Source organism: Kogia breviceps, chromosome X, assembly GCF_026419965.1.
Source record: "Kogia breviceps isolate mKogBre1 chromosome X, mKogBre1 haplotype 1, whole genome shotgun sequence".
NCBI classification, from domain to species: domain Eukaryota; kingdom Metazoa; phylum Chordata; class Mammalia; order Artiodactyla; family Physeteridae; genus Kogia; species Kogia breviceps.
The window spans coordinates 5,690,686-5,762,774 of NC_081330.1; the positions used below are offsets into that span (position 1 = coordinate 5,690,686).

A 72,089-nucleotide genomic window follows, 5' to 3' on the forward strand; every position below is an offset into this window, starting at 1 on the left:
CATGCTCCATTTCTCTCTGTGTTCCCAGGACAGGAGCAGAATAGCTTAAATACAGCCAACATTGGTTATATATACATGCCCCACACGGGTCGAAATGCTTTACATACACTCACTTATTTCACTCTCACAGCATTTCTATAAGGTAGGTACTATTATTAACATCATCCGTTTTTTATGGATGAGGAAATTTAATGTGTAGAGTTTAAAAAACTTGCCCGGGCTTCCCTGGTGGCGCAGTGGTTGGGAGTCCGCCTGCCGATGCAGGGGACATGGGTTCGTGCCCCGGTCCGGGAGGATCCCACGTGCCGCGGAGCGGCTGGGCCCGTGAGCTGTGGCCGCTGGGCCTGTGCGTCCGGAGCCTGTGCTCTGCAACGGGAGAGGCCACAGCGGTGAGAGGCCCGCGTACCGCAAAAACAAACAAACAAACAAACAAACAAAACTTGCCCAAAGGCTCATAAGTAGTAAAGAGCTGTGCTGAGATTAGGACTCAGGGAGTGTAAGCCCAGAGCCTCAGCCTGCTTAGCAACTATGGTACTGCTCAAAACTTCTTCCAGCTCATATCTCAGCCCTTTGCTCCTGAACACTTCATGTGGTTTTTCTTTGTTGTTTTTTTAAAAGAACATTCTTTTGGGCTTCCCTGGTGGCGCAGTGGTTAAGAATCCACCTGCCAACGCAGGTGACATGGGTTTGAGCCCTGGTCCGGAAAGATCCCACATGCCGCGGAGCAACTAAACCCGTGCGCCACAACTACTGAGCCTGCGCTCTAGAGCCCGTGCGCCACAACTACTGAGCCCACGTGTCACAGCTACTGAAGCCCACATGCCTGGAGCCCGTGCTCCGCAACAGGAGAAGCCACCGCAATGAGAAGCCGGCGCACCACAACAAAGAGTAGCCCCCACTCGCTGTAAGTAGAGAAAGCCCGCGCGCAGCAACGAAGACCCAACGCAGCCAAAAATAAATAAATAAAATAAATTTATTTTTTAAAGTTCTAAAAAAAAGAGAACATTTTCTTACGTAATCATAGTACAATTCTCAAAACTGGGAAATTAGCATTGTCCTACTATGTAATCTACTTTATTCATAGCCAAATTTCCCAATAATGTCCCTTATAACAAAAGACAACAAGATCTTCTGGTTCAAGAGCCAATCCCTGATCACATATTGCATTTAACTGTCATATCTTCTTAGTATCATTTGATTGCAAACAGTTCCTCAGTATTTGTCTTTCATGACCTTGATAGTTGTGACAGGCACAAGCCATTTATTCTGTAAAATATCCATTTTGTAAGCTTGTCTGATGTTTCCACATGATTAGTTTCAGCTTATTAATTATTTTAGCTGGAACACGACTGAAGTGTGTTGTGCCCTTGTGCATCATATGAGGAAGCACATATCTATTTGTCCCTGTAATTATCTTTCATGCTAATTTTTGTCTGCCAATGTCTTTTTCTTGTGTATCTCCAGCATCAAATGCCAAAGTCTGCCTGACTCATGGTATATGTTCAATAAACATTAGTTGAATGAATAAATCTCCCTTCCTCTAAAAGAAAGCTATAGGGGTTTCCCTGGTGGCACAGTGGTTAAGAATCCGCCTGCCAATGCAGGGGACACCGGTTCGAGCCCTGGTCTGGGAAGATCCCACATTCCGCAGAGCAACTAAGCCCATGTGCCACAACTACTGAGCCTGCGCTCTAGAGCCCAGGAGCCACAACTACTGAGCCCACATGCCACAACTACTGAAGCCTAGAGCCTGTGCTCTGCAACAAGACAAGCCACTGCAATGAGAAGCCCGCACACCACAACGAAGGGTAGGCCCTGCTCACCGCAACTAGAGAGAGCCTGTACGCAGCAACAAAGACCCAATGCAGCCAAAATTAAATAAATAAAATAAATTTTTAAAAAAGAAAGCTATAACTCAAGTCAAAAACCTGTGAATCATAATGCTAGTTTCTTCACTGTCCTTTTCCCTCACAAGTAATAATCACTAAGTCCCACTGATTCTATGTCCTAAATATCATAGCAATCCCACCTTTCTCCATTCTCACTGCCATTGCACTGGCTCATTATTCCAACATCCTAGCCTCCCTGCCTCCAGTCCTGCCCCCTTTAATCTACCTTTGGAAGGTGAGTTAGAAAACACCACCATATCATGGAGAATGGGTACAAGAATAGGTTTAATTGGGATAACTTACAAGCCCAAGTGTTAGTAAGATGAGGTAGGTGGTTTCGAGTTCTGTCAGTATCCCACAGTGAGACCTTTGGGGACGGAAATTGATTGGCTTTTTCAGTGGGGTTTCTGAAGTTGGTGAGGATGGCAAAGAAGACGTTGTGAAACAAGGAGGGTCCTAAATAAGAGTACAAAGTTCATCATGAAAACTAGAGTTTTCTGAAACCTCTAGTCATGGACTCCAGACCAAGCCATGAGAAGACGATCCCATGGCTTAGATGGGGAGTGGTTTAGAGCCCTGTGGCCAGCTCCTACAGCTTGCAGTGAGGTATTCAGCCAGAAGTTGGCCACAGTACACACTGCCTAGTCAGTAAATAACCCAAAGCTACGCAGATATCCAACACAATCAGAGGTAAGGAGGCAAGAGTATCTTTGGTAGTGAAACTCCCAGCTATCTCTTTGGTAATCTCCCAGGTGAGCCTTAGAAACACCTCTTGATGGGGGAAAATGCATGTAAAATGGTGATGAACTGTGTCCATAATGCCCCCAAGGACAGCCTACTGATTGCACCAGAGGCTGGGCATATATAGACTGTGCCCACTGGATCTTTGATTACCGAAGAGTTGTGTCACTACCCGCACGAAGAGGGTCACCCTGTGTCCAAGCGGGAGGCAGTGGAGGCAAGGGAGGCTGTCTTAGCGCACAGAAAATCTAGTCCTGGAAGTGGGTGGGAAGCACATAATGTTGCTTTGAGTTGGGTCCAAGGTGATCCTCTGCATCCATTTAGCATGGACATCACAGGATATGGACACATGAGTGTAGAAGGCAAAGGCAAACAGTGGCTGAGGCCACTGCCTGATAGAAGTGATACCTGAGCCATTGTTTGATAGCGGGATGCTGATAAGATCCCTCACAGACAATTGAAGTTGGGGGTGACGTATCTAGCTTTGCCATAGTTGGCTCTATGGTCACTGCCCCAGACAGGTATAGTCTGTCCATATCTGGATTAGGAAAACGGAGAAGTTATTCACTCCTCAGGGCTCTCCTTGCTTCACAGGTTTGGATCTGCCCGTGCCTCACCAGTTGGGGCCTGTGAGCTACCCTCAGGAATGAACCAGATCTGATTTTCTATCCTGGGATGAAAAGCTGCACAGAGACCTGGGCTAACAATTCCTTTACCCGAGGCAGTCTTTCAGATTAAGGAAGATGGCTTCAGGACAAAGGCGACTTTATTCATCAGCATAAAAATCACAGAAGTATCCCCCAACGTGCAGAGGAGCTGTGTGGCAAACCCGACATCAGAGTTGTCCGCCCAGTGGGAAAGGACACCAGATGCCATTCCAAATTTGTGTTTATCCACATTTCTGTGATCCATGCAGTACAATCTTCTTAGATACTCAGCATGGTCAGTGCAGGTCCAAAAAAGGAGGGAAATTATATTATGCTGTAGTATGGCAGCCAGGCAAGTGTGCCCCTCCAGTCCGTTGTGGAGAGCACGATCGCCTGACAGCCCCATGGTGATGCCCTGCGGGACCCACCACTGTGTTTGTGCCAAGGCCATATTTCCTCTAGACTACTTGCAGTCAGTAATTGAGCACGGTGGAGGTACTAACGCAGATTCGGTTCAAGAACTCCCCATCTGCCTGCAAAACTTGGAACTACATTATAGTCTAAGATCATTCTTACCCAATTCTCCTTGCTTCCTTTTCCTTCATAGATGCCAGATCCGCATCATGGTCTGAAGTCTCTATTGACCTTCTCTGGCACGTGGCAAAGGTAGTCCGTCAGAGGCTTCACTCTATGTGTGCTATGTGATTGGAGGAGGTGGGCGGCAACCCTATACCTAGAGAGTGTGTCCAGACTACGGAGGGGCAGGGGGCCTGTGAAGCGTACCTGCCAGTGTGAGCCAGTCCTGTCTTTTGCGGTATGACCAAGCTAACCCTGAATTACATGCTTGTGTAGCTGCCACCAAATGCAGGCTCTGGGGGTGCCAGTAGCCTCTTCGTATGTCAAATGACAACCCTTCGTGGTGGTTTTGTTACTGTGGTGGGTCTGGATATGGATCCCGTAGGTCAATATGGCTATGATGGCTCACAGGCCCGGATGAGTTCCTCATTGCAGATGCTTTGCTTTTCTCAGGATGTGCTCTTTTCTAGGAGACAAGTGCATATGTGACTTATTAACTGAGCTTGTGGGTGAGTTGTACTTGTTTCTATAGGGTATGGCTTTAATAGTCCTGCATGGCTTAGTGACCTGACTGAAGAGTGAGGCCATTCGCAGCAGCCCCTGAGTCTATGTAAAGGGATATTTCATTCATTGAGGGGTGGAATGCTTTATTACCAAAAAAGCACTGCACTTCCACCCAATGTGCAGAGCAGCCAGTGCCAGGGGTTGTCAGCATTCATCATCACATAACACACGGCTTAGCAGTATTCCACTGAACTTGCTCACCCATCAGTGAAACAGGCTTCCTTGTCTGGTACCAAGTCTCAAAGTTGAGGCCCACTTGAGCCAGTAGCTCAGGCAAAGCAGGCAATAGGGCCATCTCAGTACCTACTGGCTGGGCAGCCACGTGTTCTTGCAGTTGGCTTGACCCCCAGTTGGATGTACCATTTCCATTTCGCATTTTTTTCGGCTTGTTGCACCCTGTCAATTATTAAGCTACTGTATCTCAGTTCCAAACCATCCTTCTACACTCTGCTCTGTGAGGCTGGGGCTGGGATTCTGCACACCACATTTCTCCTTGGCCAGTGCTGCCTGTTAGGGTCTGCCAATAAGAGGCTCTAGGAGACTGGAAGACCGTGGTTCTTCACTCTGGCAGGAAGAGTTTGCTCCAGTAGCAGCTGCTGAATCCAATTTCCAGAGTCCGACTGCCCCCCACCCCCTCTCAGAACCAGCATTATCACGTCTCCTCAGTGCTCTAAGCCCAGCCGCATGGGGGTCTGCCTGCATGTTATCGAGGTACCTGTACCGGCCGATAGTGACCCTTTGCTTGAGATCTGGGTTTTAACTCTGTGGCCCTCATTTTTGAGCCTTTGGGTTCTCACCATCCCAGCCTCCTCCCTTTCTTCCCCCAGGCCTCAGGATGGTAAATGCTTCCTGCAGAACCCACCTCTGTGGAAACTTAATGCTCCTGTTTTGCATTTTCAGTCCTTTAAGATCTGTTTAACCAATCCCTGTATTAAATTCTATGTTAAAATCACTGGTGTGATTTCTGTTTTCCCAACTGGACCATCACTGAGACATCCATCTGATGGAAATGATTTCAGTAACAACCCCACTAGCAGGTTGGGAATGTTGGATCTGAGAGTCACACTTTTCCCTTCAGTGAGATAATCTGTCCCCAGCAGGGCCAATATTGGCAGTCTTCTTGTCAAGAGACATCAGATGCGAGACTGGTCACAGATAATTAAAACTCCAAGGGATCAGAATGAGTTGGGGGCGGGGCGGAGCTGGTATTGTTTCATTGCTTCTGTGGCTGCTTACTGCTGGGGTCCCCAATCGAATTTGGCTACCAGTCTGGTGACTTAAAGATTCTTGAGTAACATTCCTATGTGCAGGATGTGCTGCCTCTAATACCCAAAGAGGCCAAACAGGCGATAAGGGCTCCTTCTGTGTAGTTAGTGTTTGAAAGGTCAGCAGTTTTTCCTTATTGGGTTGTGGAATATCTCTTGGGGCTGCTGCTCAGATAGCCCCCAACTTATGCACTCCAGTGGCCTGGCTCTGATTTCTATCTTCGTTCAAGGCCCTGCCACTTGCGCCTAGAGAGCATGCATTATGGTGAAAAGTTTCCTCTGGGGGCCACTATGGAACCTGTCATCCATGGAACGGAATGGGCTTTCCCAACGTATTATTGATATATTGCAGTATTGCTGGGGAAGTTCAACATGCCTGAGGTAGGACAGTAAAGGTGAGCTTCCTGCTCTGCCAAGTGAAAACAAAATAATTTTTCTTTTCTTCCTGGAGAGATCTAGAGCAAGGAACGTGAAGCAATGTCTAGGGCAATTCTGTCCAGGAGTAGTATAATGTGAGCCACACGTGTAATTTTAAATTTCCTAGTAGTGACTATATTTAAAAAAAGGTAAAAAGAGACAGGTATAACTAATTTTACTAACACGGCTCAGTTAACCAAGTAGATCCAAATTATTAGCATTTCAGCACTTAAATATAAAAAATGGGTATTCTTCACTCTTTTTCTCAAACTAAGTCTTCAAACTCCGTTGTGCATTCTAAATACACTGAGAATTGCACATCTCAATTCAGACTAGCCTTTGATCGCTCAGTAGCTACATGTGGCTAGTGGCTGAAGGCCCGGACAATGCAGCTGCCAGCCACATACTGAGTGCCAGTAACGGATCAGTCACCTGTTGGTATATCAAGTGCTTTGAGTGACATGGTGGCCACTATTAAAGCCACAGTGATCTGCAATCAGGGGCCACAGACACTGGATTTACTCACTGGCTACACAGGCTGCGAGTTGGAAGGTAGTATGCACTACCACTCCCTCCTGGCAACGGAATAAGCCTTGCGGGTTGTCTTTCTCACCTACTGGTACTTGATACTGTTTCAGCTGCACAATCCTGGCAGGCTTTGAAAATACAAGAGGCTCTGTAGTCACCGGGAGGGATGGCGAGGCCCACACCCGCCCAGCAGATCAGGGTACTATGCTGGGTTGAGGGAACCCAGCATGTCTGTACCAGTGCTGCAGTCTGACAAACGGGGACCATGAGCACCGTCCCATCAAAGGGGCCAATGGCATCTGCAGCAGTTGTGCCAAGTCTCCGGGTGTAAGTAAAACCAGTCCCAAATCCTGCCAGAGAAACTTACTGTGGACCCATCGGGTCCAAGAACGACCGCTCCTTGGGCTCCAGTGGCTGGTAGGTCTGCAGAATCCACCCCGCACCTATGTTCTGGAAGACATGGACTAGGGCACAAACTCAGCAATCCCTCTGAAGAGGGCGGAGGACTGGCCCCCAGGCCGAGTTTGCTTTTGAAGAGACTCAAATCTGGATTGAAGGGCCCTCTGGCAGTCGGGCTAGAAAATCAGTCTCCCGGGTAGCACAGAGGCCTGTGGGGCTGGGGAGTCTCATTCTAGCAGCATTAATCTGTGCTTAACTGCTTTGCTTCCTCACCTGCACCCTTCTCCAAGGACACAGGAGGCGGCTTTGGAGACTTGCTGTCCAGGTAGTGGGGAAAGCTAACGGCCTTCATCATCCGGGATCTCCTTGCGTCAGCTCTCCATAGGGGTTTTCCTTGATGCCTGCTCAAAAATCAGTCATTTTTCTTCCCGGCACCCCTATCTTCTCTCTGCAACCCATTTAGAGTGAGTCGGGTTGTTTATCAGCTGGCCACCCTCTTGGATTTTCCCATCTCTCTCCTTCCTTAGCAATCCCTTTGTTCAAGGCCCAGAGCCCTAACAGCGCTGCCTGAGGGAGCCTCAGGAGGGAGCCTCCGAAAGAAGCCTGGAGTGTCCGCCTCCGGCCTTTTCATCTTTGCTGGGTCCTGGGGCAACTTACAGGGCCCTTAATCTCCTCTTCCTCTTTTGGGTGGCGCCTAAATCAGCACCAAAGGATTATCCCATCCCTCACTCCCTGGTAGAAGGAGCAAATTTAGGCACGTCCTGCTCGTGTAAGATCCCATTGGCTTCTCCAGCGTTCTCTGAATTAAGGTCATTTGCTCGCAAGTTATCCCTGACGCCCAGGACTTTCATACCGTCGGTCTACAGCGCCAACGTGCCTCAAAGCAGCTGCGACCTCAGTAGGGAAGTCTCCTCTCTGTGGCTACGTGAATCTGATTTCCCCGAGCATCCGATGCAAGCCCAGGGCAGGCACACGTGCTCTCTCCCCATTGGCTGGGCTAGCCAATTCATTCGGCAAAAGGAAATCTGGTGGTAAACCTCAAATGCTGGCCATTCAGTGCCACTTACCTCACGGGTGTAGCTTCTTCATCACGTAAGCCGTTCAAGCCTCGTGGGGCTGCTGTGACTATTGTTGTCTGGACCTCAATCCCTCACCCTCTGCCTAATAAGCCCCTGGGCGGTACACTGCAGTGCCAGGTTTCATGTCTGAGGTTAGGTTGCATCTACTGTTCCAACGGCACTTGAGACCAAGGGCTCTTTTCTGTCCAACTTCTTTTCCCTTAGGGCTCACAGGGCCGACTGACTTGTAGGGAATGCCAAGGGACGGGACAGTCTCCATCTGCGTCACACGGAGGACTTTCCAGAGCCTCTGCGCCACATGGTATGGCCCTAGACCAAGGCCGAAACAACATGTTCACCGGTGATTTCAGCTCAGCTAGGCCTCCACCGCTAGCCCTAGGAGGGGTGTTGTGCAGCCCTCGTATGGCTTAGTTGATCCCTTTTGCAGTTTCCCAAAGGCCAGAGCTGGAATAAGTGGAGTTTGCCTCATGTGGGGCACGATCTGTGTGACTCGGTGGGTGAAGGGAAACGGCACACCAGCATGCAAGAGGGAAAGGTTTTTTAATGAGGGAAAATTACCAGTAAGGGTCAGGAAGAAGAGGCACGTTGGATGCCCATTCTTTCCCGCAGAGACACATGCAAAGGCCGGGGCCCTGCGGGCTGCATCCCTGGGGCTGGGCTCCAGGGGAAGGTGCATCTTCCCTGGGAGTCTACCTTTCCACAGGGCAACGCTGATGGTGGTGGCCTTGCAGGCCGAGGATCAAACCAGGGCTTAAATGCCAGCTGTCAGGGGAGCTGTCTGGGAACACAGCCTGCTAGCACCTGTGACCTTTGGGAAGCTGGATTTGGACTGTGGGGCAGAGGAACATCCGGGAAGTTGGATGTGGGCCCAGTCCCTCCTGCCAGGCGGTTACCAGGCGACTTGACAGAGGCTCCTGGAGTGGTGGGCAATCGTGCCTGTCCCTCCACACTCTTCAAGTGTAAATCTGATCTCGTGTAAAACCCTTCAAAGTCAAACCTCTCACATGGCACCGTAGGCCTTTCTTGGCCGTATCTCTCGTCTCACCTCTCTCTACCTCAAATTCTGTGGCCTAGCCACACCGAAGCTTCGGGAAGCTTCCCAAACTGACTTTTTCATGCTTAGATCAATGGCCCCAGCCCTTTTTCTCCTGGCTAACCTCTCCAACCTGTCCTCCGTCTTAGGTAAGATTTCACTTTACCCGAGAAGCCCTTTACTGACTCCACGCCACCCCGATTTGGGTTGTTTCTATGTGCTCCCGCCTCACCCTGTGCATCTTGGTACTTACTGTACCATGTGCTGGAACTGCCCACTGACTCACTGAGCTCTCCCACTCGACACTGAGCTTCCTGAAGGCCTGAAATATTATCTCTGTATCCCAAGAAGCCTGTGAAGTGCCTGCTATATAGTGAACGTTCACTAAATATTTAATGAGAACCAGATGAAATCAGGTGGGTGCTTCAATAACAATTACTCTGTAGTTTTCTCCACATAAAACATGAATACCTTAATGCATATACGCCTTTGGAGTTAGGATACCTTAGCAACCACTTATTTAACCCATGAAGAAATCGGAACCTGGAGAGGTGACAGGACTCTTCCAGCAACCACCGAGCTAGTCTACGGCCCGGTCAAGTGTGGGATCTACCTCCTGATTCCTCCCTCTTCACAGCATAATTCCTTAGGTTCCTTTTTATCATGTAGTATCCATGCTGCACTTGCAACTTTTAATGATATATATTCCTTGAGCACTAGTACTCTGTGCTTTGATGTAATACCTTACAGGTTTTGATCTCCAAGGAAATCTGACAAAGATGCCTTAGTATTTACCAAAAATAACACTGGAATTTTTTTCTCCTCTTACCATAAGCCATCTATGTTCTGTATGATACTGAATAATGATGATATACCCCAGTTCTCAGGATTGCATGTAACCATCTTCTGCTGACACTTACATCTTCCTTCCAGTTTGGGATCTACTCCTGTAATCAAGCATATGGTATATAGAAATTGGTGGGAAGACCTTTAGGCACTTAGTTGTTTTTTTTTTTTTTTTTTTTTTTTTTTTTTGCGGTACGCGGGCCTCACCGTTGTGGCCTCTCCCGTTGCGGAGCAGAGGCTCCGGACGCGCAGGCTCAGCGGCCACGGCTCACGGACCCAGCCGCTCCGCGGCACGTGGGATCTTCCCGGACCGGGGCACGAACCCGCGTCCCCTGCATCGGCAGGCGGACTCCCAACCACTGCGCCACCAGGGAAGCCCTAGGCACTTAGTTTTGAAGCCTATCTTTAATCATTTAGCAAGTGCAACTTGCAAAGACTTTTAATGACTCTTCCATTAACATAAAACTCATCAGCATAAAATACAGATTTCCCCGTTTCTTCATGGAAAGTTCTGAGAGAAATGGAAAGAAAATCTCTAAATAGCCCCAAATAAAATTTTTAAACAGCCCTAGATAAACACACAGAGGGAAAGATGATCAAAATTTAAATACTAGTACACAATGAGCCTTCTGAGCAATCAAGACTAGCATGTGGTAATGGCTATTTCAGAATAACTGCTTATCAGAGGCATCAGAGGGTCATGAGGGAAAGATGCTATTTATGGCCATGAACCAAACTGGCTCAAAAGTGATCAAATCAGTATATTGACTCTAAAAGGCACTATACTCCCAACCACCAGGAACGGGAAGATCATGGTCAGATGGGAGAAACGCCTCTGAGTGAGCCAAGTTGAGTCTCAAGCCTGCTGCCGCCAATAGGTTGTTCACGTGTAGCGAGCACTGAAATGCGAAGCCAGGAAAAGCCAACAAAGTTACTGGAGGATGGCTGCTACTTACCACCTCTAATGGACTGTGCAAGAGTCCAGAACTAGGCGGAATAGGTAACAGAAATCCAGAAAAGTACCAGAATGAAAAACTAGAAAAGCAGAAAACCAAGACGGATTTTCCTCCAAAAAACCCACTTATGTAGAGAGACTGTCCTGCATCACTGGATCACCTCTCCATTTCTATCCACTTTTCTAGGCTGTGCCAGAGTTCCGTGAAGTTGAACACAATAGCCAATTCAGACACATTCTACCTACAAACCTGTCATGTATTTTATTACTGAGATACTGACATCAAAAAACATTTTTCAAAATAGACATATTTAATATTTTCCAAACGGCAAGGTAAGTCTACGTGCGCTCAGACAGGAGGATGTGTTTAATATGGTTTAGTAGCGTCCTATGTAATTAATGTGTTCAAATTCTCTAACTGGGAATAGGTAGAAGTATTTTCAAATATCTACATTTCTGCTTTTTAAGGGCACATAGAAGATTATTTGCAAGGCATAATGTATGCTTTGCATGATTAATACCTCCCCCCATCGTTAATTTTTGTTATATTTAGAAATTTAAGACCAGGAGCAAACATCTGTCAGACTAATTTTTTGCTTTTTCATAAGTGCAACTTTTTAATAAAAATTTACATCTAGATAAACAATCTTCAGATTTTTGAAACTTTAATAAGATTTTAAAAACATCATGACTTTGAACTGAAAAACATACACGTTTAGCACACAAATATTGTAATATGAATAAACTCCAACTCTGTCTGAAAACATGTGACTCAAATTACAGTTTTAGAAGTTAGTAATTCACATTTAAGCAAGTTAGCGCCTTGCTGAATTCAGCCTTTGTAAAAAAGAGACTTAGTGCATATTGTAATGGCACAATGTGCTTTTGTACCATTTTGTCAACTTTTTTCACCTTATTAAACAAGATCAAGTTCTTGAAAGTTGGTGGATAACGGCTAACTTCCTATGACATGTGAAATTTCCAATGGTAATACAGTTACATTTTGTAACAGAACGCTTTATAGATTTCTTTTCCTATCTTAAAATTTTAAAAGCAATCATTTGTAAGGATTGCATCAACGTCAATTTAGCAGAGGAAGATCAAACTTTATTGAAACTGCTTGCATACAAAATATATTGCACTATAACCAAACAAATGTCAACATAAAATCCAATCTGTTGTTGCTAATATGTACAGAGAATATTGCCCAAGAGCAGTTACATTACAAGGTCATTCTACCTTGGTTAATTATCTACAGTATTTTAAACCAAACAGCTTACAGATGATGTGTGCAAGGTACCAATTTCTGTTTTCAAATACTATACATTCCCAGAATAAATAACTAGAAATCAACATTAATGTTTGGCAATACTTTTAAAAGACTTTTTAATATTCTTGAAATCATGTGCAGTTTGTTGCCATTTTTATATGCTTATTTGTATGCAAGGAAAAGTAACCGTAAAATGAAAATTCAAAGAAACAAACTCACAAAATACATCAGAGGCAGAACTTCGGTTTGTACGGCTCTGTACAGATTCAGTGGTACCCCTACTTGGAGTTATTTTTTAAGAAAAATATAACATCTTAGAGTGAAGGTCCTTCACATATTTTTTCCTCTGTAAATTTCATTCATCAAAAAAAAAAAAAAAAAAAAAAAGGAGACTCAAACCCAAAATCCAACACGTCAAAAAACTAAAGAAAAAAAGTATCATTTGTTAACCAATCCTAGTCTGCTTTCCAATTCTGCTTATACATTTGGACCTAATATTTCAAAGTTTACAAAACATTTAACCTGCTTCCATTGTTTCTTAGACAAAGTACCTGTACTTCACAGGATTATTATGCACACATGGAAATGACCTTCCTATCTCCCCCAAATAAGCTTGAAATTAAAATATGAAAAACTTCACAAAACTTGGGGAGGACAAAATAAAAACAGCTCTAATTTAAAACTGGTCATCAGGCCAAAGAGCAGGCATATCCTACTAACTTTTGACCAGGAAGATTTGTTCCTAGCTGAAAATGTTTTAGCCTCTCTCAAATGAAAAGACAGTTATTTCTTCTCCTGTCTATATAGAAAAATTACACATCCCTCTCAATAACACTATTTGTCAAACTTCAGTGCAACAAAACAAAAACAAAAACAAGTCCTATTCTTTATACTGCCTAACCTGATGTTTATGTAAGAAAAAAAAATATGGAAAGCATGCATTCTTCTATAAAGTACTAATGTTTGACAGGGTTTGCTACATCTTTTAACATTTAGTGTTTCCAACTTATCTTCCCTGAACTCTGCATCCAAATATAATATTCCTACCTGCCAAGATATAAAAAAGGCACAGATCATACAACTTTTTTTTTTGCTAATGAAAATGACAAACGTCACATCACACACATCTCAGGGTCCACTAAAATACTGGAAAAGTGGACCAAAACATAAACTGACACAGGACATGAAATGTCATTGGCCTTCCGTATGAGACTGAAAACAGAAGTGTAATATGATTACCATAAATGCTATTTATTCAGAAAAACTGAAATGTACCAGTGAGTTATCACCCAACGCAGGGTAACGGTCCAAATTAAGAAAGAATACCACTGCTTGGTATTTAAAAAATAAACCAAACGAAAATCCTGTCCTGAAGTGCTAAGTATACTTAATTACTTAAAAGTCATGTTTCAAAATTTTAAGATCTCTTTCTTTCTTTGTGCAGATCTGAAAACTGTTGCTTATGGCCAATATGACAAAAAAATAAAATTCTTAACAGAATTGGTGTTCATTTCATGCCCTGTGCCACCTTGCCTACTATTTGTCTTTGGCCTAACAAAGTTTCTAATATGGAATAAGAATTACGGAAATGGTATAGGGAATATCACTCCAGAATTATGCCATTTACGGCACTCCGTTCACAAGTGGTTGCTGACCATCCACGCTGTCTGGCTTTTCCTTCTTCTGGTTACGATCTTTACCCGTGCGCAGGCGGTTACCTTCACTGGAGGCATTCTGTAATGTTTTAGTGTGGACACTCCTTTCATTATTGCAGTCAACTCTGATCTAAAACAAGTTACAGTTGTTATATACACAGACCATATCCTACTGTAATCTGTCATTGGCCTGACGAGAAATTTAAGCCCGAAGGGTAAATTCCACATCTTAAAAGGGGAATATGGGGGCGAGAATAGAAGAAGTGCAAGAAATTATGGTCAGGTAGGATCTTTATTTGGTTTCTGATTTAAAAACACTCTTCTTCTTTAACTGGAACACACTGGTCATCTCACTGTGTCCAAAGTTAGATAAAAACTCACAATCCTACCGTGTCTTCTTCTAAGTAGAACAAAACAGCGAGAAACAAATAGTTAAAATGAATTACTATTACTGATTGCAAAATATACAAGTCTATAACACTAGAGTTCAAAAAAATGGGTTATTCTTCAGAGACTGTGAGACCCAGGAGGAGAGACACAAATTACTGTCTTCCTATTCTGATGTTAGCAGAGTAACAACTTAACTAACTCACTTCTTAACTAGCCTTTAGTTGACATCTTTACGTCTACCATGAGTATAATTAAGTTTCCTTACACCGAGGGCTCCCACTGTCTTACAATAAAAAAAAAATACAAGCGCTGGCTTCTAGTAGCTTCAGTAAGGCAAGTCAGATGATCATACAACTTGAACTCTGAAGAGTAAGAATGGTACAGGGGAATTTGAAGACACTAATGTGTGGGAGAACTGGAAGCCCAGGAAGAGTGTAGAGATGAATACAATTTGAAAAATAATACTCTGAGATTTATGTAATATTTCAAGTGCCAACACTGAACACTTAAACACTGCTAGTAGACTTCTAGATGCTGTACAGAAGGAAGATAATATTGACAGATGGGCCTAAAACAATTACAAATATTGATCTGCTTCGAGTACAAATGTGACATATAATCCCAAAATGGTTTGCTGTAATTTCAAAGTGCGTTTAAGTGTTGGTCCTGGGTGACTGTTTTAACTGTTGGGTTGTGAAGAGCGGAATTATAAAACTGGTACATAAACGCCTTACATCTCTGTAAGGCACATGTGTGCATTATTTCATTGATCTCTATCTACGTCTAAGGTCTTTTCTATGCTGGTCCTTAAGAACCAGCCAACAGCTAACATCTACTTACAACCGCTATGAATTCTAAGAAATACTCCATCATGGAGTTTCTGCTCTTAAAAATCATCTCTCACTAATCTTGGGTATTGGTCCCAAAACCAATCCATAGTCGTGAAGGAACCCTAACTACTTGGATTAAGTCTTCAGAATTAAAGAAGCAGCAGAAGAGAACACGGATTCTGGGAATCAGATACCAGTATTCAAATATCACACTACCTTACGCCAACTATGTGACTCAATCTTTCTAAACATCAGTTTACTCACCTATAAAACAGAATAATAAAACTTTTTACACCTCAGGGGGCTGCTGAAAGATTAAGTCAGATAAAACACACACAAAGCACTCAGCAAAGGTGTCTGTCTGGACACGCTCAGGGGTAATGTTAAAATTACTTAACAATGGGTTCGGCACAGGTGATTTTACCACTTGGGATGGGTCTCTCAGAATAGAGGCTGGACGTAAATAAGCAGCTGAGTGTCATCAGCCCTGTGTATCGTGCTTATTACCCTTGAGCCAGACACCTTTTTTCCCTTACTTTCCACTCAAAGAGGACACTCTATCCCTGCAACTCAGGGGAGGAGGGACCCACAGGGCCGACGCAAGTCTCTCTTGGCACATTCCTGGATGTTTCTTTTCTTGGGCATTTGTTGGGGGTCGGGGCGGGGGTTGGACCACCAATGTGGTATTGAAGTCACACTGCGGCTGCAAAGTCTTCAGAAATACTGAGACTGCACATTCTCTAGAGAAATCTTCTTTGTATACTTGTCACAAAGGACTAAGACCGCCCACATATGTAATGTTGAAAGGAAAATATTTCAATATACCAAATTCACAACCTTTGAACACGCTTAAAAATCAAGTAAAATAAACTCATAAATCTCACACGACTGTGACTCAAACAACTGAGATGAAAAGAGGCACACAGGTTTACCTGGAGGGGTCCATCTGCCGTTCTGCCTTTAGCCTCTCTTGGATTACGTGGACGATTATCTGTTCGGGAGTGCTCATCGTTTCCTATAGGGACGTTTTTAAAAGGTTCGATGGTCACTGATTCTGACACGCTTATTGGAAGTTCTTTGTTCCCACATCCTCAATTTATTTAGATCCACCACAGAATCTAACATAGAATCAACAACCTAGTGATTCCAGTTACACACTGGCTAATAATCTAGCATGCTACCAAGGAACAGAACATATTTCTAAGGCACCACAGTTCTGCATCAACTGTTTCAGGTCAACCTGAGCTAATGATCAGATGTGATGTTTAGAATACCCAAAGAAGTGAAGCTAGTTATCAGTGTTTATTCATATATTTATTCTATGTGAACCAGAGGGAAGACTGTCTAATATTGCCAATTACATGAGCCTTTCCCATGGTGACCAGTACAAAACCCGAGAAATGGGGGTCTTGGTAATACATCACTGAATCAGCAAGGTTCTTCATAGAACTTCAGACGGCTGTTACAATTCACCTTCATTTCTTAACAAATGAAAACCTCTGTACCTTTGAAGCCACCTCCACGTCCTCTTCCTCCCTGTCCTCTTCCTCCACCTCCACGCCGTCGCCCGTCTCCTCTGCGCAGGAAGTTCTCCCTCTCTTCCTCTGTTGGAGCTAATGACCAATCACTGAGTTCATCTCTGTGGTCAGATTCTGTTTCAGAAGCATTTGATGCTTCAGAATTAGTTCCTATCGAGAGTTAAAAGTTATATACCGTTGTCCGAGTTAAAAAAAAAAGTTAGGTTAACAGAAGCTTCCAGAGATGTTTCAGGGGTAATCCATTACTCTTCCTAATTTATAAGCCCACCAAAGAGTATTATCACCTTCCATTTTGTAAAACAAATTATCTTAAATTCAAAATGAAGGTTTCCACAATATTTGAGGTAATTTTTGTTTTAAACATTTTTGGTTCTCGTTTAAAAAAAAAAAGATATTTTATTAGCCATCTAAGTTCAAACCTGAGTATGCCACATCATTAAACAGCTGTGCTCCTTTAAACATCTGTGCTCTCTGGAGGAAAAGTTGTCTACAACAGTTAAATGCAATACCTTGATCAACAAAACCTCTGTAAAGAGGGTTCCTTTTAACAAGGTTTGGCCCAGGGACAGAGGGGAATGCATACATTTTGGTCACCTCAGAGAGGGTGGCAAAGGTGGCCACCATGGCTACTATCTCAGGGAAGGGTCTCTTGTGTGATCAGGGATTGGCCCTAGCTGAATGGGGATATGCTTGCCTGATGCTTGGTCCACAACCTTCCCTCCCACTCCCACTGGAATAATTGATCATTATAAAGGATTTATTGTAATAAGCTTGTTATGCCTGAGGGGCTGGGTAAATGACATAAGGGATGGGAGTGGGGAGAAGAGCTCCACGGTGACGGGGGACTTCAACAGCATAAAGAACAGACTGCTGGGAGAGGGATTAGGGGTTAGGTTCAAGGTTGGCCTTAGGAGTAGGTGTCTCTCTCCCCCACTCCAGAATATTAGCTCTACTACCTCTCTCTCTTCCTCTGTTGGAGCTAATGACCAATTATAGCTTCACCATTATAGCTTCATTCCTGTGGATCTTGAAGGCTTTTCCATCTTAAAGAGTTCCTTTTTGAAATGCAAATATTTGTGAGATGGATTATACCTTATACCATCATTCGCAAGTTACATAGTAGATACACAGTTGAGCAAGGAAGACAGTAGGCCCTGGCAGTGGGACAGCGTTCAGTGAAAGGTACTGGGGGAGCAGGAAGAAGCACTGAAAGAAGAGCTGAGAAGGCAAAGAGAAACTTCGCCTACTTCTTGACTGTGCCTAGGGCTGACTTTGGCCATGCCACACAAAATCACCTTACGAGCCACAGGATGCAGACCCCTGATTTACACAGTCCATCCAGCAAGTATGACCAGCACATGCCTGACAAAAAATGAGCCACAGTACACAAATGAAAAAAGTTTTGGCTATACAGTAATAAAATCAGGAAAGGCCTTAGGAAAGTCATCAACATACAAGGGCTTAAGCAGATTTATCCCCAGTCAGAACGTGGACAGAACTCACACCTGCCCTGTGAACTCTATGTGTTATTATCAGGTTTTTACTCTACGTCTCTTGCAACACAATTTGACCCACTGTGAATTGGAAACCATGTAGTGAGAAACTGTTATAATGGGGTTCTAATGAGTATTAGAGATTAGCAGCTATTAAGTCTAGGAACAGATAAAGTTACTGAGGAAAATGCTTAGTTTGTACCTGAAGTATATCCAGGACCGCGTCTGCCGTGCCCCCTATTTCTGTAAGGTCTACTACCTCGACCCATTCCTTGACCATCATCAGTCACATAGCCTTTTTCCTTATCTGTACGATTTGGTGGTGGTCTAGAACTAGCTCCAATCTGTCGCAATTGCTCATCAATTTGTAATCTCTCCAAACGCAACTGGTCTACTTCCTATTTAAAATATACAAGATAACAGTAAAAATAGTTTGACATTTTACTTAATAATACCTTTCTCCTTTTCATCAGATAAAAAGTATACTGGAAATATTTCAATTTCAGTTCTAAATTTATAGTAAACACTGTTACATAGAATTATCAGGAAATTGAATGGTCTCCTTAAAAATAAAATTACTATAGATAACATATAACTGATGTCCAGAATTAGAGATATAACAAAAATACTGAGCATTAAAATTATACTGATAGAATTTAAAGTTATTTAATTTGGCACTATTATCCGATAGATCTGCTGAGGCACAAATATGCTAGCTTTGGGACTTCTTGATAATAGGATATTGAATAAAACAACTCTAAAACGTATGAATACAGATAAATGACATTTAAGGTTTAACCAGCTAACCTTAAAAATCACACATTGTAAATAATCTTAATTGAAATAGATTTGCCAGTTAATATCTTAATGAACAAAACATTGAGTCTGGGCCATCTTCTGCTTTCAAAGAACATATACTACGGCAGGTCTTTGGAAGTGACCATACAATTAAGAAACAATTATCTTCGATGAACTGAAAATGTTTATATTCCTTATATAGGGGAACTATTTAATAGTTGACAAAACCAAGTTGGATATCTTATATCATGCCTTGGAAACCTCTTAAAGACTACAACTCTGCTAGAACAAGTATGACGAACAGCAGAGTCAGTTGATCAAAATATACACATGGGGTCCACTAACAGACCCTAACACACAATGCTTCCAATCTGTTGGGTTCTGTCAAATCCAGATGAAGTCTCAATTCTAACCCTTCTTCTTCCAATCTACCCATAAGCATCTATTTACTAGCTATGGGGAACTGGATCCACAACGAGAGTAGCACTGGGTGTCTCAGTCAAGCAGAGGCCATCATAGGGACTGTCCACATGAACAGTCACTGGGGAAGCCTCGGTTAAAGCTAGGTTCCTAAAATGTTGCTCATGGCAGCCCCAGGCAAAGGGCAGGTAAGAATCTAGATGAGCTTCATCTGTGCTCTGAACCAGGATTTGTTTTACAGAGGACTTGAACAAAGAAGAGACTGCAGCTGAGTGAGTGGCTTACTCCAAAAGTACAGTTAGAGCTCATGGAATGGGTGTGTCTTGCAAAACAGAATGGCAGTCCAGGTTATCCCACTGGGGCAGAGCAGTCACCTTTTGGTGAGAGATGCCAAGCCCACTTGAGGGAAGATCTGGTGATGGAAAGAATGGCAACAACAGGACAGCTGCTGATAACCAAAAAAAAATACTCAATTGTGAAGAATAAATCAAAAGATCTAGGAAGAACATTAGTCAAAAGAACAAGGGACTGATACAATGCAACCCTAACTCTCCAGGTCTTCAAAATTATTTAAGCGAAGAATATGAAGAAAAACACATACAACAGATTACACATAAAACACACTTTAAAACAAAAGTGAATAAGCAAATCAATGGGGTATCCTATCCATGCAAACCTTGCTGGATGAAACCTCCCCACTTGCAATTAGTAACTGACCACCATAAGAATGATAAGAAGTGCTTAGCTGTTGTATTTTTCTTCCTTGTTTATATATAACTATAAATTATTTAATTTTCTTTAAGAAATCAGCAAAAATATTCTTATTAAGATAGCATCATAAATAAAATAGAAACTTGGATTACTTTAAAAATACTATTTAGTACCAGTTACAATATATTTTCGATACATATGGATAGAAAAAAGAAATTATAAAAGTGACATGGGTGAACTTCTATTTTATCGAATTACAGAACATTTGGCCAAAAGAAATTTTAAAAAGCACCTAGTCTAGGGAGGTGATTTGCCTATAGACACAGAGCTAGTTCATGGCAGAAGAGAGACTACAAGCAAATCACTGGATTGCCAATCCAGTGCTCTCTCTGCTACGCCTTGCAGCCTCCTGGTTCCTGCTTTCCAGTTTGTAAGCTAGAGGAGGCATAACTCTACAAATACTAACTACAATGTGCATTTCTAAGAAGACACAAATTGTTTCTATTTTGTAATAACAGAGTATAGAGAAAATTACGAAGGGTAAACATTTAAACAGAGGACTTCATGAAACTCTGGGATTTCCTTGATAAATGACATAAGAGGGACAACAAAGGCAAGTGTTACAGACACGAAATTTGTCCTGGAAAAAACTCACAAGGGCTAGAAAGGATCAATGGGATGAAATGTATCTTTGACAAGATTGTCTAAAGTGAGTATAAGGGTTTAACAGAAGAATAATGGGAAATAGGGGAGTTTCTTGAGAACTGGGATACTGGTCCTTAAATTTATAATGATGGAAAACTGACTTGTGTTTTCAGAAGGAATATAATAAGCTAAACGAAATGAAAGTTTTTTTCTATTATCTTTTATAGGTCTTTCATTATCATGTACAGGCTAGAATGAAACTTAATTGCTTTAAGATTTACTATGGAGTTTTTATATTTTAGTGCAAAAGGTTTCGACGTTAAAGTTCTTCCTGTTCTCACCTTTAAATAGTTCAGGTGATAATCCAGAAGAACAGTGGCATTAGCGATGCTGTCTTTTGTTCCCACAAAAACAAATGGTACCATACCCTGAAAAAGAAATGGCAACAATAATCCTATAAAATTAATGATGAATTAATCTGAAAAATGCAAATAATGACTAAATCCCTAGCACAGGGTCTGACAAACAGTAGGTACATGGAAGTTTGTTGAAAATATAAACCCATACCTAAAAACAAAAGTAGTTGGTATATTTTACACATCTACTGTGTATAAGGACAGATCAGTATAGCAACCCTTCAATGCATCAGGTTACTATGATATAAACACTACTATTAAATGTTGGTAAACTCATAAATTATGTAACTCAAAATTAGATAAGCTTTAACATGAGAAGCATAAACAAAAAATGAATACTTTAAAATACTCTAATTCATTTACTACAGATTTTATCTAGATCAAATTCTTTAAAAAATAATTCAAAATTAGATACCAGGGTACAAAAGTAGAAACTAAGTCAACTTTGCTAAGTACAAACAAAACACAAATGAGAAGAATAAGAAATTAAAATGCAGTTAGTAATTATTCTGTGAGGGAAAAAAAAAACCAGGCACATCCATGAGCATAAAATTTAGCATTTCAATATACTTCCATAATGCGCTCTGAACATAGTAAAGGACTGAATCATCAGGAAAGTTTCATCTCCCTATGGTACTACTTTAATATAAGGATAGATTTTTTAAAGAGGAGTAGACTAAAAATGTATACTTCTAGCCCATCAGTACAAATGAGAAAAAAACGATTTCTTGTCACAGTTATAGGGAAGCCTAGGCCAGTTGTGCAAACTAATAGCTAGCAATTATGACATTCAAAGTTGAGAATAATTCAATATTCTGCTACTGATGAAATTCACATGGTTACTGATATTCACAAGTGACTAAAGAAAAGCACACAGTAGCTTTGATGTAGATACATTCGAATTCTCTAGGTGAAATTTCTAGGTGTGAGAAGCCAAGAAGCCTACAAGTATCACTCTTTGAAAAAGAGCATTCATTTGAGAGGTGTGGGTATCGCTGGGCTGCTTTTGTTTGCTTGCGCTCAGTACAATCTTACATGCATGTGGGGTTGGAATAGGTTTTTTCTTCCCTTCCACATGAACATGGCTGTTGATAGGGTACAAAACTATACAATTAGGAAATACTGCTTGCAGACCGACATCCATCTGGTAAGCAAGGCACTGCTTCCTAGTAACAACAACCACCTAAAGAATCAGGTGCCATCGAAAACCCATGGGCTTCATATGGATTTTTTTTTGATTGAATAATATATGAACTATGGAAACAATCAGGCCTATGACTCAGATCTCTTTTTCTCAAAAACATTTCTGACGGTTGAGTTTTTTCCCCAACTTTGTTACAAAGCAGTTAACCATATTATTTTCCAAAATGCCCTATGATGAAATGCTACGCCCTTCCCCCTGGATCACATATGACCAAAATAAGTTTGAAAACCCTATGTCACAGATTTAGTTGATCAACTGTGGAGCAAATAATGAAAAAAAATTCTCTTTCAACATTTCCAAACTGCTGATGTACCCAAGTGCCGCTCTAATTTAAGCACATTACTAGTGGACCAGAATGGTTAAGTTACGACAAAGAAAGGCAAGAGTAGACACCAGGAAAAAGCGATTTCCTGTCCTGGGATGAGGACTGGCCTGCCCAGCAGAGAGGAATATCCAATCCACTTGCGGTTATATTTCTCTTTATAAAATGGCATTTTTGCTTTTAATCTCTTGTGAGTCATATTTTCCCCATAAACAGTTCTCACAGGCCAGGTTGAGGGCGGGTGTCTGCCCTCAAGGAACTAACAATGTGACTAGATAACTATAAATATCTATGTAGTAAGTGCTACGATAGGGGCGAACACATTGGAGCATGAAAGGGGGAAAGGCTCTTGAGCCCATCATGGGGAGGGGACCTATGGAAAAAAGTATACAAGGAAAGCTGCACAAGGAGTAAGGTCAAAGCAAGGTGGCAGGCTGGAGGAAAAAGAGTGCTCCAGGCAGAGGAAACATGTGCATATGTCTAGAAGCAATAGAGAGCAGAGCAGTGTTTCAAGAACTCTAGGTACTTCAGGTATGGCTCAAGCCTCTCTCAAGTACAAGGGAGAGGAGTGGTAAGAGATGATATTGGTCAGGGGACTGTGAAAGAAAGGTCTTATAAGCAACAGGAAGGAATATGAGCTTTTTCCCAGGGCAATGGATCCACGAACCCACAGACACTCCTCCACATCCCCCAACTCTGACGATCATTTGTAGTCTTTCTTAACCAGGGGGATAAACATTAAAATATAAAATTAAAATGTATTTTTCAAGGAATGTTTTCCTACCTGCCAAGCCTTGAGTTCAGGTTTCTGGGATTCCCCTGCTACAATTGATGAAACCACTAACACCTAAAGCAGTATAAGGAATGCAAGTGATGTCATTAACTATAACAAACGATACACAGAAGCCTGAACGCAGGACTTTCACTGTAGGACTTCTCAATCCATTTCTAAACAATTAGGTTAGTTCAAATACTGAAAGTCAGTTTCAAAAATATGGTTTTAAGTAGTAACTTATGCATCTAACAGAGGGTACATATTGAGCTTCTACAACCTGTAAAATTTCAAGAGCTACAGCATGAAAAACTAAAAGTCCACCCTCAAAAGAAAACTGTGACCACTGAATGCAGCCCTGTATTTTATATTTACAGCATAAGATTTGTCACTGTGAATAAACTGAAAAGTAGTTATCTCTTTGGTTTGTAATATCTCATAAGCTGGCAATCAGATTTGAAACAAATACAGCATGAGTAGCCTTATGAGCCTAACCACAGAAAATACCCAAAACACCAACTGTAACATTTGGGTCGAAGAAATTACTTTTAGTATAATTCAAAGTGACAATTATTTCTTACCCTCTGGACTTTTGTGCTGTTAGGCTGAGAAAAATGAGTGCTGTTTTCCTTTACATCTATATGCTTTTTTTCTTCTGAAGAAGTAGGTCCAACCCTTGAGTTACTGGAAGGTAGGGAATTTGGTGGCATAATTTCCTTGATGAAAAACAAAAAACACAAAAGAGAAAAAAAAAGGACCAATTTTTAAGACTTTATTTAGCTCCATTATTGTATCAATGATCATATTTTTAAGAACAGAAACTATTATAAACAGTCTTGGTAAACAAACTTACAGAATGCAAACATTATGGAGTAAAAACGCACAAAGATTTAACTTCAGCTAAAAGAACCTTGACAAAAGGCTATGAAATATATGAAAATTATGGCAATTTGAAAGGATTTTACTCTAAACAGTACCATTGTACAGAAGAGCACGCCCTTACCCCCCCAACCCCAAATACTTTAAAAAATGTAAAGCACACAAAATAAGCAGACACGCAAAGTAAAAAAGCCAAAGGATGAAAGCCAGAAAACCTAACTAGTGTCCCAATTTTGTCTGTCAGGAACAATAAGTAATAGGTGAAGAGTGCTTCAGACTTTTTTTTTTTTTTTTTTTTTTTTTTTTTTTTTTTTACATTTGTGATTACTCACGTTGAAGATCAAGAAATAAGGCTTAAAGGGGTTAAAGTGACTAATCCACAGTCACAGCATTAGAGAATAAACAGAGGCCTTATCTACAACTGCAATTAACTGGCATGCCCGAGAGAATTTTTACATTCACATTATGTGCATATTGGAGACCTCTAAGTTACGATGTCAAATAAGACAATAAAAGAAGAAACCAGAAACATACGCACTAGAAACATACCTCTTCTTGTGGAACATTTTTCTCATTTTCAGCTTCAATTCTCACCCTCACAACTCCTGACTTGTCCACAATCTCCTGAATCAGTTTTCCATTTTTCCCTATTACTTTGCCTAAGGTAAGAAATGAATAATTCACATTTGGTTTTAAAAACACATACCTCAAACCAGTAAGCACACCCCACCATAAACTATCATATTTTATATATACGCATAAAATTTCATATAATTTCAATTCTTTCTTTCTTTCTTCCTCTGTATCTGTCTGTCTATCTATCTCAAAACCAAAACAGAGACTCTTTTCAAAAAGACAGAGTCAAACTAGCTTTCCGTTTTATGAGGTCATCCTTGTTCAAACTCCTTTGGTCAGGTATTAGAGTTGATTAATACTTGTGAACTGATAATACTTGTGAACTGATACGGGTAATTTTGAATTTTTAAGGCAGTTCAAAGATAGGCTCTTATTTGGCATAAAAGGACATATTTTAAATGTTCAGGTATAGTGGCATGTATCATTCTTTCTGCAAAGTTCTATAAAAGGAATTAAGGAAAAGGACAGATAATAGAAAATACATTTGCGTCTTTCTTTGACAATTTCGATTCTATCTGTACCTGATTTAAATCTGCTTCTTTGCCATGGCAAATATTTTTAGAATTTTATATGGCATATTTATAAAAGGTACTCTAAGTTTAAAAGTGGCTTAAGCAGCTATATGTACATCTAAAAGTACACATTCTTCAGGCCAATGTGTTGGTGGACTACTACTCTTGTGCATTACTCACAAATTATATTAGTATGTTAGAAGGTAAAGGGATTAGTCAGAGTAAAAGATTAAGAAATCACACTTTTAACTTAAAACCACAATGAAAAAGCTTAAAACCAGTTCAAGATTAAGTTTTATCAGTATCATCTGTTAAAACTCCAAAGACTTCAAATACCAGTAATGAATGGGCACTCGATTCTCTATCTCATTTTATAAAATTTAATCATATACTTAACTGAGAAATGACTGCTTTCACAGCCATCATCATGCATTAGTGTAAAGCAAGACATTACAAATACTAAGAACTGATTCTAGAAATCTACATGTGAATTACATCTGATTCCAAGAGCTCTCCCAAGGTTCTTAAAGCACCCAGCACTGGCCACATCCATCATGTGCTTGCCCTACCATTTCACCTGAGGTAGGGATGGGGAAAAAAACTGGAATCGAAAATTTGCTGAGCCAATCCTAAATAAGAATGCAGGGAAAGCCCTGTCAAAGCACGACCTTGTGGTTCTTCTAATCAGCATAGCCTTGGTACTCCTGCTGTGTGTGCCAGCCTCACTCACCCCCATGACCTCTTTTGACTGGTCAGTGGTCAGGGAAAAGAACTGACACCACTAAATCAGGACTCCTGATTTGTCTTTCTGTCAATTATTTCAGCTCTTTTTCCATTCAAATGAAAAGGGGCGGAGGGAGGAGAGAGTCTTCCCACGGTTTTTTTCTTTATGTCTATAACATTTATTAGACCAATTCACTGTCAGAGTGGGTGAAGAACAAGCAAATTTTTAGAAAAGAAAGATAAATCAGTGTACGTACCAAAGAGAGTTTGTGGGAAATAAAAGATATCCTAAGTCATATTGTGGGACTCGAAAACTCATACAATACTGATTAGACATCTCCCTATAGATCTGCCTTACCAAATTTTATACAAAAACGCTTTCTGAAAACTCCCAACATTCCCAGTGCTGGAGGAGACAGCCTCTAAAACAGAACTGTCTTACTTTACTAGATAGGAACAAAATGAAAATCAGGCTTTCTGGTGAAAGGTCACTGCTGGGATCCTCTTCTGTTCAGGTAAGACCACAGGTAGAATCTACTTTTAATAGCAAATAATCCAATTCTACATTACATAGTTATTTCCAATTCCCAACTGACAGCTTACTATAATCCTGCTCTACCGAACTGGAATTGTTTTGAATAGGGGAAGGAAAGGGAACTAACATTTACAGAGTCCCCTACTATATCCAGAGCTTATGTAATTATATCCTTAATCTATAACTATCTATCTATATCTTCCTATTTAATTATCACAATCCTATACGGTAGACACTATGATCACATTTGTTTTAGAGGTGAGGAAAGTAGACTCAAGGAGGCTAAGTCAGTTGCCCAAGGCCAAATAGCAACCAAAAAGTGAAGTAGAGCTGCAATCTGGATCCAACACCTACACCCAAGACCTTTCCCTATCATCAAGCCATCTCCAAAATGAACTTTTGTGAATCTGACACATAAGTTTTTATTCAGTAATTTTTGAAAAAACTGTCTAATGGTTATATTTTCTAAGAATTTCTAAATTTAAAATAATTTTTCTAACTATTAAACGTATGCAATTGCATGACAAACTGTAAATAAGAGGAAAATAAATATCATTCACAACCCCACTTATCCTGAGGTAACCAGGATGGTGCTAATCACACATTTCCCATACACACAACTGGTGTGCAAGTCACCTCAATAACATTACATAGTCATGCTCTTCAGTTGTCTGCAGTATATAGTTGAGAAAATAATTCTGCATTATTTCACTAGTATTATATACTTCATCTTCAAACTAATTGTCTTTGGGAGAAAAATACTATTCCAAGTGTTTTTTAATGGCATAGGAAGATGTTTCTAATTCTATGCTGACAAAAAGAGCAGGCTAAGTAGAACTTAAAGTATGTGAAAAAAATGCATAGGAAGTCCTTATCTTCTCCTTTAAACATTCCAAAGGGCATGCATTACTTTTTATAATCAGTCATGATATCAAGTTAAAAAAATTTTTTTAAATGTATAGGCAGTGTGTTCCAATTTAATTTATAAATTTAAAACATACGTAGTATTCTTTTTTTTTTTTAACATCTTTATTTGAGTATAACTGTTTTACAATAGTGTGTTAGTTTCTCTTTTACAACAAAGTGAATCAGTTATACATATACATATGTTCCCATATCTCTTCCCTCTTTTGTCACCCTCCCTCCCACCCTCCCTATCCCACCCCTCTAGGTGGTCACTAAGTACAGAGGTGAACTCCCTGTGCTATGCTATAGCTTCCCACTAGTTATCTAATTTACATTTGGTAGTGTGTATATGTCCCTGCCACTCTCTCACATCATACGTAGTATTCTTGATAAAACTGCACTTTGTTGACATGTTCTACTAAAGATAACTGCACCTTTTAAGAGCACTGGTGAAGAGTTCCTATGGATTTGCTGGTACTCATGATGGGTGATGATCATGAAACAACTCAAGTCAAAATGAAGAATTACAGTTGATGTTGCAGAAAGCCCTAGAGACATTTGGAATTACTTCTAGCTTTGGAACTTATTAGATTTAAGTAACCTATATTCAGATCTTCAACTCTGAGATAATGAAGAGTGCTATCATTTTATAGCCCCATTAGAGAGATCAAATACCAGTCTACTCCAAAGTATAAAAAGTCCCCAAATGTCATTAATTTTGAAAAAAACGTATTTAAGATATAAATACATATAGTGAAGAGGCTGTGCAAAATTTATCCTTCCAGGAACCAGTAGGTTTGAACTAGCAAAGCAGTATATTTTGCACACCTTCTGAAAATGTAATCTCTGAGTGTATTTATCAAATATTTTTTGTACACTGTAGTAATAGACTATTTCAAAGACTAAGCTTCAGCTAAATGACTCCCCAAGTGAGTGAAAATGGAATTCTATCGGTATAAATAAACTGTTTACCTAACTTTTGTTTTTGTAGTGTGTGTCAAAAGCAATTACTGACTCACCTACTAAGTTCCTTGGAACTTGTATGACATCTTCAGCAAATTCCAGAAAGCTTCGAGCCTTTTTCACTGCATCCTGATCCTAATAAAAATGGGGAAAAGATTTAAATCAACAAAAGATGAGCCAGCTGAAATACTATTTTTTATTTTAGAAAATCATTATTTAGTAAAATATTTACCTCCCCATAAATGTGAAATGTGCAGGTATCTTCATCTAGATCGATAGCAGTGACCCCAGGTACCTTTCTAGCTTGCTGAATATTAGCACCATGAGTACCAATAGCTAGACCCATCAGATCTTCTCGTACGATAAACTGTTCGTGAAACCTTGAGGCAAGTTGCCTTGAACTCTGAAGAGAAACACACGTCTGATTAGTATGCTTTATCGACTATTAAGACAACTGTATTTAGGTCAGCTATGTAAATTATCTTGACCCTGTATATCAGGGACCTATAAATCAGTTTCACTTGGAAACTAACAGGTTTAAGAAAATATTTCGCACAGCGTAAGTACTTTTTAGGTCACTAAAGGTCTATGCCATTTGATATATTTTTGTTAACAGGAAAGGGCTTGTTGACAATTTTCCAAGGTAACTTTTGAAAACCTATTTGCAAGGCTGCCTTAGTTAACCAATGACATCAATGTAATACTTAAGAAGCAGATCAAATGTTCCCAAATAAAAACCAGCTCACTGGGTCTGACAGACTCAATATTAATTAAGTAAAAAAAAAAAAAATTTAAATACCATCTTTACAGAAAACTGTATTCATTTCATTTTTTAAATTCATTTTTATTGGAGTATGGTTGCTTTACAATGTTGTGTTTCATTTCATTTTATTAAAGGATATTGGTGTGTGTGTGTGTGCATACATTTTTTTTTCTAGAAACAGTGCTATTAACATAACTTATCACTAGATACTGTGGGTCTAGATAGTCCTCTGATGAAGTGATGACATTAAAAGGACACCCTCCCACCCCCACCCCGAGTAAAGGAATCATAAAAATTTTGGTATAGTAATTAAATTGAATGATCACAGAGTATCAAAGATTTACAGCTTAACTTACATATGTGCCTGCAACCTAAAATGAGATCAGAGTCTGTAAGACCTTGTGATCTGGATCCACAAGTCTCTTTCAAATATTCAGTGATGACTGAACTAGGTTATACTGACACCTCAAACTTGTGGATAATCACTCTCTTTAGATAGTATTATCAAAATTTAATGTTTAGTTCTAGCATGCCATTAATGAAAACCAAACATATTAGTGGCTCATGTTGAAAAATGGAAATTTCGTATCTGAATATGTGGATCTCTTTAATATTAGTAGTGAGAAAAGATAGGCATGCACGCTAGTTTCTCATTATTCAACATACCTGATAATTTGAAAGAATGAGTGTAACTACTATAAACAATTTTAAAAGTATAAAATCCTTTTTTGTAGATTAGAGCAACAAAATGTATCAAATATTCCTAGGACTTTTCAAGAGGTCATGTTTTTTGAGTCCTGGTTCATTCTTTTCAATTGATAATTCACTGATAAGTGATAAGCCAAAGGTATGATAACAGATCATTTAAGAAGAATTAGATGTTTAAGAAGAGGTAAATGAGTATATTTCCACAATACTCACAATGAAAGTAAGGAGGCTGTTCTGGCCTAAAAGCTATGAGAGAATCACTAAAGAAACCACAAACTTGTGAACACAGGGACATCAAGAAAGAATGAGAGTAAAAACCAATTAAATAGACCTCCATATGGCCGTAAGGAAAACAAAGTAGCAAAAGGAGATATGAATGTCTCCTCTCCTGCTAAGAGTTCAGCGATTACATATTAAGTTGGAAGGTGGCACATTTCACAGGGTTTTACAAGAATACAGCCTTTAGTAGTAGTCACCTTTTCTCTTAAAATGCAGTTTGGAACTCCTTTTTTTCTTTACTATTTCAACTGCATGGTGTTTTCCCTCTAACGAAATGAATAATGATGAGGAACTCTGGAATCTGACAATAATATACTTCAGTTGGCACATTAAACTAAAATCCATTTAGTTTCTATGGTAATGGATGGAAGTACTAAATAGTTATCAATGAAAATAAATGTATGGTGATGGAAATTATTGGAGGATTAATAAAAGTAGATAAAATGCACCTTAAGAGACGAAATAGTAAGTTAGGGAAATAGCCTCTGGCAGGAATCTGAAGACAGGAGTTTTAAAGAGTGACAACCAATTAGAATGAAGAAGTTCTATACCCTTTTAAACAGAGATAAACATACATAATGAAAGGAATATGATTAGATATTTAAATACTCTCTAGTACTTTAATGATAACATGTTATATGGAAGAAGCATTGCTTCATTTTATTAGCAGCTTTGATGAACTTCCAGTAAAAAATGAGTTGGCCAGAAGTTCCTTAGCATACATAAACTGCTGCTTAATTCTGAAACCTCAGGCATAAAAATTTTAGTATGATTATGCATTGTACAATTTAATTTTTCAAAATATAGAATATAAGGAATTGCTAAGAAACAATAAATAAAGGACAAGCTGCCCATATTCAAGTTTTGTAAACACAGTTATTTCTAGATAATCTTACAACCATCCCTAGGGAAAGCCACATACCTCTAGCTGCTTACTGGCTTCTTCATTTCTCAGTATCAGAGACAGCTTAGTGCGCAGACTCCGAAAGTGCATGTCAATCAGCATGTGTGCGCGCTTTGAGGTGACTTCATTGATAGACTAAAGGATATAAATCGACACCATTATTATCAAAGCAAATGTCCTAAATGAAATACACCAAAATAGACAACTCAAACACACTCACCAAAATGACAAGCTGATAGTTTTCTGCATCATAAGTTACAGAAAAGGCACCAACTGCCTTTTTAAAGTCCTTATGTGCCGATTCTTTGGCACACCTAGAAATAAAAACAATATCCACTGTGAAGTTCAGATGACTGATTACCAACTACTGGTACAAATATATGCAGAGACATTCGCACTTAGTAGAATTGTAGATTCATATTAAACTTGATTTATGCAAAATATGCTATATCCATTTAACAGTTTAGTTCCTTTGCTGAACATTTCTGATATACTCAGGCCAATCAAGCATATGAGATTACAGAGAAAGGAAAAAACTAGTTATGTTCTTAGGGGATTACTGGTGGTCTTAGATGACCAGAGGTGACATCTTTAGGGGAACCACTCTCCCCTGCAGGCTTCCTCATTTCAGTTACATATGGTAGGTCACTAATTTTCTTGAGTCAACTGTTGAACACTTTGGGGATAGCTACAGGATACCCAATTTTGTTTTGCTGTTTCTTTTCTAAAGAAAAAGTGCTGACCAATTTAAGGGAGAGAAGGAAATGTATAAGAATCAGAAGGCACAAACATACATATGCAATCTCTATAATCAAGAAGCAGGGTTTCTATATATTGTGAAATACAAGTTACTGTTTATCTAAAGTGTGACATGTCCAAATCAAACTTAATATACGCCCTTGATGAAATCTTTAAAAAGGAATTTATTCTCTAAAAGGTCTTTAAGCATTACTTCAGACCAAGGATTATAAGAGAGATGACCTTTTGAAGCTTCTTTAAGCTCTACTTGTTACATATTTATCTGAAAATACTAGCTAAAAGGGAAAAAACCTGGACAAATCTCCATTGCCTAGAAATTGATTTATGACTTAGGACAGACTATCTGTATTAACCAGTTTCAAAATCTTAAAATTCTATGAACAATGTGTATTTTAGAAAACAAATGTACATTAGCCATGTATGTAACCAAGTAAGTTTAAACAAGTGGAATGTTGGCTTGATTATATAACTGGAAAAAGCTAAATATGTTTTTTTCACTACTTTTGCAAACCATTTTTGCCAAATTTCACTGAATTTAAAAACTGATTTCTAGGGCTTCCCTGGTGGCGCAGTGGTTGAGAGTCCGCCTGCCGATGCAGGGGACACGGGTTCGTGCCCCGGTCCGGGAAGATCCCACATGCCGCGGAGCGGCTGGACCCGTGAGCTGTGGCCGCCAAGCCTGTGCGTCCGGAGCCTGTGCTCCGCAACGGGAGAGGCCACAACAGTGAGAGGCCCGTGTACCACAAAAACAAACAAACAAACAAACAAACAAAACTGATTTCTATTATTTGAAAACTTATATTCTTTTAAATTAATTGCGTAGAACCTCTAAGTTCTCAGCCTTTCTTGCATACCAACTTACATTTGTCGTAAGTCTTCTGGCACGTCCAGTTTGATTTTATGGAAAGTATCTTTTGTGGCAGGCTTGTTGGGATTAACTGATCGTAAACGTTCAATTGTGACAATTTCATTGTATGTAGCATCACATGCTGCATATTCTATCACATAAAACTGTGAGAAATAAATGAAAGTCATTCCTGGTCACAGTGTTTAAAGTAAGAACAAGAAGCTATACCTATTCAGTTGTTTTTCAATTCTCTAGAGGAAAAAAACCTATTTGATCAACTAACAAACACATGAAATATACTGAACATGAAAACATTTAAATAAAATGCTCAAGTTAGATATTACTTTCAAATAGAAATCCAGACTGAAATGTAGTATACCTGGCTTTAGAAAAGGGAAATAGCATAAGAAAAAAAATTTAAATAGGCATTTTCCTACCTCACCCTTTATCATCCTCACTTTAGCTAACCACCAACAGCAAGGCTCTTTTTCATTTGCTCTGGAATAAACCTACACAAAAATTACAACATAGAATATTTCATGATTAACATCATTCAGAAATCTATAAATTATCAGACATCAAGGAAAATTTCTTAAAATGACCTTAGGTGTCTTTCACGCCCATAAGCTGTAGACTTTAAGCCAGATTGCACCCCTACTTGTAGACATAGACACACACTCAGAAACTACCTGATTACCTGGGAGAGTCCTGTAAAAAGTGCTTTCCTATTTCTCTATGCTGCCTCAATAATAATCAGTAATCTGAATATGAATGCTCAAGAAAAGCTGACCATTCATACTTTCCTTGGGTACTTTGTAAGCTATGAAAATGTATCTAAAAAATGTAAAGACAGATTTGTTTTTCTTTTACTCTAACAAGCAAATAACAAATTGGAAGTTACTGACCCTGGCCTACTTCCTGGCTGCATGGTCACTGAATGGGTAAGGCCACTGACTACTCAGCCCACTAAGGATACCACCTGGCATTCACGTATCCTGGGAACTAAACGGACAGATCCTTGGTCACTCTCTGGTCTCCTGTCCCCTCTCCACTAAAATGGACAACTCCACGCTGGCAATCCTCTGGATACCACGTTCCTGCTCTCACACACTGTGGATCAGTTCTTCTAAACTGATCTCTCTGGCGACCACTTCACAGTTCACTTATGATGTGCAGCATGGAACCTTTTGTGAAGACACTAGCAAATCAAGGTTAATAGGAAAAGAGACACATGGAGAGAGAGACAGAAATACTCAGAAGTAGAAAGACAACACAGGGAGGACAAGGAAGATGGGGAGGAGAGGATAGGAGAGAAGACCAGCAACTCAAGGCTCCAACTCTCGTCTCCCTTTTACTACTGAAGTTAATAGTTACACAACACAGTGATGAAATACAACTTAACTCAACCTCCTTTCCCTCTTGCCCCCAACACTTACTCTCACCTCTGCTCTAGCCAGAGAAATAACCTCAGTTATTTGTTAATTGTTATGTAACACAATGAGGTCACCCTGGCAACTGTGGTTCATTGGTTCCCATCTGTTGTGTGACTAAGTTGGGAAAAAAGTCCCCTCTATTCATCACTATTATGAGCATTCGTAGTACAGACAGACCAAAAGACCTAAGTCAATGGTTATACAATACAGTGACTCAGTACAACTTGATTTAACCTACATTTCTCTCTTGCGACCATCAATTCCTTTCAGCTCTGCTCTAGCTTGAGTGACAACCTCAGTTAGTGAGGCCACTGTAGCAACAGCATCTCACTGGTTACCACCTGTCATGTGACTCAGTTGAGAGGGGGAAAAAAAGAAAAAAACAGCCCCCTTTATCCATCCAAACACTATTATGAGGCCTTCTGATATAGACAGACCAGAAGTCCTGGTCCTTGACTTCAGGAGGCTCGTAGTCTCCTGGGGAAGTGAACAGCTAAAGGTCCTCAAGTACAGACACTGTGCTCCCTACTGCGATCCGTCGCAAAACCAAGCCCAGTTCCTTTCACCTAGTAAGTACTGAGTACATTTTTGGTAAATAAATAGCACTTTATTCTATTTCCACTATAAAGCTGTAGAGAAAAGAACACAGGCCTGGACAACCAGAGACCTTCTCTCAGCACTCTCTAAAATAGCACTCCTGCCCCTACATCACCTTTCATCCTCTTTTTTTTCTTCCTAGGACTTACAACTGCCATAATATTAGCTATCCTCACTAGAATGTGACCTTGTCAGGGCTGGGGCCTCTTCTGTTTCACTGACCATCTGTACCTAGCACAGGAAATAAGAATTCAAGGACCTAGTACACCTTACCTGACCTGTACAAATGGGATTCTTAGCTGCTTCCATCATACCACAAATGCTCATGAAATTGCAACTGTTAACAAGGCATCGTGGAGAAGAGAAGCTTAAAATGGAGTACATGAAGGGGGAGGAAGAAAAGGATACTATATAGACCAACTACAACATAAAGCAGACTCCAAGTGCCTTAAGTGTCACAACAATTTTCAGTGGCTAGAGAAATCACAAATACAATGTTTTTGTCAATGTGCTACATCTCCATAGCACTTTTTGGTCAGACATCAATGGCATATAAGCAGTTGGTTCATAGCATCTCCTGTGAAAAGATGTTTTACCTGTATGTGTATATACTAAAACTCGCAGATGAGTTTTTACAAATATCCCAGGAGGATTTCCTGCTACTTAAAGAAAGCCTAGGATGCTGCTCTATTGTTAAGGAATGATTTTTTCCTAACCCATTCTACTTAAAATGGGGACACAGTTGTAAACTAACAATATATTATTCAAACAAAAGATTCAGAGAATGACGGAAGGCGGAAAAGAAATACTAGTGGGCAAAGGAAATCAGTGGTGACTTTCAAAGCTTCACCCTGAGTGCTGCTCAGGCAGCCACACTTAAGCATCAATAATGTATTATTTCCAATCATTATTGAGATAGCACAGTCAAAAGCACATATGCATCAGAGCTATAATTCTCAATGCAGATTGAAAAGTGTTAAAGACAAGGGATACAAAAGGCACAGGCAAATTAAATGCTCCGCCTTATTCAGTGCTTAATAACTTGATGGCAGGGGAAACTTACCTCAACTTCATCGCTTTCATTTATATCTTTATTATAACCTACAGGTGGTGGGAATCTCACATCATGGAATGGAATCTGCCTCTCTGGCTGCCAGCTGCAAATAAGCAAATGCAATTATTTAACATGCTTTTTGGCTTAATGGAAACAATGACCATGCTGCCATCAACTTTTGGTTAAGTGTGACCCTTTGGTTTTCTAGTTTAAAGAAGCAAATGCTTTAAAACTGTCAGTGTTTTGCTGAGTCGGGCATAATGGCAATATAGACACATTTCAACAAACTCTGCATGCAGCACAGCAGCCTTGTAGTTCTATTTGGAATATTTCTCTAAACACAACAGATCAACATTACAATTTTCCAAACAAGTCTTTCTTCCAATAATTTCAGCCTCTAAGAGTTCTGAACTTAGGGCCACAACAGCAATTTCCTCTGATGCTTAAATACATTAGTATCAGTAAGTGTTAGTAATGTCATCACCATACTTCCATTTGCAAAGGAATTGTAACCACATTCCGATGACCACAGAAACTGGTCCTAAATGCCCTCTACTTCCCAAGCAAAATGGGGCAGTCAGCACATTAGCAATTCACAACTCACTTTTCCCCCTTTAAATTTTAGATCCCACGAGGTGGTCAGTTCTTGCCATGGATAGCTGGCTGCTGATCAGCATGACGTACCAGCATGCACTGGCCTGGTGGGGTCTCCTAAACCACAGAAGCCCGATGGAGACAGCCTATAGGAGTTCAGTAGGTTGCCTATGTTTTTTAATTTAAAGTTATGTGGAACAATTTTGAAAAATACCAAATTATTCTTTTATATCTACAATGATATAGAATATTAAAAGATAAACTTTGCAGAAACACTGGAGGATTCAACCGCTACAGCAGTCATTTCTGGGTTTTCTGCTAAAGGGCTCTCTAAGTAAAATCCTATTGAGAAAAGTCTTTTTTTTTAAAGAAGAGCTATTATATAAGATAGCAGGGTAGGTAAGTCAGAATTTGTGGAAATATGATTAGGGCCTATATTACACTGAACCCCTTTTCTGTATTATTATACACCCTTGAAAACTCTGAAACTTAAAAAAAAATTGTCTTTAGGGAATTCCCTGGTGGTCCAGTGGTTAGGACTCGGTGCTCTCACTGCCAGGGCCCCGGGTTCAATCCCTGGTCAGGGAACTAAGATCCCACAAGCTGTGCAACGTGGCCAAAAAAAAAAAAAAAAAAAAAAAGTCTTTACTATACTTACTGAAATCAGTGACTTGACATGTTAAAGATTCATTGCTAAATTTGATTTGTAATGCATATAATAATAAAGTTTCTTCATTCCAAAGAATTATTTTGTCTTAAGTATAGAGATAAAAATCCAATTTTTAATTCAAAAAATATGAAATATGGAAGGCAAAAAGAAAGCATCTAAAATAATGTGGTATTATAGGAGTTTATGATTGAAAGGGAGGAAAGGGTAAATATAGTCTGAAGTTTTACAAAACATCAGGTTTGCTTTTTGTTTGTTTTAAAAAACCAGAAAAACAAAAAGGAAGCACAAGGAAAGTACTACTTTGGTAGGGACCTATCAAATCCTGGTGACATGCTCAAACCCAGTGCTGAATCTCATACATACTATACAAACACAAAGAAAAAGTTGATCTGTTTCAAATTCCCAGGATGACAGCTAGAAGAGAAACTTGTACACAGCTATGGTACAGGAGACAATTGGGAGGTCCAAAGAAGGAATAATTTTAAGTTTATAGTAGAAATCTGATTGAAAACAAATGAGAACTGATCTATCACTGTATAAACAAATACAGATACATTCTTCAATGCAGAGAGGAAATAAGTGTTTGCTTAATACCTTAGATTAAGGACTATAGGAGAAACTAAAAGAGTAGCAAATAAAGATAACTCTCCCTTTATGGGAAACAGTGTTTACCTAGTGATGGAAGCAAGCAGATAAGAGTATAAGTACAAGAAAAAAGTTACTCTCCAAGTTATCAACGATTCCTCTGTTAGAGGTGCGATGCTGTCATCTAGTGTATAATGCACGGATAATCATGCAGAGGCAGATTCTGGAACGTTTGGCTCTATGTATTCAGTGAAAGGTATTCTATTATCCAAACTTGTATTTGGGACCAAGACTATTTGTCTAGAGCTGAGAATTGGGCTGGCTACTCTAACTCCTTTTACCTGTCTCCCTAAATGCGTTTCAGGCATCCGAGAAAACTACAGTTGACCCTTGAATAACTCGGAGGTTAGGGATGCTGCCCCTCTGGTGCAGTCAAGAATGCACGGGTAACTTATAGTCAGCTCTCCGTAGCCACAGTTCCTCCACATATGTAGTTTGCATCACGGATTTAACCAACCCTGGATTGCGCACTACTGTACTATTTACTACTGAAAAAAATCCACATATAAGTGGTCCTACGCAGTTCAAACTCATGTTGTTCAAGGGTCAACTGTACTTTGCCTTGTTGGCAGCTAAAAGATTCTGCTAACATTCTAATTATAGCATGTCTGGGTCAGATACTGTATTTTAACAGATTTATTGAGATATAATTCACATAACCATATAAGCATCCACTGAAGTATATGTACAAGTCAATGGGTTTAAGTATTTTCACAGATATGTGCAACCATTACCAGTCAATTTTAGCAAATTTTCACCACTTCAAAAAGAAATCCCGTACTCTTTAGCTATGGCTCTCCATCCCCCACCAGCCACTAAGCAACCACTAATTTATTTCTTCTCTCTGTAGATTTGTAATCTGCTTTTGATACACTATTAATTTCTCTTGGTAAATAAAAGCCAAACATTATAATTGTTGACCAGACTTCAGAGTTCAGTAAAATCCTAAGATCATGACCACATCTATACTCAGGTTAAGGAGTTTATATGTACTTTTGAATCTTGAATGGCTACTTTGAAAATAGCCGTTATTAGCATTAAAAAAATTTAGTCAAGAGACTTGTCTCCCACAATAAAATGTTAACATCTATACTATTGATGCCTTTGTATAGCTAATGTTCCTAGGCCTCTAAGTATTTTTATTTACTCACCTAGCAGAAGAAAGCAAAAACGATCAGTTACTGCTATTAATGATTATAAATATATGAAACAGATAAAAATGTTAATGGGCAAACACAATTATTTCCAATAAAATATACCAGATGACTAAAACCATCAGTTTTAGATTTAACATTACAAAACTCACATCGACTTTCCCAGTACCCGTGAATCCATTCATTTTCATCTTTTAACATTTACAAATATTCCTATTCAAACCCTCAGTTACTAATACAGAAGAATCTGGTTTCTTTCTTCACATTCAAGGGGACTGAGATGTAAGGATCAAGATTATACAAAAGGGATCTCTGAGGTCACTAGCAGGAACAGGCATTCCATTGGTTTAATAGAGTTGTTCAAGAACTTCCTGGTCAGTAACAAACATGAAGATCCATTCCTGAAAAACACTCAAATTACACTTGAATTTTTTAAAATGAGGAGTAAAAGGAAAAATTAGCATAAAATATTAAAGAATCTGAATATTAAAATTATATCAAGACACTTACTTGTTTTCAAATGCCACTGTTATTGAATCTTCATGAACATCTTTTACAAATGCCTATAAGAAAAAAACCCCACCACAGTTAAATTAACTTCTAAGTTTAAACATCATTTTTGTTTTCAGTTACACTTTACAGAGATACCAAACATTTTATGTTTAACAACGGAATGAAGCTTCAAGTGAAAGTTTGTCAGTTTGTGAGGATCACTCATTCCTGAATCACATCTATATTTAGATACCTACTATGTGCTAGGCCCTAGGAATACTCATTAGTTAAAATAAAACACAAAGAATTGCTCCAGAGTTCAGCATCTCATAGGACAAAGACAGACAAGTAAATTGAAAATTACAATGCAAAGCTGAAGGTATACTTCAGGCTAGAAGTACTGGAAACTAAGAAACTTGTTCCAGAGCTATATACCAGTCAGTGTAGATCTGTTGTAACCTATCTTTTTCTCCTTAATACAATTTGAGGAGAATACAATAGTAAATAACTAAATATAATCTCAAATCTATATATGCACAAGTACACTAAGTTCTCTTTAAAAACAATGTGCTGCTAATACCACTAAAAAGTCCAATGACCAGAGTTTAATTAAATTCTCAATCTCGCAGGCACTTGGCAAAAAAAAAATAGTAATATAAAGTACAGAGGTTTAAATCTTTTAAATCTGATGACGCAATTGCTAATAATCTGCAGAAGGACATAACAAAAGTAATAGCTAACTAATTATCAAGAATTCTTTAATCAGCATGCTGTCCGTAATTCTATAAAATGACATAACAAAAGTAATAGCTAACTAATTATCAAGAATTCTTTAATCAGCATGCTGTCCATAATTCTATAAAATTGAGTTTTTAACAGGTGCAGGAAAGGAAGTTTTGTTTTTGTTTTGACAATTAGAGGAGTAGGATAAAGCATAAAGAAACCCAAGGGGCTTTATATCTTAATTCATTTTAAAATGGCTTTAGAGATTTAAGCTTCTTACTCCAATGTGTTCTGTACATGTTTCTGTCCTTTCGTGGTTTCTCCCTGTCTGCAGGATTATGGTCAAACTCCTCTGCCTGAAAAAGGCCCTTTGTGACCTGGCCCCACTGCTCACCTCTCCAGGCTTCATCTTTCACATCCTTGTAGGCTGTGATCCAGCAGTGCTAAACTACTTGGGCCTCTCTGTACATGCTGCTGTTCCTTCTTTCCTATTGTCCTTCCCCTCTTTTCACCTAGCTATCTCCTACTGGTCTTTTACATTTCAGTTCAGATGTCAGCTGCTATGGGAAAACCCAGAAGACTAAGTTAAATTCCATCCTCTACATTCTTATAGCATCTTATGAGTATCCTCACTATAAACTTATCCCACTATAGTCTTTTGCCCATTTTCCTACCAACAGGAAGCTTCCTGAGGGTGGGTGATATAGGCCTTTTATTTACTGTTGAACTTCAGAGCACCTATTAAGGGTTCAATGAATAGTTATTATCATAGATCATTGCCTAAGGGGTTCCTATCCTAGCCTCTGAGGAAAGGTATGTGTGCGGTGGGGTGGTAGTACGTTGGTCAGGAAAGACAAACAGAAGAGGATGAGGTTCCTATCCAACTCAGGGAGCGGAGGATGGAGAGGCAGGGCAGGCCTAATGGGCAGCAGGAACAAAGGCTCAGACGGGAGAAACAGCTTGGGGTGTGGTGGAAGTAAATCCTTTGTGCACAAGGAAGCCAAGACAATTCAATGGGGAAAAAGAACACTGTTTTCAACAAATGGTGCTGGGACAACTGGATATCCACATGCAAAAGAATAAATTTTGGCCTAACCTTATACCATACACAGAAATCAACTAAAAATGCATCAGAGACCTAAATGTAAGAGCTAGAACTATACAACTCTTAGAAGAAAATACAGTAGTAAATCCTCATGACTTCAGATATTGGGAAGAAAACTAGTTCGGATTAAGACCATTCTTTAACTTCTGTATCCTCAGTAACTGGCATAATTTCTGGTATATAGTAGGTGCCCAATAAATGTGTTAAACAAACACATGATGCAATGCAAATCTCTTGGTAAACAAATACATCTTCAAAGGCCAGAGATGAAAGGATTTTTAAAAAACTGAAACTTCCCAAAATATCAAATTAAAACATATCAGTCAAGTATTAAATAGCTGCTCCTAAGAAAACCAAAGGCAGTTAAGGCAGGGTCCTGGAAAACATTTACAGCTGACCCTTGAATAAAACGGGTTTGAACTGTGAGGATGCACTTACACTCGGATTTTTTCCCAATTAATATAGTAACTACATTTTCATTTTACAGACCTTTAAATTAACTAAGTGTGGGGAAAAGTTTGTGTTCAAATAGAGATCACAGTATGTGGAATCGAAAGAACTAGAGTTTGAGTCCTGATTTTATCCAAACTGTTTCATCTTCCTGCCTTTGGGTGAGTCATTTATCAATTCCTTTGTTTCTGAAGCAAAATGTGGGGGGGGGTTGGCACCCCTAACCCCAATGTTCAAGGGTTGACTATACATGGAAGCTAAACAGAGACACCAAACTTCTGCAATTTTGCTTAAAAGAATAAATGCAAAGCTATCCTAGAAGACAGTTTCCTTGCAAGATCAAGGTGGACTATAATGGAATCTAGGTGTTCTGCGATACTCAAAATGGTTAAATTATTATTTCTAAATTAAGCATGTATGTGTATCTTTATAGTTGCTGGTTTAAAGTGGGGGGGAAAATCCACATTTTCTTCCTATCATTTTGATCTTGCATATTTTTCCTTAGCCATATTTAAATCACACCCATTCTCTACAGAGTATTTCAAGAACTCTAGTTTAATACCGACCTTGATATTTTAGAATATACTAGATTTTATAAGGGCGCATGCCCCCAGTGCTCTCAGGGGTTTGTCTATTACTTCAGCAACAGAAAGGCTTGATTTTGAGTTAAAGTTGGAGGAATTCGACGTTTAGTTTTATAAAGCAAGTCCCACAAATTATGGAGAAAGGAAAAACAGACACCCCCCCCACCCCAACTTCTCCCTTGTGTTTACATGATGGCGAATACCAAATTAACAATCTGCTTTTTGAGGGTGGGACGCCTATTAGGAGCTAATCCCTTATTTACCGAAAAATGTCTTTGCTCTGTCTTCATCCTTGTCTAAAATTTTATGTTTGCATGTCTTGGCAGTAACTAGTATTAGTTCTTTACTATATATTATATGCTGAAAATGTTAAGTCCTTTAGTCCGCTAAGAGAACCTTGTTACAGCTGGGTGAAGAACTGCGCTCACTAAATCAGGTACCTTCCCGATACTGCTGCCCTTGTCTAAAACCGTGCTGTTGCTCACTACAGAAGCTGCTGGTCATATGTACATATTTCTATTTAATTAAGTACAATTAAATAAAATTAAAAATCAGTCTCTGAGTCATACTTGCCACATTTCAAGTGCTCAAAAGCCATACAGGGCTCAGTACCTACTATAGAGGACAGCACAGGTAGCGACCACTTCCATCATCACAGAAAGTTCCACTGGATAGCACTGATTTAAAACATTTACAAATGTTGGGGACTGTTTTCAAATCCACCTGGAAAGCACTCTAAAAGTTAGTCTCATTACTTCATTGCTCTATTTTAATTTTTTTCTATTTGCCAAAAAGTTATTGTACCGTTTAATCACACTCATTCACCACATTTGCCTATTTCCTAAAATTAAACGTCCCTTCAAAGGAGGAAGATCTGCAACTGTTGTGACTATTAAAAACCAAAAAAAACAAAAAACCAAAAACCAAAAAAAAAAAAAAGCTTCCAAGCTTTCAAAGACACTAAAAGCAATTCCGGATGTAGAGTGTCAAAAATGGTTTGAGTAAAATCATCACAGCTTACAGCAGCCACCGCCTCGAGTTAATGAGGCTTACCTGTATATGGATGTTGGCGTGACCGTTCCCAAACCAGTCATTTTTCGCCACTGTTTGCATATTATGTGAATACAGAAGGCATGGAATACCTTCTTGTTGCTGCTGTAATAAGGGGAATAAAAGAAACTCATAGGTTGCCTCTGGCTTGCACTGTCACCAAGGACAAAGGTCTCCTCTGACTCCTGAGGCCTTTTGCTAAAATTCAAACAAAGGTTCCATCTTTCTGCTTCTCATCATACTTTCTCCAATAACCCTCCTTTTCGGAGCTGCCCCTGCCCTACCCCAACCTCATACCCTTCCCTTCCCTGGCCACCCCAGAGCACTATCACCCCACCCACCAACAACTGGGAAAACTACGTTTTGTTGTGCTCTCTACCTATCTACATCAAGCAAAGTTGATGAGAAGATAGGTTCAGGGGATTCCTGAGGGGTTGGATACCAAAGAAGGCAACTGAATGGGTTTGAATGAATACAAGAAGGGAACTGCATGGGACTGGATGAGAGCTAGGGCTCTTATAAGGGTCAGTAAACTTAGTGGTTAAGAGTTTTGCTGTGAATGAGAGGTAGGTTCAAAATCTTGGATCTAAGACATAACAGCTGTGGGACTGTCCAAGAAATGGTCTCTGGGGCTCAGATGCCTTGTCTGTGTAAGTAAGGAATGGATACAGGGAACTAGACTTGCCTCCTAAAGCTGTTGTGAATAATGAAATCACACATGTCTAGTGCCTAGCACGATGGCTGGCACATAGTTGGCACTAAATAAATAAGAGGTAAAGCAGAGAGGGGCATATTTTATAAAAGATGCAGAACCATAAACACTCGTGCATCTGAGAAAGTTACATCTCAACGAAAGCACACTTTAAAAAAGATTTAAAAATTAGGATAGAAAGAGAAGAGGCTGTTTTCTCAAAGATACTAAATACTAAAAGGTTATTTAGACTTTCAGAAGAAAAAAAAAGTGATGAAAATCTTTGGGGTTTGAGAAAGGTGATAAAAGTGCAGTTAAAGACAGACACAGTGGGACTTCCCTGGTGGGACAGTGGTTAAGAATCCGCCTGCCAATGCAGGGGACACAGGTTCGATCCCTGGTCCGGGAAGATCCCACATGCCGCGGAGCAACTAAGCCTGTGTGCCACGGCTACTGAGCCTGCGCTTTAGAGCCCACGAGCCACAACTGCTGAGCCCATGTGCCACAACTGAAGCCCACACGCCTAGAGCCCATACTCCCCAACAAGAGAAGCCACCGCCATGAGAAGCCCACACACAGCAATGAAGAGTAGAGAAAGCCCGTGTGCAGCAACAAAGACCCAACACACCGAAAATAAATAAATAAATGAAAAAAAGAAAAAAAAAAAAAAAGACAGACACAGGCTCCTTATCAGGGGGAATAAACAGAAAATCAAAAAATCATTATGGGATCCCCCACCTGGCAACTGGGCCAAAGAGGCAATCATAAAATCATACTAACCAAAGTGTGTAATGACTAGAGATATCTAAGTCAAACATTATATCACCAGGATTGCTGAAACTAAAAGAAAGTCCGTCCCTATTTGGGTGAACTCTTACTCTCCCACTACACCTCACACCTTAGATTGTACAGAGAAATTTCAATGTAAGCGCCTGACCACCAATGAACACAACTACTACATTATCACTGAAGACAGCACATGTGGTGCAATGATAATATTCTCATCAGAGAAAACTTAAAAGCATTGCAAAATATCCCTCCTCAAGAAAATCTGTAGGAGATAGACAATAATGACATATGAAATGTGATAAAAATACGATTCAAACCAAGGCTTCACATATAAAGCGAGTTATTGCTTTGCCGCCCTTTGAATGTGGGAACTAACAACGTATGAGAATGAACAACGGGAAGGGAAAAGTACAATAAACTTCATCAACAATTCTTCCAACCACAGTGCATGACTAGGAATACTCGCCTTCACTTGGGCATTCACCACAAATTCTGAGAAAAATGCATCCTTTCTGGTTCACCTTGACGCAAAGACAACACACAGGTACAGAGAGAATAGTATTAAATGAGTTATTAATTTTCCTGTGTGTATGTATTCTAACTTTTGAATGCTTCAGTTCTTATGTGTTCCCAATGTAACAAACGCAAACTTCGGGCTTCCCTGGTGGCGCAGTGGTTGAGAGTCCGCCTGCCGATGCGGGTAATACGGGTTCGTGCCCCGGTCCGGGAGGATCCCGCGTGCCGCGGAGCGGCTGGGACCGTGAGCCGTGGCCGCTGAGCCTGCGCGTCCGGAGCCTGTGCTCCGCAACGGGAGAGGCCACAGCGGTGAGGGGCCCGCGTACCGCAAAAAGAAAAAAGCAAACTTCATAGGAGCATTAAAGGTTTCTAACTTTATCTTTCATTAACAGACATTCATATAAAGAATTACAGTGTAATGTGTCAAGGTGCAAGAGTTAATAAAAAGGAAGCTGATACATAAACTGAATATTTTGTGACATCTTTGTATCAATGGTAAAAAATGGTAATATCCTTGCAACTGTGCTTACAAAATAACGCTAAGGCATTGTTACAGTAACAAATACAAAGTTACAACGAAATTTACAAAAATGGGCGGGAAATCCAATCCAATTCATTTCTTTAAGCTAAATTTCCTCATTTCAGGAAGTCAGATTACCTGATCTCAAAGCCCAAATCTGACCCTTACTAGCTGACACTTAGTAATAACTCACTTACCTCATCTCTCTGTACATCTATGTCCTCATCTATAAAATGGGAATAACAATGGTAACTCAGGGTTGTGGGAGGTGATTAAACAAATTAAGAGAGGTAAAGCACCTAGAACCCTGCCTAGCACCTCAAGAGCTCTCAGCACCTGTTAACAGTTAAAATCATGATTGTAGTGATCTCAGGCAGCACATTCCCATAGTGGGCAGGAATCAGAAAGCCAATTATTATACCACTGAATTTTACATTTAATTAATAATTTGGAGGTTTTCAGAGTGTGTGAGTATGAAGTTGGAAAATGCTCAACTCAAAAGGGGAGTACTGATGCTTCCATAAAGATACTAAACACTAAAAAGGTTATTTAGACTGGGAAGAAAAAAACATGTGGTTGACCTGAACAATTTACTTCCTTGAAGTACAGAAGACTTCAGAGAAAATGTGAAGAAAATTTTCATTACATGACTTTTTCTAAGTCAAAGAAATACCTAAGCACAATAGTAGTGGCTCTGACAGTTACTAAATCCAACTTTCGAGTTTTTAAGAATAAACACCAGAGGGAAAAATAGAAATGAGCTGCTACAATCTTAGGGTTTAGGTTTCACGGTTCTGGTAATTCTGAATCCTAAATTTGAGGTAATTTTTTAGAGGAAAAAACCCAACTGTTCCCAGCATATACTCTACCCAGTTTATACTGCAAATTTGGACCATGTGCTCAGAAGATGGAGAACTGTACCTTACAATATGGTGGTTCTGTTAAGCAAGTCAAAGTCTGAATTCAATTATACTGAAGCTGTTTGAGTTGTTTAGTTCTTTAAGCCTTTTCATTCAATCTGATGAACCCAGGTTCCTAATTTTTTCATAAATGTAACATTTCTCCATAATAGTTCTTTTTTTTTTTTTTGTGGTACGCGGGCCTCTCACTGCTGTGGCCTCTCCCGTTGCGGAGCACAGGCTCCGGACGCGCAGGCTCAGCGGCCACGGCCCACAGGCCCAGCCGCTCCGCGGCACGCGGGATCCTCCCGGACCGGGGCACGAACCCGTGTCCCCTGCATCGGCAGGCGGACTCGCAACCACTGCGCCACCAGGGAAGCCCAGTTCATTTTTTATTCATCTTTATTTCCCATCTTTTCTGTCCATCCCACTGGACAAGTAACTCAGTTTACTTTTGCTTTACTTTTTATAACTCACATCAATATTGAGCCTTATAAGAATTTAAACCTTTTTCATTACAGAAACTATTTTTTCTACCAATACAGACCATTTGAGGTTTTCTTAAAAACAAAACCTTAACTAAATAAACATAACAGCAATTTCTCTGCACACGTTTGTTCATGTTTAATATTTCCCCTCAAGGAACTAAGGGACAACCCATTCCTTTTATTCACCTTCAAATTAAGCAACTTCGTTAAAAAACAAAAATAGGGGGGGATTAAGAGCAGAGATAGAGGGCCTTTCTTATATTCCTATCAGTTTGCAAGCAAAATCACAGAAGCAAATCACAGGTTGCTCGAAGAGAACAATACATCCTTCAAGACCACGATGTACTACTTGCCCTCTGTAGCAAGCAAACTCCACTAAAAGACAGTAAGAGTGGCATCTAATCTAAGCTAGTATCACAGATCTATTAGAATACCGCTCAACCATTAGCGCCTGCTCATATTTTATTATAGTTAGTGCCCCAAATCTAGTGAGCAAAACTACCAATCCAGGAAGCAGAACAATTCTACACAAACTAACCAGAATTATGGATCACTGAAAAAAATGCAACCAGAATTTTGACTGCAGAGTCAACTGAAACAATTTTATATTGGTGAGACTGTTAAGAACATAAATGCTGGGTTATTTTTTCCTCCTTTTACAGCTAAAAGTTTTATCATTTTGCTAAAAGTATGGCACAGTTTACATAGTTTACTCACTCATTAAATATATTGATCTCCAAAATCTCCATAAAATTGGTAAACACATATATAGTTAAGTCAATGTTTACTTTCCTATATACCTCGTTTGAAACGTTTCTGTAATCCTATATAGATTTAAGAATTGCATTTGGACAACGGCAATATTTAATTCCCATACTTCCTTCTATATGCACCTTCTGTTGCCAAGATACTCTAGTAAGGTGGGACATTACTTACAGAAGTTATAGAGAGACATTCAAGAGGAAATGAGAACTTATAGACTGCTGGATCTACAGCAAGTATGGACCAAGAGACGCACTACCGACATATGAAAATATTTTTAAGCCTTCTTTTGAAAATGTAAGATGTTAGTAAGATCTGCAATGGTGTAACTTAAAAAAAGAAAAGCCCGTAGCAAAACCATGCATGCCTATTTAAAACCTCAACAATACAGTTCACTGCAACATTACACATAGTCAAGCCCTTGGAGCACAGAACAATTATTTCCACTCACTCAAAAAAATTCCCCAATAATGATATACTCTTAGTTAATTTCCTGAAGTTTCATGGCATATATCCAGGCCTTTGGAGGGTTAATATTTTTTCTTAAGTAGCAGAGTTGCCAATGTTTTTAGACGCTGAAGCATCTGTATTCCTGAATTTGCCCACATTTATAACAAGGGAGGAGGGGCCACGAATATTCAAGATTACCAACTTCTTTAAACCATTACCCGGATATGTCTGGGTCTTCCTGAAACTTTTGAATCTAAAATCTTTTCTGAAATCCACAAAGAAAGGTTACTAATAATCAGTTGCCATTGTGATTTGGTACCGACTACAGCTTCTTACTACTCTTTCTTCACACCGCTCGCCCAGAACAGTGGAGCTCTCCGAAGTCCCAATGCTGGACAGGAAAAGAGAAGCCCAAGGAGATCTCAAACCCTCTTTGCAAGGCAGGAGGCGGCTTGACGGAAGCGCCCCCCGCTCCTCGGCAACTACCCACACGTCAGGCCCGGATCCCACTGGGAGAGGATATTTAAGAAAACAGAAATAAGCCGTCACCGTCACTTCGCGCGGATACCGGCCCTTCCCGCCCGGATCTCCTACCTGCCGTCGGCCCTCGCCCATCCCCAGCTCTCCCTGCCGGGGCTCGGCCCCCGAAAGGGCACCCTCTTTTCCTTGCCCGCTTCTCATTCCGACAGGCGCCGGGGCCTCATACAGGAGAGGCAGCGGGGCTCAAGGGGCTTCCTACAGGCCCGAAGTCCGGTCCTTCCCTCCCTCCCAAACAACATCCCGCCGAGCGCGCCCTGGCTCCGGGCGCGGCATTCGGGAAGAGGGCCCCAGGCCTGCCTCCGGCCGAGGCTAAGAAGAAAAGGGAGGGAAAGAAGGGCGAAGATCGGGCCTGCCCTGGAGTCAAGTACCTTGTAGAAAGCGCCATTGGAGCCCCGCACTTCCACCACCAGCTCCTCCATCTTCTCGTCCGCCCTGCTCGCTCCGGGAGCCCGCCCCTGAGAGGTGGGCTGCGGGCGATCGAGGCCCAGCCGCCGCTGCCGCCGCGCTGCTGCACGCCCCCCGGCAGCGGCGCCGCAGTCACCGCCGCCGCCTGCGCTCGCCGTCGGCTCACCGCCCGCTCCGAGGCGGCCCCTCACCGGAAGTGAAACCGAAACGGAGCGGAGCGCCTGACTGAGGCCGAAAGCTCCGGCCGCTCCGCGTGTAAACAGTGAAACCGCGTCACATGACCGACGCCGCCTCTTCCCCCACGGGTTCGGCCCCTCGGCCCCGCCCTCCTTCCCCTCGCGGGCCCAGGAGCGCGCGCCTGCGCGCTGCTGGGGACGGGCCGGGGGGCCGGGCCCAACGTAAGGCGCGCGGGCTCGGCGTGCGCGGGCTCGGCGGCGGGCGGGAAGGCGGGAAGGGCGGAGACAGGTCGCATCGCTTCGCGTCGCCTGGCGAGGACCATAGCGCCCATTCCTTTAGCGGGGGCAAGCCGAGGCGTGGCAAAAGGCCTCCCGTAGCAAACTAGTGTGTTCACTTATCCAAGTCCGGGCTGGCTTGGGTTGGAGGTGTTTTGTTTTTTGTTTTTTTTAAGTGGGGCAGAGCCTAATTGAGCTGGAGGTGGAGTAGGGGACAAGAATGAAGGTGAAGAATTAGATTGAAGAAGACTTTGAACTAGTGACAGTGGCAACCGCGGTGACTCAGGTTTGTGTGACCCTTAGAGGCTGAAGGTGAGAGTAACGCCCTTCCTCAAGAGATTTTGGGCCGTCCTGTGGATGCATTCTGTGTCCTCGGAGGGGGAGTGGAGTGTGTCAGGACCTCTGGAAGTGTTAGTCCTTTCACAGACCCAGCACTGACCCACATACTTCCCTTCCCTCGATTCAGTTTCATACTTTTACTTGACATACGTAAAAAAGAAAATGTGTTAAACACATGTTAATTTCTTTACAGTTTATTTCCCTACTATTTCACGCCTACTGTATGCCCACCCTGCACCAGATGCGACCTGTGTACAAGGGCCCGTGCACCCGTTTTCTTGCAGCTCTTTCCCTTTACCCTCCATAGTACAGCAACGCCCAGTTCTTTCTCATTCCTGCTTCTGCATCCTGCTTGTATCCACCTTGACCTAGGTTTCCTTTGGAAGGCTTGTATTTAACTGAGAAGTTTATTGAGCCCCTACGATATGCCCGACACCGTGCTGAGTGCTAGTGACACATTGGTCAGAGCTGGGAAATGACTCCAGCTGGAATGTGGCCAGTGAGAGTTAACTGGCAGCACTGAGTTGGTGGAGGCGGGTTGAACTGCCCCAGGCAGGTGCCCCAGAATGCGAGGCATCCTTGGGCCTCCAGTTCCCTTCCCACCCCACTCCAAGCCAGAGCAGCAGCGTTGCTGCTGGTGGAACTCCAGCATGAAAGCCTCAGATCAAGGGCCACATTCCTTCAGGCCATGGTAAACAGGGATGATCTATTGAACTAGGGTTTTTGGAGTAGTCACAAGATGCAAAGATTCCAATGAGGCTGAAAGAGAATCTCACCAGTTGGCTGCATGGAAGCAGAGCAGAGCATGAGCTTTAACCCCAATGTATTAAAGGGGACAGATTGATTAGAATGGTTATACCTTCCATAGAGTGTTGTTCAAATATTCAAATATTACCAGCTCTTCATAACCACTACAAGCTGCACTAAACCTGGTGGTGTTCCCTGAACTGCTGATGCACTTTCATGCCTTCATGACTCCCCATGCTTCTTGGCCCCCTGAAATACTCTTCTCGTTAGGGTTATTGGCTGGATCCCCATTCGCTTGTTACTTGTATCTCAGGTGCAGAGAGTTAACTTTGCCCTCAATTCTCAGCACATTGTCAACATCAGTCCCTGCAAGGCCCCTCTCTTATTTATATTATTTTACATTGTTTAAATTATTTGTCCTCGTCTTTCTCAATACCTACTCTCATTCTTCTTCTAGACACAATCTGCAATATGTTTGATATAGATCCTTGATCATTTAAGACATGCAATGTTTTGTGTATGCCTTTTACATTTACAAAGATGGTACTGGACTGTAAATCTCTATTTCCCACTGTTTTTTTTTTTTTGTGGTAACGCGGGCCTCTCACTGTTGTGGCCTCTCCCATTGCGGAGCGCAGGCTCCGGAAGCGCAGGCTCAGCGGCCATGGCTCACGGGCCCAGCCGCTCTGCGGCATGTGGGATCTTCCCGGACCGGGGCACGAACCCGCGTCCCCTGCATCGGCAGGCGGATTCCCAACCACTGCGCCACCAGGGAAGCCCTTTCCCACTGTTTTCACTCAACACTGCGTTGTGAGCTATATCCACATTGCTGTGATTTCCCTAGTGATGGGCGTCTAGGTTACTGCCAACTCCCTGATGTCACACTGTGGTGAAAATCCTTGTGAATGTCTTTACAAACCTTTGCAAGCATTTCTTTTGTGCTCTTAAAGAACTTTGTACACACCTCCTGCTTCCTCACCGTACTGCTTGGCATATAGCAGGGACTCGGTAAATGTTGAATACCTCACCCATCATGCTTAATGTGCTAGCATCACTTATTTATATTTCTGTTTTCCTCGTTGGACTGTGAGTTCCTTACGGGCAGGAAAGACGTCTTATTTATCTTTGTGTCCCTGGCACATTCAAAGTGGTTGATTTTAGGAAATGTTGGATGAGTGAATGCATGCCTGTCCTCACTACCTGTATGTACTATGATTTAGTCTTGCCCACTTAACTCTGAGTCTCAGCTCAGCTGAATTCAGACACTGGCTCGGCCCCGCTCATGAGCTTGTTCCTCCCACATTCTCTCTCTCTCTCTCACTGGCAACCCCTTCTTCAGGGTGGTTGCTCAGGTCTAAAACTGGGTCATTTTGACCTTCTCTTTCTCTCACACGTTGAATCCATCAACAAATCCTTGCAGAGTCCACAATCTATTTCTCACCACTTGTGCTGCTAAAACCATGGTCCAAGTCCCTATCCTCTTTTACCTGGATTATTGTAACAATTTCACTGGTTTCCCTGCACCACTCTTATCCTCTGTCTATTCTCAACACAGAGACAGACCCTATTCAGGTGTCAATCATGTCACTCTGCTATTCAAAACCTTCCAATTGTACCCTAAATGCCTCAGGGTAAAGGCCAAAGTCCTTATTAATTCTGGCCTCAGTGCCCTTCACCCACTGGCCTCTGTTATCTCCTTTGATCTCACCTTCTACCTCCTCCCTTCACTCCATTCCAGCCATACTGGCTTCTTTGCTATTTCTTGAAAACAGCAGGTAAGTTCTGTCTGTCTCCGATCACTAGAATATAAGCTCAGTGAGAACAGAGATTTTTGTTTCTTTTATTCACTGCTTGTCCCCAGTGCCTACCACAGTGTTTGGAACATAGCAGGTGCCTACTGATTTATGAAGTGAATGAGTAAATGAATGAATATGTGTTGAGGATGCAGCTTGGGTCAAATCTGTTCCCGTGCTTATACTTATCCGATATTGGAATGATGCTTCAGCACCTCTAGACTTGCCTTGGCCCCTAGCTTCCATTAAATTGTTGCCTGTTGTCTTTGCATTGATTTATTCTGTGTTGTTTCCTGCTCCTTCGAAATTTGAGCCCTTTGAATCTTTTTCATGCCTGAATCCCAACTAAAATGCCCCTTGCCCTTTCCCACTCTAGAAATCCTATGGACCGGCTTGGAGCCAGCTAAAGCCTCACTTCTTTCATGACACATTTTCTGACAATCTCACTTCACTTTGACATCTCCTTTGAACTAGATATTAGAAAAAAAATAAATAATAGTCTTTATGTTTTAGAACAGTTTTAGATTTACAGGAATATCAAGCAGATAGATAGTAGAGAGTTTGCATATCAGTTCCCTGATATCTCCCTCCCAGTTTCCTCTGTTGTTCACATCTTGCATTAATGTGGTTTATTTGCTATCATTGATGAGCCAAATTGATATATTTTATTAGCCAGAGTCCGTACATTAGTTTACATTAAGGTTCACTCTTTGTGTTGTATAGTGTATGGGCTTTGACAAATGCATAATGTCATGCACCCCCCCCCTTATAGTATCATATAGAATAGTTCCACCACCCTAAAAATTCCCTGGGCTCTACCTATTTATTCATCAGCTCGGCCCCCTAACCCTAGGCAACCATTGATCTTTTTACTGTCTCCATAGATTTGCCTTTTCCAGAATGTCATAGAGTTGGAATCATCCAGTATGGGGCCTTTTCACATTGGTTTTTTTCACTTAGTGATAGCAGTTAAGGTTCCTCCATGTCTTTTCATGGTTTGATAGCTCATTTCTTGTTAGGGAAGAATAATATTCTATTGTCCGGATGTATCACAGCTTATTTATCCATTCGCCTACGGAAAGACATCTTGATTGCTTCCAAGTTCTGGCAATTATGCATAGAGCTGCTATAAGCATCCATGTGCAGGTTTTTGTATGGACGTAAGTGTTCACCTCATATGGGTAAATACCTAGGAGTGTGATTGCTGGATCCCATGGTAAGAGTATGTTTAGTTTTGTAAGAAACCACCAAACTGTCTTCCACAGTGGCTGGACCATTTTGCATTCCCACCAGCGATGAATGAGAGCTCCTGTCGCTCCACATCCTTGCCAGCCCAACCCAACTTTTTGTTTGTTTGTTTGTTTCTTTGCGGTACGCGGGCCTCTCACTGCTGCGGCCTCTCCCCTTGCGGAGCACAGGCTCCGGACGCGCAGGCTCAGCGGCCATGGCTCACGGGCCCAGCCGCTCCGCGGCACGCGGGATCCTCCCGGACCGGGGCACGAACCCGCGTCCCCTGCATCGGCAGGCGGACTCTCAACCGCTGCGCCACCAGGGAAGCCCCCAACCCAACTTTTGGTGCTGTCAGTGTTCTGGATGTTGGCCATTCTAACAGGTGTGCAGTGGCATCTTATTGTTGTTTTAATTCGCAATTCCCTAATCACTTAAGATGCTGAGCATCTTTTCATATGCTTATTGCCATCTGTATATATTCTTTGAGAAGGTCTCTGTTCAGATCTTTTGCCCATTTTAAAATTGGTTTGTTTTCTTATTGGTGAGTATTAATAGTCCTTTGTATATTTTGGATACCAGCTCTTTATCAGATTGTGTTTTGCAAATATTTTCTCCCAGTCTGTGGCTTGTCTATACATACACCTAACAATCTTTTACAGAGTAGAGGTTTTTAATTAAAAAGTCCAACTTAATCAATTTTTTTCTTTCATGGATCATGCTTTTGGTATTGTACCCCAAAAGTCATCACCAAACCTAAGTTCACCTAGATCTTCTCCCTTGTCATCTTCTAGAAGTTTATAGTTTTGTGTTTTACATTTTCGTCTGTGATCCATTTTGAGTTAATTTTTGTGAAATGTATAATGTCTGTGTCTAGACTTATTTATTTTTATATGCATAAAATAAAATGCATATGGATGTCTAATCATTCTTAGATATTCTTTGATTTCTGTCTTCAAGGTTTTGTAGTGTTCCTCATATAGATACTGTACATATTTTGTAAGATTTATGCCTAAATATCTCATTTTTTTGGTGCTCCTGTAAGTGATGTTGTATTTTTAATTTCAAATTCCAATTGTTCATTGCTGGTATATAAATCTCCCTCTAACCACTGCTTTTTCTGTATCCCATAAATTTTGATAAATTGTATTTTTTAAATTTAGTTCAAAATATTTCAAAATTTCTCTTGAAACTTCTCCTTTACTCATGTGTTATTTAGAGGTGTGTTTTTTAATCTCCAAATATGTGGGGACTTCCCAGTTATCTTTCTGTTGTTGATTTCTAGTTTAATTCCATTGTGGTCTGAGAGAAGACATTGTATGATTTCTACTATTTCAAATTTGTTATGGTATGTTTTATGGACCATTCTTGGTGAATGTTCCATGTGAACTTGAGAAGAATGTGTATCCTGTTGTTGGCTGAAATAGTCTATAGCTGTCAATTAGATCAAGTAGATTGATGGATCTGTTCAGTTCAACTATATCCTTACTGATTTTCTGCCTGCTCAATCTATCAGTTACTGACAGAAGGGTGTTGGAATCTCCAAATATAACAATGGATCTATTTCTCCTTGTAGATCTGTCAGCTTTTGCCTCACATATGTTGACACTCTTGTTGGCTGAGTATACATTAAGAAATTTTATGTCTTCTTGGAGAATTGACTTCTTTATCATTATGTAATGCTCTTCTTTATCTCTGATAATGTTCCTTGCTCTGAAGCCTGCTTTATCTGAAATTAACATAGATAATCCAGCTTTCCTTTGATTCGTGTTAGCATGGTATATATCTCTTCACCCCTTTACTTTTAATCTAGTTGTGTCTTTTATTTGTTTACTTTTGGCTGTGTTGGGTGTTAGTTGCAGTGCCCAGGATCTTTTCGTTGTGGCGCATGGGCTCTTTGTTGTGATGCACGGGCTTCTCTCTAGTTGTGGTGTGTGGGCTCCAGAGCACATGGGCTCAGTAGTTGTGGCTCACGGGCTCTCTAATTGTGGCATGCAGGCTCAGTAGTTGCGGCGCGTGGGCTTAGTTGCCCTGTGGCATGTGGGATCTTAGTTCCCCGGCCAGGGCCTGAACCTGTGTCCCCTGCATTGGAAGGTGGATTCTTAACCACTGGACCACCAGGGAAGTCCCCCTAGCTGTGTCATTATATTTAAAGTGAGTTTTTTTAAACAATGTATAGTTGTATCTTCTTTTCAAATCCACTTTGTCAGTCTCCATCTTTTAATTCATGTATTTAGACCGTTCACATTTAAAGTGATTATTCATATAGTTGCATTAATATACCATTTTGTAACTCTTCTATTCATTGCACTTGTTCTTTTTTAATCTTCCTCTATTTTTCTGTCTTCTCTGGCTTTAATTGAGCAATTTATATGATTGTATGTTTTCTCCTCTCTTAGGATATCAGTTTACTTCTTTTAAAAAATTTTAGTGGTTTCCCTAGAATTTGCAATATATATTTACAGCTAATTTAACTTTATTTTCAAATAACACTATACTGTTTTATGTGTAGTGCAGGTACCTTATTAAAGAGTATTCCCATTCACTTCTGTCTCTCCTGCCATTTAATTTCACTTATCCATAAACCATAATCACCAATGCATTGTTGCTATTAGCGATTTGAAAAGATAGGTCTATTGGATCAATTAAGATTAAGAAAAAATAAAAGTTTATTTTATCCTTTCACAAAACTCTTTTTTTTTTTTTCTGTGGTACGCGGGCCTCTCACTGCTGTGGCTCTCCCGTTGCGGAGCACAGGCTCCGGACGCGCAGGCTCAGCGGCCACGGCTCACGGGCCGGCTGCTCCGCGGCACGTGGGATCCTCCCGGACCGGGGCACGAACCCGCGTCCCCTGCATCGGCGGGAGGACTCTCAACCACTGCGCCACCAGGGAAGCCCAACTCTTCCTTTCTTTATGGAGATTTGAGTTTCTGACCTGTGTCATTTTCCTTCTGTCTGAAGAACTTTTAACTTTTTTAAACATTTCTCTCAATCTTTGGCTGAAAAGGTCTTTATTTCTTCATCACCTTTGAAGGATAATTTCACTGGATACAGGATACTAGTTTTCCCCCCCTCTTTCAACACTTTAAATATTTTGCTTCATTCTTCTTGCTTGAGTGGTTTCTCATGAGTCCCTGGGCTATGATCTTCAGAAGCACTTCTTAGTTTTTTTTTCTCCCTTTAGGTGACACAGAAAGGTTAGAGGGGACTATACTGGCTCATAGCTCCTCCCCCAGGTTAGGAAGGGCTCTGGTAAGGTAATTTCCCTTGGAGGGCAGGCCTTTGTTATGGAGAACACTGGGTGTATTTCAAAATGGTTGTGCTTTCCATCCTCCTGCACACAACAGGGAATTTTTCTCTGAACTTCACTCTGAGAACCTGGAGCAGGGGTGGTACCTGAAGGCAAAACCCATGAAAATGTAGGCCTTCCCCCAAGATTCGTCCCCCAGGAGTTTTCAACTCTTCAGCTAGTTCACACTCAGCCTCAAGCAATTCATCAAAACCAGCATTTAAGTATTCCTACCAATAATTGGCTCCAGTGGCTTCTGCCTCAGGTAATCAGATCTCTGTTGTGATTATCTATATTCACCTCTCTCCACATTTGGGGCTGGCAGTTTGCCCTGTGACCTCCATTCTCTGGGTGTAAGAAAAGTCATTGCTTTTCTGTTGGCTCAATGTTTTTCTGGTTGTAAGGCTGGGAGTGGTAACTTCTAAGCTCTCTACACTTCAGAGCTTGATGTTAAACGTTTGGGTTGGAATTTCTCTTGTAGCTTGGGGTTCAGTGTCAGGACTCGTGTTCATAGCTGAGACATCACCAATAAGCCTGCACAAGTGGAAGTACTAATGCTCAAGGTCAGTTCAAGTATCTACTTCATTATGAGATAATCACATTATTTTCTCTTTATCCTTTAAGAACAATAAGCATGCGATCTGTGGCAGCCACTGGGTTGGTTAATTCTACTTCCATTCCCAGCCTCATTCTCCCCTGCCTGCCTCTACCATAGAGGCTGGAAAACCTAAATGTGCACGTTTCCAGCCCCCCTGCAGCTAGAGTGGCCACATGACATATTTCTTTGCAAATAAGATGTAAACATAAGTTTTTTTGGAAGTTCCTGGGGAAGCTTTTGCTTTTTGAGAAAGGGGGACAAAGTTGGCTGATGTTGCCTCCTCCTCTGTAATGCCTGCCTTGATTGTGGATGTGATGCCTAGGGAAACCTAGGGAAACCATGAGGGGCTAGCCAAGAGAATCACAGTGGTATCAGCGAACCACTGCCAGCAGCCACCTACCACCAGACTTCTTGTGTGAGAAAAAGAAACCTCTATTTGATTAAGCTTTCCTAAGGTGGCTTTTCTGTAACCTGCAGCCATATGCACTTGTAACTGATGGAGCACCTAACCTATATGGAATCTGAGATACAAAACCAAGAAATCAGTCTAATAGGTAACTGCTGGGAAAAGCAGGAGTAAGTTTGGCTCCAATGAAAGAGTGATGCTGACACCTACCCTGTTCAAAGAATGAAAGGAAGGATTAGTCTTAATGTTGAAATACTGAGGACTAGACCTTTGCTGATTGTCATTTGTCATATACATACGTTACATGAGACGTGGGGGGAAGGTTGATTCTGTGTGAGTTCAGTGCCAGTGACCAGTAGCAGGAGAAGAAGGCAATCTTCACGGGGAGGGGGGTTTGTAGCAGTGTCCCAGTGCTGCACACAGGGAACCAATCGAAGGACAGATTGCTCAAGTTTTCTGAATTCCAAAGAGGAGGCTCTTTCTTAGCCAGTCTTCTTGGGCAAGTTACTTGATCTCTGTTCAGTTTCCTTTTGTAAAATGGGGATAATAAATAGAATGCAGCTCATTGGGGCATTTTGAGCATCAAATGAGATAATCTGTGTAAAGAGCTTAACCAGTGTCGACAGACAATGTGTTGTATCAGCGATGTTAAGACTGGATTGTGGGTCTCTGCTCGCTTTTGCCATCGCCAGCCACAGACTCACAAACTCCACGTCGCTCTGCAGAGCAGCATACGTGACTGGCTTATCCTCCTGACATCAACAGAGCACTCCAAGAAGGGCTTTTAATACCAAGGCAGAGAAATGTTTCTAAGCTACAGTGGACCTTGGTTTGATCATTCATTTGGGCTCGATGAGCTGCCACAGTCAAGTGAACTTTCACCTGAAAGGCAGTAAGCAAAGTCCTTCAGAAGTGTGAATTTGTTTAGAAAGAGTCGCGTTTAGAGTCCTGCCGGGAACTAAGTTTGGAGGTTCATATGTCCTTTTTGAAATGTGGAATATTGTCTGTCGCAAATCTCCTGGCATTTTTCTCATCGTCTTGATTTCTCAGAGATGATTTAAAGTGGTGACTGAGGGTCACTGTCTACTGCAGTACTGGGTCAGTGCGTGTTGCAAGCGTGGCTTTGTTTATCAGTATGATTACATTAGATTACGTATCACTTAAACCTGACAAATATTGACCTAATTAAGGGGTTTTATTTTTATTTTATTTATTATCACATGTAGTAAAAAGTCTGGAGACAGGCTGTGTGGAACTGATACAGGAGCTCTTTCTGCTTTGCCCTTACTGTCCTTGATGTCCCCATGCTTGCAAGTTGACTGCTCCTCCTCCAGGCCTTGAGATCACATTTTATGCAGGGAAGAGAGAGAAGAATAGAGGGCACCAGGCATATGCCAGCTGCTCGTTTTTTTCCTTTTTTTTTTAAATAAGAAAAATAATAGCTTTCTCAGAAGCCCCATCTAGTACACTTCTGCTTACATCTCATGGGCCAACATGATGTTGCCTGGCCACACAGAGCTGCAAGGAAGCCTGAAGCTTGCCATTTTTTAGCCAGACACATTGCTGCAGTAAACAAAACTGGGTTTCTTTTGGAAGAGGAAGATGTGAGTGGTGTTAGGTATGTAGCGAGCAGTGAGTGCCGCACTTGGCGTCCGCAGTGTTGACGGTGGAACGATACTAGCTGGGGAAACCCTGGCTCACAGTTGCAAACTAGTCAACCAAGCAGAGGGTGTTGCGGAGCACAGGCTCCAGACGCGCAGGCCCAGCGGCCATGGCTCACGGGCTTAGTTGCTCCGCGGCATGTGGGATCCTCCCGGACCGGGGCACGAACCCGTGTCTCCTGCATCGGCAGGCGGACTCTCAACCACTGCGCCACCAGGGAAGCCCAAGGTTGCCTGTTTTGAAGGAGTAGAGGAAAGCCCAACCTCAGAAATATAATCTGTGATTGTTATATTATAAAGCAACACTCTAGAGCTTTCTTGCTCCTTTCTTTTTGACAAACCTGCCTTTTCAGAATTAATGGGAAGAAATATTTTCCATAACCTTTAGTATCTAGGCAGAGCAGGGCTCAGACTCTTCGTAGAACTGACATGAAAATACTTCAACCATTTAAAATTTAAAGGGACAAGGAAAGACTGAGGGATGTTAACAGACAAGAGGAGATTAAAAAGACATGGTGACAAAATGCCATGTGGTATTCTGGATTGGCTCCTGGGAGAGAAGAAGGGAGGTAGAGTGGGAAAACTAGTGGAATCTGAATAGAGTTTGTAGTTTAGTTAATATTAACATGCAGAAGTTGGTTTGTTACTTTTGACAAAGGTAACAAGGTACTGTGACACCCTAGGGGAACTTGGCACCCTAGGGTATATGAGAACTCTGTATTAGCTTGGTAACTTTTCTGTGAAGTGAAAATTATCCCAACATTAAAAACTCATTGAAAAATTAAGGGAACGTTGGAGGAAAAAATTGTTACATGACAAACAAAGTATTTACATTTCATTAGTAGCAGCTGTAATTATTCAATGAGTGGGGTCCAGATGCAGTGGTATGAGTCTAAGGTATTTTCACAGCTGGAATTGAGGCACGTCCAGAAAACTGATGGGAGGAAGGCCCACCGTTAGTCTGTTTTTCATGAGAAATGCGAAGCCTGTTAGGAAAAACTTAAGAGCTGGAGTAGAGAGATCAAGCAAATGTGGTCCAAGGACTGAGGCCACCATGGGACAGGACTGATTCTTGGTGCGGTATTAGTAATTCAGATTGTTTCCTGGCTCTAGCACCCTGGGCGTCATGCCAGAATTCTAGATGTAAGAGAAGCAGTAAAAGAGCTCATAAAGCTGGTCTACTGAGGATAAAAGCTGTCAACTGCATTGAGCCCAAGATTTTTTCAAGTGATGGACATAACACTGGCCGTTTTAGCAGTGATGGGAGTCACATCTTCAGTTCGCCTATCACAGGACCTTTAGCAATGGGCCCAAGCATCACTGGCCTAATGGGAGGGCAGAGATATTAGCAGCAATGTTTCCAGTTGGCAGTGGTAGCGTAGTTTTAGTGATAGGAGATATAAGTACAGGAGAAGGAAATTTAAAATGCCTCAGGAGCCAAGAAGGCTAGTTCTAAGAGAACACAGGAGGCACAGCCAGGGTACTCACCAGAAGTATTTTTGAGAAGCTGAAGAGGCCACCATTTTCTTATAATTGTACAGGAGCATGGTCAGAGAAACGCTAATATGCAACTGCCATTGCGATTCTTTTTTTACACCTAGGTTGGTATGACCTGAGAATCACAGCTTATAAGAGAATGCATTTTGTAACGCCTTACTGTAGAACTGATTGCTGTTTGCTGGGTTCTTTTAGTACATGAAATCTGATTTATGGATGCTGACCAAAATACAATATGATAAAAAAGGAAATGAAAGTCAGTTCGGCTTGAAAGATGTGTATTTGAAAATGCTACTTTCTCCAAGTAAATGGTGATCTTGTCTTGTAAGAAAGAAAATAACAAGCTACATTTTAAGCACACTATTATTATTCGTGGAAACTGACCAATTAATTATTCAGGAGAAATTAATTCTTCAGCACTAGGGTTTGGAGCTGGTGTAAATCTGGTCACTGACAGGACTTGTGATAAGACTATGTGAAGATCACCAAAAATGTTACAAATCTTGTAGTTTTTAAAATCAGAGGCTTCTTTACCATAATGAATTTCTGAAAATGCTTGCACTAAACCTAGCAGAAAATTGGGCAGAGTTTTCAAATGGAAAGTCAATTTATAGCTTGAAATAACACATTCCCTAATATTAGTGGAGTTACAAAGTCCTGGGAGTGGAGAGGGAGACTTTGGAATATAGGTCCTGATTCCAATGTCTCTACTTCTCTCTTTTTTCTTTTAATTTAATTTTTATCTTATATTGGAGTATAGTTGACTTACAATGTTGTGTTAGTTTCAGGTGTACAACAAAGTGATTCCGTTATACATATACATATATCCATTCTTTTTCAGTTTCTTTCCCCATGTAGGTTATTACAGAGTGTTTTTAGAGTTCCCTGTGCTATGTAGTAGGACCTTGTTGGTTATCTGTTTTATATATAGTAGTGTGTATCTGCTAATCCCAAACTCCTAATTTATCCCTCCCCCCACCTTCCCCTTTGGTAATCATAAGTTTGTCTTCTAAGTCTGTGAGTCTGTTTCTGTTTTGTAAATAAGTTCATTTGTTATCATTTTTTTAGACTCCAAATATAAGTGATATCATATGATATTTGTCATTGTCTGACTGACTTCACTTAAAATGATAATCCCTAGGTCCACTCATGTTGCTGCAAATGGCATTATTTCATTCTTTTTAATGGCTGAGTAATATTCCATTGTATATATGTACCCTATCTTCTTTATCCATTCCTCTTCCATGGACATTTAGGTTGCTTCCACGTCTTGGCTATTGTAAATAGTGCTGCAGTGAACATTGGGGTGCATGCATCTTTTCGAATTATGGTTTTCTCCAGATATATGCCCAGGAGTGAGATTGCTGGATCATATGTCTCTCTATTTCTCTTGAGGTCAACAGATGCTGAGACCACCAGCTCTTGGGTGCAAGTGAAGATTTGGGCTCTGTGGGAGCTCCAGTGGAGAGAACGGGTATAGGACTTTCTCCTCCACGGGCGGCAGAAATGCCTAGAGACCAGCGTCCAGGAGCCATGGGCTGAGGGGGAGGACACTGTGCGTCCTGGGAGAAGCTTGGTGGTCAGAGCCAAAGGCAGAAATCTTCAGTGGCTGCTCGCCCACTGGCAATCCATCTGCTTCCGAATTCTTGACCTGGGAGGCTGCGTCTTTCTCACCTGCCTCCACCCGGAGGACTGCTTCAATTTAAAGCTCTCTAGAATCTAGAACTGAGCCCCAGAGAGGGTACAACAACAATAAAATAACTACCAGCCCAGGGGCCTAGCAGCCAGAGAGGAAGATCCATCAGGACACATCCCAGTAAAAGACCTGCTGGAGGAAACAGGACAACTTGAATAGAAAATAGCAAGAGCATTTGAGGAGATTCAAGAGCAGAACATAGGAGAAGTCTGAAGCTATACAAGTTGATTTCCCAACTAAGCAGTACAGTCAGTGAATTAAAGGAGAGAACAGTCCCTGTTGAGATCCAAATTTGTGGCCTGGAACATCAACTCAAAACACACAAAAATAGAGAGAGATGGAAATCATGAGAGAAAAGAAAGACACATTTGGAGGACAGATACAGGAGTTAAATTAAATTAATTAATTAATTCATTTTTGGCTGTGTTGGGTCTTCATTGCTGCTCAAGGGCTTTCTCTAGTTGCAGTGAGCAGGGGCTTCTCATTGCAGTGGCTTCTCTTGTTGCAGAGCACGGCCTCTAGAGCGCAGGCTCAGTAGTTGTGGCACATGGGCTTAGTTGCTCCACAGCATGTGGGATGTTTCCGGACCAGGGCTCGAACCCGTGTCCCCTGCATTGACAGGCAGATTCTTAACCACTGCGCCACCGGGGAAGCCCGATACAGGAGTGTGCAAATTATTAGAAGTTCTAGGAGGAGAAAAAGGAACAGGTGGAGGAGAGTCCACAGTAAAGAAATGAGAGGGTGACCAGAATCCATAGATTGAAGGAGGTCACCAAGCTTCCAACTGGGTGATTGGAAGAGTCACCAAGGGGAGATTGTCTTTCCAGGACACCAGAAAGCTGGGGGATGAAGTATTGCCCAGGGACACCGGGGCACTGACTGTGCTCCTGACAGGTGCCAAGTTCCAGTCAAGAGCCACGAGAGCTCATCGTTTGTAAACATTGCCTTAAAGGAAAGCACCAGATTATACAAATTGTCCAGAAGGTGATGTGAGCTTGAGAATAGAAGGGCAGTTGGTGTAGCAGCTATACAGCTACTTTCCCTGATCTGGGTGACCCTACCTGCAGGGAAAGTGCTGCCAGCAGCTGCACCCGCAGCTGGAACTTAGAAGCAAGGGAAGAGCCATGGCAATTTAGGCTGCATCTGCTCCCATGCTGCGGTCGCCATTAGTGCCGTTTACCGTATATTTCTAGTTCTTTCCTGTTCAGGGAACATAGCAGTAAACGACGCTTCTGCCCTCTTTTTTTTCTGTTTTAGTCGATTTTTTTTCTTCTCTTTTTTAACAGCAAAAGAGAGTTGGAACCCTGAAGGAAAGGAAAGCCTTGATATTCAGGCAGAGGCCTGAATAGGTGTCTCAACTGGATACCCCAAGTTCTGATAGGGAATTAGGGATGTCTTGAGGACCACCTTGAGACCCTAACAAATGAACAGGCAGGGATTTGATAGCAACCAGGGCTTTTAGGAGTGGGAAGTAGTGACAACAGAAAAGAAAAAGCTTTAACTTTCATGGAGCTAACTCTCCTTGTAGAAATGCTGTGAAATACAGAGATTACAAAACAAGGGGATTTCAATCAATATCTGAAGTTTTAAATGCAGGAGAGGATAATAGTAATATCAATAGAGTTTTTTTTAACATCTTTTTTAAACATCTTTACTGGAGAATAATTGCTTTACAGTGGTGTGTTAGTTTCTGCTGTATGACAAAGTGAATCAGCTATATGTATACATATATCCCCATATCTCCTCCCTCTTGTGTCTCCCTCCCTCCCACCCTCCCTATGCCACCCCTCTAGTTGGACACTGAATAGAGTTTTAAAATTTTTGTTTTTATTAACTTTCCCTGCAAAAGTGGCTAAGGAGGAAATGGACTTCAAGTTAAAATTTTTTTGTTAGAAGTAATTCTTTTAAAGAATGCTTTAAAGGCAGTTGGAATCTTTGAGGTCTGTGATTTATGTAAGTGAATTCTTTTGTTTTTAAGTGATGGTCAGAGGACAAGAATTCAGAAATGATTTTCTTCATGGAATGTGACCCTCCACCCCAAAAAACGTACATGTAAATAAGACATAAAACTTCCATTGGTTAATAGTACAAAAGACAATTCGTGACATTTTCCTTCAAAGACAAATGAGCGTATGCCTTAGTCTTGGGCAGGAAGATCAGACAATGTTTGGGATTTTAATAGGTGTGAGCAATTGATCTCTGTTTCAGCATTTCCATGATGATCTGTGCTCTCCAAGTATACTGAACAGAAATGGCCTTGAGACAATTTACCTAAAGGATTAAAATAAGCATAGCTTTTAAAAATGAAGCACGTTCTTTCTTTTACTTCAGACATGACTTTATTTAAGGGAGAAGATGATCCTGCTGGAGTGGGATGTAACCGAGACTGGGGTGTCTTGGGAAAGGAATAGTTTGTTTGCTTTTCTTTCGCTTTCTTCCTCTTAGAATGTTTTAAAATCTTGGCTTGAGGCTGAGGTATCTGAGCTGGTGAGTAGAGAATTTGGACTATCCCTTTAATAGAAGGTGGGGAAGTGAAGCTTGGAAAAGATCGGAGGGGTATTAAATGGACAGTATTGGACGGGATGGGAATCTGTTGTGTTCATGGTGCAATAGTAGTTCTAGCACTGGGCACACAGGAGAGGAGAGGAGGGGGAGGAAATCCAGCAAGACATCTGAGAGCCCCCCACCTTCCCGTCATGCCACGTCACAGCGTGCTCCTCGTGCATGCACAGCCGGAGCCAGCCAAGGTGAAAGATGTCCTGAGTCAGAAAGGCAAAGGAAGTCAGATAAGATCTGATGGAAGAGAAGCTGCTCCTCAGCTCCAGAGCTCAGAGAAGAGTCTGAGCATGGGCCCAGGGAAGATGCAGAATTAGGAAAAACAAAACTGTTCTGAAAACTGAGCTCTGGGGAGACAAGCTTGACTGAGCCCTGCCCCCAAGTCAGATTGCTGCTGACAGCAGGCGCTGATTGGACATGCAAAATGAGAACTGCTGGTATTACCGGCCACTAGAAAAGGGTCAATCTCAAGCAGTTAAATTCCTGAAGAATGCATTACTGGCCCTGGTCCCACCCAAGTTTGAGTAGGAATTTCAATCCCTAGTTGGCTTGTTATGGTTCTGGCAGAACCACATCCCATACTTAAGTCTCTTATGGGTTGTATTCATTAGATTACTTGGAAGGAATGAACTTTGTGCTTTATCACTGTGTTGATTATGAATTAACCACAGAGTGCAAAATTGGGTTATTTTGTTTCTTTGGGTTTTTATTACTGAATTTACTTTACATAAAATACAATTTACTCTTCTTAATGTATGGTTCTTTCTATGAGTTTTGACAAACGGTTACAGTCCTATAACTATAATCTCTGCCTCTCACACCTAGCCTCTGGCAAGCATTCAGACATGTTTTCTTTCCCTATAGTTTTACCCTTTCCAGAATGTCATATTAATGGAAGCCTACAATATGTATACAGCCTTTTGAGTCTGAATTTTTGCATTTAGCAAAATGCATTTGATATTGCATGTATTAGTACTAGTTCCTTACTTTGTATTGATGGGTAGTATTACATTATGTGCATATGCACATGTACCACAGTTTACCCATTCGCTATTTGGAGGCCATTTAGATTTCCACTTACATTGTTTCCTGTTTGGGGAGATTATGAGTAAACATGGTATAAACATTTGCATGGAGATATTAGTATGAATATAGTTTTTTATTTCTCTCCAGTAAATACTCAGGAGTGGGATTGCTGGGTCATATGGTAAGTGTGTACTTAACTTTATAAGAAATTGCCAACCTATTTTCAAAAATGGCTGTACTATTTTGCATTTCTATCAGCAATGCCTGTTGCTCAGCATTTTTGCCAGCACTTGGTATTGTTATTTAAAAAAATAGCCATTCTAATAGGTGTGTAGTGATATCACATTTGGGTTTTAATTTGTATTTCTCTGATAAGCAGTTACATTGAGTTCATGTGTTTATTATCCACTTGTGTATCTTTTTGGTAAAATGCTCCAAAATCTTTTCCCCGTCTTAAAAAATATGTTGCTTATTTCTCATTATTCTGGATACATGTTCTTTGCTAGATACGTGTTTTGGAAATATTTTCTCCCACTCTGTAGCTTATCTTTTCACTATTTTAATATGTCTTTTGAAGAGCAGTGGTTTTTAATTTTGATGAAGTCCAATTTATTTATTTATTTATACTTTATAGATTGTGCTTTGTGTTTCCTACCTAAAAAATCTTTGCTTACACCAAGGTGGCAAAACCTTTTTTCCTGTGTTATCTTCTAGAATGTTTATATTTTTAGCTTTTAGGTTTACCTCTATCATCCACTTCAATTTAACTATTGTATAAGGTGGGAGATATGGGTTGAGCTTCAATTTTTTTTAATGTATATTGAATTGTTCCAGCATAAAATGTAGGGGTTAAGTTGAAAGATATGAGGTGAGACGAAATGAAGGCCTTTCAGAGGATAGGCAGAAGAGGGTAGAGTAGAGTGAAAGTATTCTAACTGTTCCATCTTACTGGGATGGGGAAAAATGGGGGAGGAAATGGAGCATTTTGATGGAGACAACATTTGATATCTTATTTTATTTTATTTATTTATTTATTTTGTGGTACGCGGGCCTCTCACTGTTGTGGCCTCTCCCGTTGCAGAGCACAGGCTCCGGACGCGCAGGCTCAGCGGCCATGGCTCACGGGCCCAGCCGCTGCGCGGCACGTGGGATCTTCCCGGACCGGGGCACGAGCCCGTGTCCCCTGCATCGGCAGGCGGACTCCCAACCACTGCGCCACCAGGGAAGCCCCTGATATCTTATTTTAAATAGATAGTAAAGAAATATGTGTATTAGAAGAAAGGAAAAATAGCAAGCAGCAATACAAAATAAATAGTAAATATAAAGCTACATGCAAAACACAGAATCAAGCACATCAGACTGACTTATCCCATTAAAATATAGAGACTGTCCAGTAGATTAAAAATATACTTAAAATGATAAAGATTGAAATTAAGGATATGAGCAAAAAAATCATGCAAATACAAATAAAAAGGATGCAAGAGGAATTTAAAATTAAAAGAACCAAAGAGGACAAAGAAGGACATTATGTAATTATAAGGGGCAAGGCTATAATAAATGTAAACACAAACCTATATGCAGTAAACAATATAGCAGCTAAATACATAAAGTAGGGGTGGTCACTGACCTATAAACAGAAATCATTGGGTGGGGGTTCTAGGAAAGCTCTTTACAGAAGGCTGACTTAACTATAAGATCTTTTTTGCCCCTTCCCTCCCCTCCTTCTTCTGCCTGGAATATTGGATGTTATGGTTGAAACTGTAACAGCCACCTTTTGGCCATGAAGCAACTTTGAGGATGGATGGTGGCACTAAAAATTGCAAAGCAGAAAGATAAAAGGAACCCAGAGCATTAAGAAATTCATAGAGATGCCATATCAGTCCTGGGCTATCTCTTGTCAGATTTGCTGTGTGTGTGTGTGTGTGTGTGTGTGTGTGTGTGTGTGTGTGTGTGTGTGTGTGAGTGTGTGTGTGAGAGAGAGACAGAGACAGAGAGGGAGAGAGAGAAAATAAACCATTAGCTTGTTGAAGCTACTGTTGTATTGATTCTCTTTCTAGCAGCTGAACATTATTCCTGTCTGATACATAGAGGACTTGAATAACATAATAAATAAACAAGTTAATAGCTATATGTGTATTGGTAAGTATACTATTTTGTGAAGGTAAAGACAGGGGAGTAAGGAAACATTTACACTGTCAATCATGAGTTGGTCCAAAAAGAAATTCAAAGCAGAGTTTTAAAAGTAGTTCCTTTATTGATTATAGTCATTGATAAAACTTAAACAAAATATGAAATAATATAAAGGTGACTCATCTACTTTGATATCAAATAAACCCCACATTTCTAAGTAATCTTTGGATCAAAGAAAAAAAGAAAATTGAAAACTTAGAAAGCAAGGTGTAGTTCATACAAAAATATATATTCTCAGAGGAAAATTCGTGGCTTTAAATGTCTTCATTTTAAAAAGGACCATGAAAAATAAAGAAACTAAGTACTTAAATAAAAATATTAGAAAAAGACAATGGAAGAAAGCAGAAGAACTAGAAAAAGCAATTAAGAAAAATAAAAGCTAACATTAATAAATTGGGAAACAAAAGTGGTGGTAGATAGGGTAAAGATCCAAAAGCTTATTCTTTGAAAATAATTATAAATTGGATAAACCTTTTACTAGACTAAAGGAAAAAAAGTAGAAAACAACAAAAATTGGTAAAATTCATAAGCAGAAATGAGACAAACTTGTGTGTAACATATAGTGAAAAAATTATAAGTCAATACATACATGTGTTTGGCAGCAGATCTGAAAACATAGAGGGATCACTGATTTCTTTTTAGTATATGATGACCAAAATTGACCAAAGTAGAAATGGAAAACTGGAGAAGGTCAATTTCAGAGAAAAGATTGGAAAAGTGATTTAACATGTACCATGGCAAAATCCACCAGAGAATGTTGGATAACCTCGCACAAACATCCTATCCAAAGCATATCTGAGCTCAGAAGAAAGTAAGGCCAATTCCCAGGGAATAAACCAAGTGGAGCTGAAAACCAGAGGGGTAAACTGGAGCTGAAGTTGAACCTATACTGTCATCTCAGTAACAAAGGGTTTAGAAAGATTGACTGTGTCAGGACAGGAGATAAGCCCATGGGACTGCATAACATGGAGGGTAGAACTGAGATCCTCAAATAAAGCTGAGGCACTCTAAATGGAAAATGAACTGGAAACATTTCATCTTCCATTAAATGGGGAGAACAAGGAAAGTTGTCTGTTTTAGCCAGGGCTCTGTGTGGTCCATCCACGTGTGTGCTCCTTCCCTCTCCCATCCTCAAGCTTTCCGTAGCTATTATTCTGAATTTTGTGTTTGTGTTTACACAAATACCTGCTTGTTTTTGAGCTTTATGAAAATGAAATACTGAAGTAGTCTTGTGACTTTTTAAAATGTAACATTGTATTTATAAGATTTATTCATGTTGCATGTAGTTATAGTGAATTTATTTTCTCTGCTACATAATATTCCAATGTCTAGATTTACTAACATTTGTCTTTATTCACCTGTTGCTGGATTTTTTTCCCCATTTTTATTTTTATTTTTTTTATTTTTTTTTAATTTTTATTTATTTATTTTTTTTTTTTGCGGTACGCGGGCCTCTCACTGTTGTGGCCTCTCCCGTTGCGGAGCACAGGCTCCGGACGCGCAGGCCTAGCGGCCATGGCTCACGGGCTTAGTTGCTCCGCGGCATGTGGGATCTTCCCGGACCAGGGCACCATTTTTATTTTTTGCTGTTATGAACTGCATAGATATAGTCATGGTGCACATATGCAAGAACATACATGCATATATATATGTAGGTTATATTCCTAGGAGTAGAATTGCTGCTTTAAAGAATATGTGAATGTTAAACTTTATAACATAATGCAAATTGTTTTTCTAAATGTTTATACCTGTCTGTACTTCCACCAGATATTCCTAGTGATCTGCATCCTGACAAACATTTGGTGTTACTAGACTTCTTAATTTTTGGCAACCTAGTGGATATTAAATGATATCTAATTGTGGCATAATTTGTATTTCTCTGATTATTAATGAGGTTGAACATCTTTCTACATGGCTATGTGCCATTCATTTTTCTTTTCTATGAAATGTCAGTTCAAGTCTTTTGCCCAGTTTTCTTTCTTCTTTTTTTCAAATTAATTAATTAATTAATTAATTAATGGCTGTGTTGGGTCTTTGTTGCTGCTCATGGGCTTTCTCTAGTTGCGGAGGGCGGGAGCTACTCCTCATTGCTGTGCACGGGCTTCTCACTGCGGTGGCTTCTCTTGTTGTGGAGCACGGGCTCTAGGCGCACAAGCTTCAGTAGTTGTGGCACGAGGGCTCAGTAGTTGTGGCCCACGGTCTCTAGAGCGCAGGCTCAGTAGTTGTGCTGCATGGAGTTTGTTGCTCTGCGGCCTGTGGGATCTTCCGGGACCAGGGATTGAACTCATGTCCCCTGCACGGGCAGGTGGATTCTCAACCACTGCACCACCAGGGAAGTCCCTGCCCAGCTTTCTATTTGGTCATTTGTCCTTTCTTTTTTCAATATAAATTTATTTATTTATTTATTTATGGCTGTGTTGGGTCTTCGTTGCTGTGTGTGGGCTTTCTCTAGTTGTGGCAAGCAGGAGCTACTCTTCATTGTGGTACGTGGGCTTCTCATTGCGGTGGCTTCTCTTGTTGTGGAGCACAGGCTCTAGGCACACGGGCTTCAGTAGTTGTGGCATGTGGGTTCAGTAGTTGTGGCGCAGGGGCTTAGTTGCTCCGCGGCATGTGGGATCTTCCTGGACCAGGACTCGAACCCACGTCCCCTGCATTGGCAGGAGGATTATTAACCACTGTGCCACCAGGGAAGTCCCTGTCCTTTCTTACTGATTTGTAAGAATTCTTTATGTATTCTAGATATTAATATTTTGTTAGGCATATTTGTTGCAAATATCTTCTCCCAGTTTATCACTTTTTACTTTCTTTTTTGATGAACAAAAGTTAATAATTTTCATGGAGTCAAATTTATCAATATTTTCTTTAATTGTCATTGTTTTATGTGTCTTATTTAAGAAATGCTTCCTTACTTTGAGTTTATAAAAACATCCTCCTATACTGTATTAAATTTTTTTAAGTTTTGTTTTTTCGTATTAAATTTTTAATCCACCAGCAACTGATTTTCGAGTGTGGCATATGGTAGGATATCCAACTGTTGCAGCACCATTTGTTGAATAATCTATCTTATCTCTGTAATACCATTCCTGGCATATATCATTTTTATATATTCATGGGCCTATTTCTCCACACCCTCTTCTGTTTCATTTTCAGTTCTTTAGCCCTATACAAATATCACATTAATGTT

General features: G+C 40.7%; 1 protein-coding gene across 15 annotated transcripts; it reads right to left on the reverse strand.

Moving 5' to 3' along the window:
• Positions 1-12,027: 12,027 nt before the first annotated feature.
• On the reverse strand, positions 12,028-49,655 carry FMR1 (fragile X messenger ribonucleoprotein 1). 15 transcript variants are annotated; one of them, XM_059049972.2, is made up of 17 exons: positions 49,392-49,655; positions 39,475-39,527; positions 35,911-36,004; positions 33,255-33,326; positions 32,833-32,981; positions 31,432-31,525; positions 31,230-31,346; positions 28,790-28,960; positions 28,614-28,692; positions 24,832-24,941; positions 23,985-24,119; positions 23,416-23,478; positions 21,031-21,117; positions 18,318-18,513; positions 16,590-16,697; positions 16,017-16,099; positions 12,028-13,943 (listed from the first exon to the last, which is right to left on the reverse strand). In XM_059049972.2, the coding sequence occupies exons 1-17, from the start codon at positions 49,440-49,442 to the stop codon at positions 13,833-13,835; spliced, it is 1,773 nt and encodes a 590-aa protein (XP_058905955.1). In that variant the 5' UTR covers positions 49,443-49,655; the 3' UTR covers positions 12,028-13,832. The 15 variants fall into 15 exon arrangements, with proteins under 15 accessions (XP_058905955.1, XP_058905952.1, XP_058905953.1 ...); XM_059049969.2 differs by having other exon boundaries at positions 12,028-13,994; XM_059049970.2 differs by having other exon boundaries at positions 16,590-16,736.
• Positions 49,656-72,089: the final 22,434 nt, after the last annotated feature.

Coding starts and splice junctions, on each gene's coding strand:
- FMR1 (XM_059049965.2), bottom strand. CDS start 49,442: ATGGAGGAGCTGGTGGTGGAAGTGCGGGGCTCCAATGGCGCTTTCTAC. Junction 33,327..35,910: donor ATGAAAGCGATGAAGTTGAG/GTAAGTTTCCCC, acceptor ATTTTTGTGTAG/GTTTATTCCAGAGCAAATGA. Junction 28,693..28,789: donor CATTTCACATTTATGGGGAG/GTAAATATTTTA, acceptor CATTTTTATTAG/GATCAGGATGCAGTGAAAAA.